At 35.9% G+C, this 72,089-nt stretch overlaps 3 protein-coding genes across 3 annotated transcripts; all 3 read left to right on the top strand.

Moving 5' to 3' along the window:
- Positions 1-6,103: 6,103 nt before the first annotated feature.
- On the top strand, positions 6,104-7,036 carry LOC308416842 (olfactory receptor 5B2-like; the record flags this gene model as incomplete). Its single annotated transcript, XM_080911934.1, has 1 exon — positions 6,104-7,036. The coding sequence occupies one exon, from the start codon at positions 6,104-6,106 to the stop codon at positions 7,034-7,036; it is 933 nt and encodes a 310-aa protein (XP_080768060.1).
- An 18,176-nt stretch (positions 7,037-25,212) lies between these two features.
- Positions 25,213-26,127, top strand: LOC308416852 (olfactory receptor 5B3-like; the record flags this gene model as incomplete). Its single annotated transcript, XM_080911943.1, has 1 exon — positions 25,213-26,127. The coding sequence occupies one exon, from the start codon at positions 25,213-25,215 to the stop codon at positions 26,125-26,127; it is 915 nt and encodes a 304-aa protein (XP_080768069.1).
- A 20,693-nt stretch (positions 26,128-46,820) lies between these two features.
- Positions 46,821-47,753, top strand: LOC308417542 (olfactory receptor 5B3-like; the record flags this gene model as incomplete). Its single annotated transcript, XM_080912918.1, has 1 exon — positions 46,821-47,753. The coding sequence occupies one exon, from the start codon at positions 46,821-46,823 to the stop codon at positions 47,751-47,753; it is 933 nt and encodes a 310-aa protein (XP_080769044.1).
- Between the last annotated feature and the right edge of the window lie 24,336 nt (positions 47,754-72,089).

Genomic DNA, 72,089 nt, shown 5'->3' with positions numbered 1-72,089 from the left:
AGTCTGCCAGTTGTAGTACCATGCTATGTTTGGATGTGGTTTTGAACAAGTGAGTACAGTGGAAATCTCCAAACAACTTAGGTTGATGACAGCAGCAAAGTTTGACCACTACCACAAACAGTGGGGATCCACTGCTGAGGACACATTTACATAATTCATTGAAAATTAAATATACAGAGGTCTAGTTGATGCCTGCATAGAGCTTTCACCTGTTAGTTCTTGTCTTTTCGGTGCAGGAAGTTCCTCAGCAGGCTCCTAGAAGAAAAAAAAAAGTGAACACCCACCCAGTAACAAAACCTACAATTTGTCCTGACTGCAAGATGTGCTGCAACAATGGTGCCTCAGAACTTGTGGTAGAGGCCGAATAGTGTGTGATTTAATTTTGACCTCACTGAATAAAAGGAACCCCATGCCTGGCACTGTGTGAATGGACAGTAACCAGAGACTAAATGACCCAGAGACATAATGTAGAATCAAATACTACAGGAAAAATATCAATGAAATTATTCCTAATGATATTCTGCTGTACTATTTAATCTATTATTTCTCCAGATTTCATCAGAAAACTTCCTTTAGCACATAATGGAAACACATACAGAGGCCCAGAAATAGAAATATAGAATTATGCAGAGTCTAAGCTGGAGGTATCCATTGGGCCCCATCTTTTGGAACTCAGGAAATCTAAAGAAAAGAATATATATATATATATACTCACACACACATACATGTATACACATATATACATACATACATATATAAACACACATACATACACACACACACACACACACACACACACACACACACACACACACACAGAATTTTGGACAATATATCTCAAGCATGTGTTTCCTAACCTGTACTCCTCCCAGCCAACTTTCTTCTCCCTACTTGTCCACTTGTTGGTTCCCTTGAGAAAAAAAAAAAGGTGGTTTCCAAGAGACGACACCCAAACATGACAAAACAAAATACAACTAGACAAGGTAAAGTCCCTCACAACATCATATTTGGACCATACAAGTTAATAGGCAAAAAATACTTTCTGGGCAAGCAGAGTCAGTAACACACCCACTCCCGTTGTTACGGGTCCCAAGAGCCCTTCTGCTGGGACAGACTGCTAGCTAGTCTGCTCCCTGGTAGACATCGTATATTGAGGCCTCCTAGAAGAACCACTGCACTCTGTGAATCTGATAGCACATTGAGGCATCTAGAAGATCCGCTGCACCCAGGACATCTGAGACCACATCCAGAGACATCCTAGGTGATCCACTGCCCTCAGGACACCACAGCTTGACGGCATCTCAGGAATTCCACTGTACACTGGGCAACTGGGCAAGAGTCAATAGACCTCCCATCGCCTCTGTGGCATGTAGGGCAAATGATCCAAAAGACTGAAAACCTCCCTGGAGTACTCAGGAAAAAAGAAACAACAGTCCATATCCCCCTCCAGAGAGCAGATTCACATGGGACAAGAGTGTGAGAAAAAGAAGGTCCAGGTAAAGGCCAAAAATCCCGTACAAAGAGAGGCCCCAAGGCCTGACAAAATTACTAACACTATGGAGGGCTCACCAAAAATGATCTATCATTACTGTCCTGAAAAATGCAACAAGCAACTGAAAGAGTCAGATGGAGATATTTACCCCCCAACCAAGCAACAGAAGCTGGTGAACCCGGTCCTTTAATTAAGAAAAAGCAGGAGGAAGCTGAGGGTGGTCCTGTAAGAGGACCATCATTCTCATCTAACCTGGACCTCTGAGATCTCTCAGACACTGGTTCACCAACCATGCAGCATACACCAGCTGATCTGAGGCCTCCAACACATATAGCAGAGGTCTTCCAGGTCTGGGTTCTGGTAGAGAAGATGCACTTAACTCTCAAGAGACTTCAGACCCCAGGGAATTTAGAGGTCTGGAAGAGTAGAGGGAATGGGGACCTCCTCAAAAAGATGGGGGATGGGGAGGAAGCAGTGATGAGGAAGAGGATGTGGAACAACAGGACTGTAGATCAGGAAGGGAATAAAATCTTGAGTGTAAAAATAAAGTTAAAAAAAACTTATTTCATTTATTTATTGATTTATTTGACTTTCAAATACATTAGTTTTATTATTGAGTAGGTGATGGTAGACTAAATCTTCATTAAAAGCAGTTTTCCACTTTTTTTAACTTTCCCTCTAGGTTTTATCCTACTCCTGATCCACCCTCCAGCTATTTCATATCCCATACCTCCTCACTTCTCCCTGTCTCCATGATGATGTTCTTCACCTTATTCCACACCCCACTAGACTTCCCCACTCCTTGGGGCCTACAGTCTCTTGAGAATTATGTGCATCTTCTCTGAATGAACCTAGATCTGGCAGTCCTCTGCTGTATAGGCGCTTGGTGTTTCATATAAGCTGGCATATGCTTCCTGGTTAGTGGTCCAGTGTCTGAGAGATCTCAGAGGTCCAGGTTGAGAGTGCTGGTCCTCTTATAGGGTCACCCTCCTCCTCAACTCCAACTTTTCCCTAATTCAACCACAGGGGTCAGCAGCTTCTGTTGGATGGTTGGGTGCTAATATCTACATCTGACTCTTTCAGCTGCTTATTTGGTCTTTCACAGGGCAGCCACATTAGGATCATTGTTGTGAGCAATCCATACTATCAGTCATAGCGTCAGGACTTGGGACCTCCCCTTGAGCTGGTTGTCAATATGGGCCTGTCACCTCCTTTTTCTCAGACTCTTCTCCATTTCCCCCACAGTTCTTCCAGAGAAGAAAAATTGTGGGTCAGAGTTGTTGACTGTGGGATGGCAATACCATCCCTTACTTGATGCCCATTCTTACTTCTGGAGGTGGGCTCTACACGTTTCCTCTTCTTACTGTAGGTCATTTCATCTAGAGCTGCTCCCTTTGATTCCTGATAGTTTCTAACACCCCCAACTAATACCTGATTCTATATTTCAAAAACAATTAACATATGATGCAAAAAGATTTGTGTGTATTAGAGTAAGCAATGATTTTCCCATGGGTTATTTAATTCTTTTCTCTCACAATGTTGAGACGACACTGCAGAAAGGTTCCTGGAGGAATTCTCCAGAGCTTATAAAGTCCATATAGTTTGCTCCAGATTTGCACACAGTAAACTCTGAAAATCAAATGCATCACTACACAGCTTTGAAGTAATAAGCTTCATGCCATGTTTCAATTATTAATGCTTTTATTTTAGAGATAATAATTAAACAGAAAACCTTCTGACCAGAGGATTAGCTAAGAGGCTGAATCAGGGTAAGAGAAAATTTTTCAAAAATATGCATTACATTGATATAACTTAATATTGGTAACATCTTGACATTTTCAGTAATGTCTGTTATTTAGGATTTACAGGTAGAATCTGCAAAATAAAAAGCAGACAAGACATTACCTACAAAGCAGAAAGAAATTTGGACACTGATCCATGTTAATGCTCATTCATCCCTTTTGTTTGCACAGACTTAGAATTATTTGAATAAAACTTGAGTGAGTTTCTGTCTACAATCACACTTAGGCCATATTTTGTTGCCTTTATAGAAGAAAAAGGGACTTGGGAAAATTACCTTTTCTTTTCAAACCAACTGGTAAGTGTCACCATACAGTAAGAAGTGAAGTTCATGTTAATCCAGGTGAAGATATATTCACTGAGACTTACTGAAAAGTGAAAATATAATTTATAGTAGTATCTAAAATCTAAGTTCTAACAGAGTTATATATATATAACTTTCATGGTAGGTAATTTACAAATGTTTCCTATGTTGCATTCAAAGCTATGAATTAAAAACAGGAAAGAATAACACAGACATATTAGTTGATGCTATACATTTAAATTTTGTTCATCTGTCACAGGAAGTTAAAAATAAACATTAAACATAAAACATGATAATAATGAAGGCAAGACAATGATTTTTATTTGATAAAAATGTCCTAAGTACTTTATAAGACTCAGATGTTGCCTTAGGCTTTTCTTTAAAATCATTGATCTGCCATGGCTATAAGCAGATAAATAAATATCACCATGAGTCTCTTAACTCTTCATATAGGTATATTACTATTTTTCTCTGTCATATAGTTTCACATCTAATATTTGTTTCTTGGGATCTTTTAAATTTTTCCTTGCATGCACTTCATGAAAAAGAGCAATATGTCATTTGGGCTAGAACATATTTATAGAGCAAGTATAAAAAGATGTCTGATAAGCCATCTTGGAAAGATTTTGCATGCGTTGCTGAATTAAGACTCAATCTAGATAACTTAGAGTGATCACCATGTTGATTATTACAAATGTTTTTCAACAACTTTTGTTATCAAATATTACTTTGTATTATATGTGGGATTTTATCTTTGCTTGCCATCTACTGAAAGGTTGTAACTTTTTTTTCAAGTCTTTATTTTTTTTCACTGAAGTAAAATTCACTTAAAATGTGCTCTAATGTGTCTTTTAAATATAAATTTAAGAACCATCACTTATTCCTTGTTGTAGTAATTAAAGTATTAGACTAGTAGTGTATTGTGATTATAATAAAAATTGTCATTTTCTTCCTTAAAAAAGAAGATACAATAAATGCTATCTACTTAAATTAGTTCTTGGTAGGTGACTGATATAAAAATCTCACAGTTAATGGAGTTCAGAAATGAGATGGTACATATGTTTTTATTAGATATTGTTTTCCAGTTACGCAAGACTTGGTTAACCCATGGAGAAAAACTTTTATTTGAAAAATGTGTGCAAAATATTTTCATTATGTCTTCTCTCCTCCCCTATCTTCTCCCAGATCTTTTTTATATACAGAACTTTTGTGTGTCAACTATTTACCTTAAACACCACACACATACACACACACACACACACACACACACACACACACACACACACACACAGAGAGAGAGAGAGAGAGAGAGAGAGAGAGAGAGAGAGAGAGAGAGAGAGAGAGAACCAAACAATCAAAAAATTAAAAATGCAAAAAAAACTCTAAATTCAACAATTAAATCAAATGCCTAGTAAAACCACAGAGTTTATTTTATATAGGCCAAAAATTCATGTGCTTGGGACCTGGTATGAACTGTGTTAGATCTACCAATGAGTTTGAGACTGCATTGGAGAAAAGTGCTTTCTTTCTCTTTTTAACTGAATCGATCTATTGCAGATTTCTTCTTTGTTCCATATATCTACTTACCTTCTGAGTGTTTGACACCTCATCTGGCTTGATGTTTGTTAGGTCTCATGTATGTTTCCATAGTATCTATGAATACATATTTATATCTGTCCTGTATTATTAGAAAGACACTGTTTCTTTGGAGTCACCCACCTCTGTTGGTTTTGCAATATTCCCACATATTTTTCTACATAGTGCCATGAAACTGGTAGAGTTGTGTTAGATATAATTTTCCATGGAGAAGGAGGTGTTCCAAAGTTTCTTACCCTCTGCATACTAAACAACACTACTTTCTTTTTTTTTGTTAATTGGTTCTTTTATTCACTTACATTTCAAATGTTGTCCTTCTTCCCCATCTCCCTACCACAAACCACCATCCCCTCCTCTACATCTTGTCCCTAAGAGGGTGTTCATCCATTGACTGATTCACTCCCACCTCACCCATTTTGTATCCTCTTATGCTGGAGCAAGTAGCCTCCACAGAACCTCTCAAGATGTGCCCAGGACACAACATAGATGATATCAGTAGGAATAAGCAAGAGATAGGAGATAGAACCTGAAGAAACCACCTTCAGTAGATAACATGGACTTCAGGTGAGGATAGGGCCCCCAATCCATCTTACAATTTTTAATGCAGAATGATTCTGGTCTAAAAGATACACAGGGACAAATACTCCAGCAGAGACTTAAGGAAAGCCCACCTAGACACTACATTTAAGTTGCATACGTTGTTTATTAACATTTTCAGATTTAGAAGAATATGGGCCTATATATGTGGCTAGGAAGTGAAATTCACTTCAAATTCCAGGCTATTGTAGAAAATCTTTACAATGTAATTACTACAGTGATTGCTTATATATTTTGTTTATCCTCCATTTTTAGTTTTTTTAACATACTATTCATTCCTTTCTCAATGCTAAAGAACACTGCCTGTTTGTTAGATGACACCATTGAAGAACTGGACAGAAGTGACCAATTTTCTCCTGATGGGACTTACTGATGAGCCAGATCTACAGGTTCCCCTCTTCATCATCTTTTTCCTTATCTACATCATCACACTAGTAGGGAACCTGGGGATGATACTGCTGATTCTTCTAGACTCTCGGCTTCACATCCCCATGTACTTTTTCCTTGGTAACTTGTCTATAGCGGATGTTTTTTACTCATCAGGTGTCACACCAAAAGTCATGGCTGGACTGCTAAAAGGAGACAAGATCATATCCTACAATGACTGTGCTGCTCAGATGTTTGTTTTTGCAGCCTTTGCTACTGTGGAAAATTATCTTCTGGCCTCAATGGCCTATGATCGCTATGTAGCAGTATGCAAACCCCTACACTATAGAACAATCATGACTCCAAGTGTATGTACGTATCTAATTATAGGCTGTTATGTTCTTGGTTTCTTGAATGTCTCAGTTTACCTTGGAGATACATTCAGTCTTTCTTTCTGTAAGTCTAATGTGGTCCATCATTTTTTCTGTGATATGCCAGCAATCATGGCTCTCTCTTGCTCTGACAGACATGTTAATGAACTGGTACTTATTTATCTAGCAAGCTTCACGATCTTCTTTGCTCTCATAATAATATTAGTATCATATATTATGATTTTTATTACAGTCTTAAAGATGCACTCAGGAGCAGGACTTCAGAAGACTATTTCTACCTGTGCTTCCCACTTTACTGCTGTTTTTATTTTCTATGGAACAACAATCTTCATGTATTTACAGCCAAGCTCTAGACATGCAATGGACACTGACAAAATTGTTTCTGTCTTCTATACCATGGTCATTCCCATGCTGAACCCTTTAGTTTACAGTTTGAGAAACAAAGAAGTCAAGAATGCATTTATTAAAGGGATTCTGAAAGAAAAATAATCATTATGAAAATAAAAAAATATTTTGTGATGTAATATTAAAATTCTTATGACATTTGCATAAATAATATTATACTTCTTCTACTAGATGTTGATCTGGTTGCTTAATTCTTGCCCATATGTATCATTTTGTCTTGCAAATGATGCAACAGTATAATTAGAAGCATAACATGAAAATTAGAATAATTTTAAATTTTTGTGTTTGGTTTGTCATAAATATTTTTACCATTATTTTCTTTTCCTATTCTTTTTCTGGTATTTTGTGATGGTTAATAATCATTTTCATTTTTAATATGTTTTTGAGTATAAATTGAAATATACTTATAGAGTTATTCAATTTTATGCTTCTATATTTGCTGTGTTTTCTTGCAGCATCAATTAGGATATAATACAAGTTATTAGATGATTTTTTTTCTTTATAATCAGATAGTAGTATGGGTTATGAATAGGAAGGATGACCATTGAAATTGTTCATCCCTGAATTATGCTTAGTTGAAAATGTTTATTACAAACTTCTCAATTTTTATACATGTTTTTCTTTTTGAAGTTAGTTTTATCCATATACTCAGGAACTTTTATTATTTTCTGTTATCTTATATCCTTCAATGAATGTTGTATATTCTATTACACATCAATCTGTTGTACTAGCCTCTACTTAGAATTAAAATCTTTATATTCTGTGATAAATGGTCTCAGATTATACATCTAAATTAAGATTATATTGCCTCCAAATCTTAAGATAACACAAATGTGTGATGAAATATTATGCTATAAAAAGGCTCAATAAAACACTTTATACTTTTTTAGAAGAACTATATCAACATGTCCCATACTACTGTGCTTCCAGAAAATTCATTTATACTAATTACTATTTAATTTATATTAAATTACATTCTACAACCTGTAACTATATACTATATTTTGATTCTACTGAAGTTTCTACATTTAAAAATTTTACTAAGTATTTTCCCTATTTGCATTTCTGATGTTATCCCTCTTCTCCCCAATTCTATCCCCTCTCACAGTCCCATGACCTCCATGTAGTGCTTCATCTCTCTATCACCTTGTCCCACCTCAGCACCTTGGCATTCCCTACAGTGAAAAATTGAGTCTTCGCTGAAACATAGCCTTTCACTGTTGCCAGGAAATGCTATGTTCTGCTGAAGATGCAACTTGGGCCTCTCCAAGTGAAATAACTGGTGTCTGTTTTAGTCCCTGGGAGCTGTGGTGGGTTTGGTGGTTGATAAGTTTTGTTCTTCCCATGGAGTTGCAGATCCTTTCAGTTTCTTTAGTCCTTTCTCTAGCTCCTTAAGTAGATTCCCTGTGTTCAGTCTAATGATTAGCTGCAAGAATCCTCTTTTGTACCAGAATGGCTCTGGCACAGCCTCTGAGGAGCCATTCATGTCCGATCACCATGAACTAAGAATGGTCTTAAATAACAACAAAATCACATAAAAGTCCATATACAAGTAGAAAATTAATAATTCCATACTCAGTGATAACTTGGTCAAGGAAGAAATAAAGAAATAAATTAAAACCTTTTTAGAACTAATGAAAATGGAGACACAACCTACCCAAACTTATAGAATGCAATGATAGCAGTGCTAAGAGGAAAAATAATAGCTCTTAGTGCCTCCAAAAAACAATGGTAGAGAGAATACACTAACAGCTTGATAACACACCTGAAAGATGTAGAACAAATAAAACAGATACACCAAAGATGAGTAGACAGGAATAAATTATTAAACTCAGAGCTGAAATCAATAAAGTAGAAGCAAAAAGAACTATACACAAAAGAAGCTGGTTCATTGAGAAAATCAATAAGATCAATAAATTCTTAGCCAGACTAATTAGAGGTTGCAGAGAGTATAATTAAACAAAATCAGAAATGAATGGGGACATAAAAACAGAAACTGAGGAAATTCAAGAAGTCATCAGATCCTATTACAAAGGCCTATACTCAACAAAACATGAAAATCTAGAAGAAATGGATAATTTTCTGGGGAGATACCGGGTTACCAAATTTAAGCCAGGATCAGATAATCCATCTAAACAGCATCATAAGCCCTAAGAATTAGAAGCAATAAGCAAAAGCCTCCCAACTAAAACAAACCCAGATCCAAATGGGTTTGGTGCAGAATGCTATCAGATTTTCCTTTTTTTTAAACGGAAATTCTTTGCATTTACATTTTAGATGTTATCCCTTTCCAACAATCCGACCCTCTTTTTCCTCTTTTTGCTTTCATGAAGGTGCTACCTCTGCCAACCTCCCACCTCTACCTCAACACTTTGGCATTCCCCTACACTGGAAAAAATGAGCCTTTGCTGGACTAGAGGCCCTCTTCCCATTGTTGTTAGAAAGTGATATCCTCTGTTGAATATGTACCTCGGGCCATTGGTCTTTCCAGTTGAACTCATTGGTTGCTGTTTTAGTCCCTGAGAGCTTTGGTGGGTTTAGATAGTTGATAATTTTGTTATTCCTATGGGGTTGCACACCATTTCATCTTCTTCAGTCCTTTTTCTAGCTCCTTCATTGGAGTCATTGTGTTCAGTTTGATGGTTAACTGCAAGCATTCTTCTCTGTATCAGTATAGCTTTGGCAGAGCCTCTAAAGAGGCATCCATATAAGGTTGTTGCCAGTAATCAGTACTTGACATCAGCAATAGTGTTTGGGTTTATTGGGCACATATCGGACATATCCCCAGGTAAGGCAGTGTCTGATTTATCTTTTCTTCAAATCCTGCTCTTATGTTTGTCCCTTTATTTCTTCCCATTAACGTTTTGTTCTTAGTTCTAAGAAAAACAGAGGCATCCACTTTCTGGCCTTCTTTCTCTTTGAGCCTCATAAGTTCTGTGGATGTTTTCTTGGGCATGCCTTTTGGATTAGTAACAACTGTCTGATTACTTTGGCTAGTACTTCCAGTAATATATTAAATAGGTAAATAGAGGGTAACAACTGTCTGATTACTTTGGCTAGTACTTCCAGTAATATATTAAATAGGTAAATAGAGAGTTGGCAGCCTTCTATATTTTCTGATTTCAGTAGAATTGCTTCAAGTTTATTACGATTTAGTTTGATGTTGGCTACTGGTTTGCTGTATCAAATTTTAAGATGTTTAAGTGTGAGCCTTGAATTTCTGACCTTTCCATGTTGTTTAACATGAAGAGCTGTTGAATTTTATCAAATGTTATTTCATCATCTTGAGAAATGATCATTTGGTTTAAATTTTTGAGTTTGTTTATATAGTGGACAACATTGCTGGATTTCAGTATATTCAAATATTATTGCATTCCTGAGATTATGCATTCTTGATCATAGTAAATGATCATTTTTATGTTTTTCCTGGATTTTGTTTGCAAGAATTTTATTGAGTAGTTCTGCATCAATGTTCATGGCAATGGGCCAGCCTTAGTTCTGGGTGCAGATGGAGGCCTGTGGGCTCTGGAGAGAGAGCATCTTTTCTGAGGACTCAGTTCTCTTCAGGCAGGACTTGAGTAATGATGGCAGTGTGCCTGATCTTCTTGAGAATCTAGGTCATGATGGAGGCTTTCAATTATATTTTCATATAAAACCTAATGCCAGTACTTTTCAAACTATTCCACAAAATAGAAACAGGTAGCACTACCCAACTCATTCTTCAAAGCCACATTTATGCTAATTTCTAAACCACACAAGGAGCCTACAAAGATAGAGAATTTGAGACCAATTTTTCTCATGAACATTGATGCAAAATTACCCAATAAAATACTTGTTAACCAAATTCAAGAACACAATAAAATAATCATTCACCATGATCAATTAGGCTTCATTCCAGGGATGCAAGCATGGTTCAATATATGGAAATTCATCAACATAATTCATTATATAAACAAACTCTTAGCGGGAAAACACATGATCATCTCCTTAGAAGCTGGGGAAGCATTTGACAAAATTCAACACCCTTTTATGTTAAAAGTCTTGGAAAGATCAGGAATTCAAGGACCATACTTAAACATAGTAAAAGTGACATACAATGAACCATCAGCCAACATAAAATAAATGGTGATAAACTTGAATCGATTCTACTAAAATCAGGAACTAGATGAAACTGATTACTCTCTCTTTATCTATTCAATATAGTACTGAAAGTACTAGCAAGAGCAATCAAACATCAAAAAGCAGCCAATGTGATACAAATACTAAAAGAAGAAGTCAAATATCCCTATTTGCAGATGATATGGTAGTATATTTAAGTGACCCAAAAAATTCCACCAGAGAACTCCTACAGCATATAAACAACTTCAGCAAATTTTCTGGATATAAACTTAAATAAATAAATAGTCTTCTTCTACTCAAAGAATAAAGAGGCTGAGAAAGAAATTAGAGAATCAATATTGTGCACAATAGTCACAAAGAATATAAAATAACTTGGTGAGACACTAACCAAGCAAGTAATGGATCTATATGACAAAAAACTTCAAGTATCTGAAGAAGGAAACTTCTACAGTTTGATCACTAAGTGTGGTTAGCATGACATCTTGACATAATGGATATATATATTTATTATATATATAAATATATAATATATTATCTATATAAATAATCATATATATATAATTTATTACATGGGGAATATATTAAGTTTCTTGAGATACAATTGCTTAAATGTAAAAGCTGATATTGAAGGTAGACATGACACTGTGGGAACATTGCCAGGAAAATAAAAATAACTTCACTTAATATTCATTAACAACTCAAAAAATTTATGAATATATCTGCAATCCCAATATCCAAATATGTATTAATTGCTAGAAAAATGCAACTGTAGCTCACAGAGTAGTTATGATATGATCCAACAATTGATTAGGTAATCTTCATAATTCTATTTTAAATTCCAAAAGCCACTGTGTTTCTTTAGAAGCCAAGATAATAATCTAAATATTACACAGTGAAACTGCATACCTATTTTTCTTTTAAGATAGGAGCACCAACTTCTGCAAACTTTTATGACTGTTATACTGCTTTTCATTACTTTTTACATGGTAAACATAGTTTAACAACTTCTAAATCTTCATCACAATTTTCTAATGGTTCTTTAACGGTTTTTTGAATATGTTCCTTTACACCATCTGTTAAGTGTAACCTTTCCAAACCCATAGTTTGGAACTTAGAATATATAACAGTTAATGAATTGTTGACTTACTGGGTTTTCTAGGACACAAGGTTAAGACACATTTTCCACTGTCTCCTCATCTCTCTAAAAGCTTATACTTAACTGGTGAAACAAAATGAAAATATTATTTTCATTTAGTCTCAATTGAGAGAAAATACAAGTTCTTTCTCCAAATTTTGTACATCTCTTTAATGTACTTGACAATTCCTTATTTATTTATTTATTTATTTATTTATTTATTTATTTATTTATTTATTTAATTTACATTCCAGCTTTTATCCATGTCCTGGTCCACCCTGTGACTGTTCCACATTCCATATTTTTCCCCTATTCACCCATCTCCATGAGGATGTCTCCACTCCCACCAGCAATCTACCAAATCTCTCCTCTCTCCTCTTTCTGGGGTCGCAGTCTCTTGAGGATTAGTTGCATCTTCTCTGACTGAAACGGGACCCAGCGGTTCTCTGCTATATAAAAGTTGGTGACATTATATCAACTGATATCTAGTGCCTGGTTGGTGGTCCAGTGTCTGACAGGTCTCGCTGGTCCTGGATAATGGTACTCCTACAGGCTCAACCAATTTCAGCATTCTGTAACTCTAACCAGACAAGTGAACTATCTCTATGATAGAACTTAATCTCTCAAGAAATAAATCTTAGGTGATATCAGAAAATAGAAAGATATTCCTATAACCTTGGGTTGGTAGAATTAACAAAGTCAAATTTACCAAAAGAAATCTGAAGATTCAACATGATCCCCATCAAGATTCCAACACAATTCTTCAAAGATATTGGAAGAATATTTCTTAATTTCATATGGCAGAACAAAAAGTCCAGACTTTGACTATTTGCATGTTGTGTTTTGTTTTGCATGTACTTTACGCTCATGGTAACTATTAGGTTTTCAATGCATACTGTCAAGCCCTTGAAAAAATCAAGTACTGACTAAAAAATATATTCACATAGTTCTATGTAAAATTATTTTAATATCTGATAAAACAGTACTGACAAAAATGTATAATTTTAAGCAAAAAATGTTTAAAATCTGTACATTTATCTTTGTTTTGTAAAATAAAGTCGTTTTTTAAAAAAAAGTCCAAAATAGCGGAAACAATTCTTAACAATAAAACAACTTCTTGGAGTATGATCATCCATGACCTCAAGCTATACTACCAAGCAATAGTGATAAAAACAACATGGTATTGGTACAGGGACATATAGGTTGATCAATGGAGTAGAACTGCAGACCAATAAATAAAACTACACACTTATAGACACTTGGTGGATGACAAAGAAGCCAAACTATTTACATTATTTAAATGCTACACAATTTTTCTTCAACTTTGCTTGTACCATGATATTCCTTCTTTGTTCGTGAATATTCTATTCATAAAGTTTTACTTCTTAATTAGTTTTGCTATATAAGCATAAGCAAACACAAATGAATACACACATACACAAACATATATACACACATACACACACACACACACACACACACACACACACACACACACACACACACATATATATATATATATATATATATATATATATATATATATATATATATATACATGATCACACACATGGCAGTATGTTGCAACTTTTTACATAACCATATAACCCATACATGCACATAAAAATTAAACATTTTAAATAAAAATAAAACTCAACTTTCAGATTGACATTGACTTTACTCACTGGATCTAAGAAAAGCAATGCTAATGGGGAAATACTGTATTCTCGTACAATATAAAAGAAAAACTAATATTTTTTTCTTTCTATGCAATTGTAAACAAAGCACTGAGATTCAGAACCCAAAAGTGATATACCAAAGGAGTATTGCTGTTTGATGTCTCAAAGTGCAGAGCTTTGTGATCTTTATTAAGATAATGAAATATATTTTGTTTGGGTCTTAAAACTTTATTTATAAACTTGACATGTGGTCTAGATTTGACTTCCGAACTGGAATTTATAGCCTTTACTTTGAAAGTTGTTCTATGCAGTGGCTTCCTAATAAAATTTGAATTTATATATTATTACTTTTTAACACTAGTATTTCTGTATTTGATTTTTATTTCTTTGATATAAGACAAATTTTTGATGTATGTTTCGCAATTATTGTGTATGAATGTTCTTAGTTTTATTGTTTTTGAGTTGTGTGTTTCATAGATAATTCTTACTTAGTTGTATTACAAAGGATATGCCCTGTATCAATATTTTCCAGTGGAATCACAATGTAAAAATTTTAATATACAGTAATTTGCTCATGATTGTGTTTTTTTCCAATTCTTCCCAGAAATAATACAGTGGCAAGAAATTTATAAACAACCAAAAAAATTTATTTTCATTGAGTCTTCTTTTGGTTAGTCAACTGCTCTTGGGACTGAGACCTGCCCTGGATTATGGTTTATATATCTAGTCTGTATCCACTCTGGAAATTTTTCTCTTTACAAGAAGCTTTTTGATCAGGAGTTGAACTCCTTGTTCTCTTTATCTATTACATGTTGGTACTTTATTAAGACTGATTTGTTTTACACATTCATTTATGTCAACATATAATCTTTGAATTGTAAGTAGAAATTATTGTCATAAAAAGGAACACAGTTATAGGATAATTTTTAAAAAGTACATATATAAAGTAAATATATAGTTAGATTTACTTAAAGGATAGTAAAATAACCATGCTTTTTTTTTTTTACTGAAGTACTTATTTATTCTTCATAAAATGCAGTGTTAGGTAGCTGCCACCAGAATGTCATTTCTAGTCACTAGGAGTGCATATGAGAACAGATAAATGCCTATAGTACTTTCTGTCTATTGAGAGGTGCCTGTGTCTAAAAGACAACCACTGGCTTTTTTTGATTAAAATTATTTACTTATCTACATTTCAAAATTTGCCTTCCTTCCTTTTACTCCACCATTGAGTTCTTTACCCCACACCAATGCCCTGTTTCTGAAAAGGTGCTTCCCCTACTCACCCACTTTCACTTCACATCCACCAACATTCCTTTTCTGTAGGGCATCAGGTTTCCATAATAATAAGTGTATTCTCCTCCACTAAAGCCATACAAGTCAGTCCTCTGATACACATGTGCCCAGGGCCACAAACCAGCCATTGTAAGCTCCATAGTCTTTGGCTTACTTTCTTGGATCTTTGAGGTGTTTAGGCTAGTTCACACTGTTGTTCTTCTTCTGGGGTTGCAATCTCCTTCATCTCCTTCAGTCTTTCATCTAACCTTTACGTATGGGTCCCTGGCCTCAAACCAATGGTTGGCTGTATATCTGCATTTGTATCAATCAGTTGTCAATAGATTCTCTCTGAGGACAGAAATACAAGGTTTCTTTATAAAAGCACACATGACTTATTTTCAGTGAAATTATTTTTCTATCTAAGAAAAAGGAACCACTGTATAATATTAACTGGGCCATAGTGCTGAAGATATCTTTGGGCCTTGGTGGTACAGAAGAATTGTGGCATTTAGGGGTTGGGGATTTCTTCATGCTTTACAATGCATTGTGCTATTTGGCTATTTTTTTCATTATCTATTCACTAAGCCTTTTTTATATTGAAGATGGCTGTATGGAGATTTCTCTCTTATATCTCAAGGTAACAAAAGCTGTTACCTGTGGACGCTAAGAATATTAGTAACTAAATTTTATATGAGTGTATACAGTTTTCACATACATTTCAAATGTTGTTTCCTTTCCCAGATTTCCAGGCTCTTGAATTCCCTTCTCCTATCCTCCTAACCCTTCATCCCCCTGCCTCTACTAGAGTGTTTACCCAGCCACCCACTGTGTCCCCATGACATTCCTCTACACTTGGGTATTGAGCTTACACATGGACAAAGGCTCCACCTCTCCTTCATGTTCTGCTAAATATGTGACTGGATCCATGGGTCTCTGCTTGTGTATTGTTTTGTTGGTGGTTTAGTTTCTGGAAACTCTGTTGGGTCTGGTTGTTTTATATTGTTGTTCTCCCTGTGGGGATGAAAACCCCTTCAGTTCCACTGATCCTTTTTCTAACATCTATTTGAGACTCTGATCTCAGTCCAATGGCTGGTTGGGTGCATCTCACCCTGTATTTACCAGGCTCTGTCAGAGACTCTCAGGAGACTGCCAAATCAGCCACCTGTCACCATGCATTTCTTGACATCATCAGTATTGTCTGGGTTTGGTGATTGTACATAGGATGGATTCCCTGGCTGGTGCAATTTCTGTATGTCCTTTCTTTCAGTCTCTGCTCCACATTTTTCTCTGTATTTTCTCCTGTGATCATTATGTGGAGGTCCTTGATCAACTTGAACTTAAGCTTTGTAATAGTGTTTTATAATCACTTACTTCCCTTCTTAATGAAGTTTAATCTGTAAAATGAATCATTTTTTCTTCCAGATCCTTTCACTGATGATCTTATTTAACACCCAGTGTAAATTCATTTAGAATAGACATTGGTACCAGGTTCATAGAGGATTGCTCTGGTAGACATGACCATGCTGGTTTACAGAAGATTGTAGAGAATTTTGGAGGTACGGATTGGAAAAATTTTGAATTCTTTGGTCTTAATGACTGTTATGTTAGGGTATGGAGAATAAGAACTTGAGAGAAGGCCATTCCATGCTAAAACTCAAGTAAATATTTTTTTAGGCTTGGACTCAGGTAAGTAATTTCTATTATCCTTCCTGTATTCCATAGCAGTATCTCCAATAGGGTCCTGCTTATGGGAACACTCCTTCAATGACTCTGCTTTTGGGAAACTTAGCCTTTTGGTGCAGACCCAACTGAACTCTTTCTCACAGACTCTTTCAGTCTTCATGTCTACAGTCATCTGTATTAATTGCAGATGTGCCCAACACACTTCCTTTCAGAGACCCACAGTGGCCACACTGAGCTAGGCATCTGGTATGAAATTTTCCCTATACTTCCTATAAATCATCACAATCTGAGTTCTAAGGTATCCTGCTGGAAAAAATTCAATCTATCATCCCAACGTAATTCACTGTAGCCTCAATATTTTGATGTGGACCCAAGCCCCTCCTGCTAGTTCTGTTATTCCTGTCTAATTTGGCTTTTTTGTCAAAAGCCACGTGTCTATAGGTGTATGGCTTTATTTCTGGGTCTTTGATTCAATAACATTAATCAACCTGTATTTTTATACCAATACCATGCAATTTTATTATTATTGCTATGTAATAAAACTATAGGTTATGAATTCTGATGCCACAGAAGATCATTTATTGTACAGGATTATTTTAGCCTTCATGGATTGTCTTTTGTTTTCCATATAAAGTAGAAAATTGTCCTTACATAATCTGTAAAGAATTGTTTTGAAATATTAATGAGAATTGTAATAAATCTTTTACTATTTTGGTAAGGTATCAAACAACAATTATATAGCTCATTTCACAAGGAAAATTGAAGCTGGTCCCCAACCAGAGTTTATAACCTTATTATTATTGTGCTGGTAGATACCCTGCTTGCTAGTAGAGAAGATAGGTAATTATTAATCTAGCTGTAAAATCTGCCTTCTACAGTGGTGACTTGATTTTGATATATGTTTTTGCAATAGTCCTACATACATTTTGAGAGTAACTGACTACACTTTGATTTGGTTTATGGTCTGCTCTATGCAATAAAACCCATGTGTGGTACTGCTATCGTGGCCTAGATATTGAGACTAAATAGGTTATAAAGCCTGTATAAAACCTAGTATTATTGTTCTCCTAGAAGTACATAACAATAAAATGACCATGAATGACATAATTCAGTGCCTGACTCAGCCACCTTTAGGGAGGTTTATTACAATGATTTATGGCTAACATGGGTACTTGAAAGTGGACCATGCACAGAAAGTAAGAGACTTTAGAGTACTCAGTGGCAAGTATGATGTCTTCCTCAAACCATTTTCATCAAGGCTTCAAAAATATTGAAAGAGACAGAGGTAAGATATCACTCCTAAGAAACAATGTCTTACAGATAGAGTGATTGATATATATATGAGCTCACAGAATCTGGAGTACATATAAGACCTGAGCATTGTTGAGGCAGAAAATGCCTTAATACAAATAACGGCCAGTGAACAGAGAATGAAAATTTTTACCTTGAAACTGTATGTAATTGACAGTCATCGTAAAAGAAACAAATATTATTATTTTCCTTCAGTGGAGTCTCGAACTACCCTTCAGGATATGTCTCATGCCAAAGAGCAATTGGCCAACTCTAATCAAACTCAATGGTATATTTGAAGACTTCAGTTTTATTTTTGTATTATTTTCTTTTCTATTGCTCTATATTTTGCTTCTGTTTTTATACTATTTTAAAGATGAGTTTGTTTATTTATCTGTTTTCCTTGATTGATCTTTTTTTTTAAAGAAAAATAAGGCATAGAACTGGTTAATGGGGATGATCAGGGAGGAGTTTCGTGAAAGAGAAAACCTGATAATACATTAGTTAATATATTAGATAATATATTAGTTAAAGATAGGAATGCAAAAGAAACAGGTAAGCTTGATGTCTGCTTTATATTTTTATAAATCAAAGCAAAAATCTACTAGTGTATTTATATGATATTTTGTAAACAAGTGGTTTCTTCCTATTTGGTGTTAGAAAATCAGTTTTAATTAATAGAAGACTAATTTTAATGATGTGAACTCTTTGGAGAGTATTTATTTCGCAGGAAGCACAGTAAAGATGTGGTCCAGGAAGTGTCAATGCTGAATGTCTGTTGGTGGCTGGATTTTGGAAAGGTGGAAAAGCCAAATTAATAATAGTGTTATCATAATGTATAGTTTTACATACATACAATATAATTCACCAAAACACCAATCACCTAAATCACCAAAGAAGCTGTCACAGCTGATAAAATCAGTACATTTGCAAAGTCAAAATGTTACGTCAGTCGCAGTCCAACTTTAGATTAATGGATTATCTGAAGTAAAAATCAAGAAAATATGTTTACTCATAGTAAGGAGTTTTTATAATAAAATCTGAAAACTACAAAACTTGGTAAGTGGATTCAATGAGAAGGAAACACATCTTGTTTGCAAAGAATGAAATTATCATAGGTTTTGTTAAAATCTTTGTTCAAACCAATCCATGGTCTTCAAACTTCAATTTCTATTAAAATATATTTGACACTCTTCAAAGGGAAATGGAATACACCATGTTTCTTGGAATAAATTGTTACTTGAAATGATGTGATAAATTAGCTACTACATCACAAAATTATAATTCAAAGAAAATAAAATAAGTATGCAAAGGATACATCTTAGAAAAGGTTCATTGCATTTGCCTGAACAGTGAGTAGGAAATACAAACATCCAATTATCCATCAGTAGCTGATAGGATAAAGACATCATGGACTGTGCACATCATAAAACCCTGTTCATTCTTAATAAAATGAAATTTTATTTGCAGCAAAATGGATGGACTTGAGGTCATTCTGATAGGGACAACAAGTAGACTGACAACAGGTCAACAATTACTGATTATACTCATTCATATATGGATCCTGAAAACTCGGTCTCACAGAACTTGAGAATTGACTAGTGGTAACAAATGGGTAAAGACTAGAAGATGAAGGGGGATCAGAGATGGATAGAATATCTTATTGCACAATGCATTAGAATATGCATTGCAATGTTTATGCTGATCTGAAGAAGAAGGTGTTTTTTGAAGAGATAATAGTTCTTTGATCCCCACAGGCAAATTAATTGTCTCATTTGTAGAATGGGTTGATGTATCAGTTACATATTCTCAAGCGGGGGCGATCTTTAGAGACTTCCAACTCTCTGTAATTATTCCAGTTTTCACATATTACCCAAAGTGAACCAACATCATATATTTTATAAGAAAAGCAAAATTATGCACTGTACATTCTTTATTTGTATGAACAGTAATCATTGTGAGTACACAACAACCCTTTTCTAACCTCACGATTTATTACCAAGCTTCAGTCATGGTGAGCAAAGTTATCCAAGAGAAAATCTATGTATTCTTCAATGATAACTTCAAACAATATTTTATTGCCTCCTTTAATTATTTATTATTTGTAGACAATATATAAAGTGTGATAAAAACTAAAGTACTTTTGCAAGTAATAATAAGATGAATGACTCTTCTAAGAATATAGAAGGACTATGGGTTATACTTAAAATATGACCACTGTTGATATTCATTCTACCCTGATTTAAAGTGAATTTTGATCTCTTCTCAAGAAAGATATCTAGCAGTACTTACTAAATATGATATAGATGGATTTATTATTTCATAACCACTTTTTAAATTGGATATTCTTTCTCACATAGTTAAGCAGCATACCACTTTCAAGTTCCAAGACTATTCAAGTTAGAAGTCTAACTTATGCAGCAGTATTGGGAAACATTTATCAATTCTTGTTTGAAGACAGAAAGAGATGATTTCAAAAGCCTTATCATAAAATAAAGGTAAGAATGAAGCATAAATGTTAATATATATATATATATATAGATAGATAGATAGATCATAATTTCTTCAAAGATTTATTTTACAAGGGATGTATCATAAAATTTGAAGATGTGTGAAAGAAATATTTTGATTTATGATTAGGGATGATCTTGTGAACTGTTCAATTGAATTTCATTGAAGGTTGGAAACACACAGAGTGAGACAGAGAGACATAAAGATGAAGTTGAATAGGGAGAGGGAGATGAGTGAAAGAAAAAAAACCAAACTCAGATTAACTTACCCTCTTGATTATGAGTTATACTTCCTGTACAAATTTAAAACATTACATAGTTGAAATTCAAATTTAGAAATATTAAATGTGGTTACTATACTAGAAAATTTCAAGTTAATATTTTTAAAAGGGTGTGATGTCTCAACACTATTGGTATAATTATCAGACTCTTGCAATAACTTGAGACTTTTACAACTTTGAAAATCTATGAAATGTGACCATGATATGACTGTATTAAAAGAAAGATTGAAGAACTCTTTGTCCAAATGAAAACAAGAACAACATGGAAGAAATTTTCTTTTTCAAAATAAGTTGTTCAGATGAATTTCAGAAAGTTATTTGCTTTTAGTAAGAAAACATAAATTCTGGAGTATGCAGTCACTGACATCAGGTTTTAAAAATGAGAAATTGGTCATAGAAATATCAATATATCACTCATGGCAGCTGAATCTCTGCATTGCAAATAGTGTCCTTGTTCAAAATGTGGTACTTGTTGTCCTATCCAAATAGCAACATGAGAGCCTTTGTTCCCGAAGTAAACACTCAAATGTCAGTTTTCTATTATGTATTTTTTTAGTCTCACAATGCTAACCAAATTAAGTATAATTTATAATTTTCATACTTCAGATGGAAATAAGATATTGAAAGATAAATGTCAGTTATCTTCTGAAAGAACCTGAATACTCTCCTGCATATACCTGAGGATTTATATTAGTTAGATTTTCCTCTACTGGTTGAATTACTATCTTAGTCTCTGAGATACCTAAGTACTTAATCATGCATTGAAATATGATATCATTCAGTAGTTAAACTCATCTTTAACCTCAGTTTATAATCACACATATTTATGAACATACAAGTAATTATCATGAACTACTGCAGAAGTGGCCCAAAAGTCAAATAAGGACCACATTTTTTTTTGGTGAATTTTGTCATTAAAGGAGGACTCATGTAGTTTGTACTGGAATTCCAGGGCGGGAATGTAGGAGAAAGGGATTAGTGGGCAAGGGAGCACTCTCATAGAGGAAGGGGTAGGGGAATAAGATAGAGCAATTTGAGAGGAAATCAGAAGAGGGGACAACATATGAAATGCAAGTAAATAAAACATGCAATTAAAAAATAGAACTCATGTAGTTTTTCAGGGTTTTATTTATTTGGTTATGCCTCCATATTAAGTTCATTTTTTGTGAACAATGTGTTGAACAAATTAATCACTAAGTTAATTGCTAAATGGTAAAATTGAGTCAAAAGGTTTAAATTCAATTTAACTTAAATTGACTTTAAACTTACTTAGGAATTATTCAGCATAAGTTAAATTTGTATATGATTAAAAAAAGACGACAAGTAAAATTCATGCTACTACTAATGAATTATTCACCTTCTTGTGTAAATTTATAGGAATGTAAAATGAACCATTAGTGAATGGATATTGTGAGGGCAAAATAAAATTGTCCATTGCAAATTTTATTGGGTATTTTATTTATTTACATTTCACAAGTTATCTCCTTTTCCTGTTTCCCCTTACAAACTCCTTATTTAATTTCCCTTTATTGTGCTTCTGTGCAGGTGCTCCTCCCAAATTCTCGCAAAACTGCCTCACTGACATCGCATTCCTCTACTCTGGGATATAAAGCCTTCATAGGACCAAGGGCCTCCCCTACTATTAATGACAGACAAGGCCACTTCAGCTCCATCAGTCATTTGCCTAACTTCTGCATTGGGGTGACTGTGATGAGTTTGATGGTTTTCACCAAGCATCATCATGTGCATTGGTCAGTATCTAACAAAGCCTCTTAGGAGACAGCTATATCAGGCTCTTCCCAGCAAGCACTTCTTTGATTTAGTAATAGTGTCTGAGTTTGGTGTCTGCATGTGGTATGGATTCTAAAGTGAGTCATTCTCTGGATGGCCTTTCCTTCATTCTCTTCTATACTCTTTGTCCCCGCATTTTCTTTAGACAGTGACAATTCTGCATTCAAAATTTTGGAGATGGGCATGTGGCTTTTTCCTCAACCAGGGGGTAATGCTTCAACTTTGGTTATGGTCTAAACAGGTTCTCCCTCCCCTTTGTGGGGCATTTCAGCTAATAAAATTTTTGTTGGGTCCTGGGAGGCTTTTGCTTTTTGAGCATCTGTGACTTTCTGGTTGCTACACCCAGTTCTGCTTCCCACATTGCTACACATCCCTCTGTTAATTTCCTGACCATCTGTACATCTCTCCCATCTGTTCTCATACCTAGTTCTGCCCCTCGTTTTTCCTTACCTCTTCACATTCTTCTAATTCCCTCCCACCCTTTATATTTCTTGATTATTTTGTTTCCCCTTTTAAGTAGGACTGAAGCGTCCACTCTTTGGTTTTCAATCCTCTTGAGCTTTATGTGGTCTGTGAGTTGTATAATAGGCATTCCAATTATTTTGCCTAAAACCCACATATCAGTGAGTACCTACCACATACCATGTGTCTTCTTATGTGACTAAATTACATCACTCAGGATGACATTTTCTTTTATCTTTTTTTCTGGCAGTCAAGTTTTTTTTTAATTTACACAAAGTTCACAGAACAAAGAGAGACTGATTATGGAATTAATGAAGATTATGTGTTTGATTTTCCATTATGTGTCTAGGGTTCCAAGTGTATTTAGAATTAGAAAATATAGCAGAATATATTTTATTCTTTTTTTCGTGAATATAAGTGCAAATATTCTCTAATGAATACTTGCAAACATAATTCAGGAACATATAAAGATAATCAAGCATGATAAATAGTTAAATGTAGTGGTTTTTTTACATTTTATTTTATACTTTCTTTACTTATATCACAAATGTCATTCCTCTTCCCGATTTTCTTTCTGTAATCCCTCTATTCCTCATGCTCTCTCCTGCCTCTGTGGGTGGGCTCCAGTTTCTAGTCACCCATTCTCTCCCAACTCACTGTCCTGGTGTTCTCCTACCCTGGGTTATTGAACCTTCACAAGACTAAGTGTCTCTCTTCCCATCGATGCCCTATAAGGTCACCCTCTCTTACATATGTGACTGGAGCCATGTGTCCCTTTATGTGTACTTTTTGGATGGTGGTTTAATATCTGGGAGTTCTAGGGTGTCAGGTTGGTTGATATTGTATTTTCTTTATTTGTTCATTTGCCTACAAATGTCATGAAGTCATTGTTTTTAATAGCATAATAGTATTTCTTTGTGTAAATATACCAAATTTTCTGTATCCATTCCATTGTTAAGGAACATCTGGGTTGTTTATATTTTCTGGCTATTATAAATATGGCTGCTATGAAGATAGAAGAGCATGTGTTTTTACTACATGTTGCAGTATTCTTTTGTCTATATGCCCAGAAATGTTATAGCTGGGTCCTTAGGTAGTAGTACTATGTCCAACTTTCTGAGGAACCCACAGACTGATTTCCAGAGTGGTTGTAACAGCTTTCAATCACATCAGAAATGTAGGAGTTTTTCTCTTTCTCCATGTCCTTGCCAGCATCTGCTGTCACCTGATGTATTATCTTAGTCATTCTGACTGGAGAGACGTCAATTTGCATTTCCCTGATGACTAAGGATGTTGGACATTTCTTTAGGTGCTTCTGAGCCTTTTGAGGTTCCTCAGTTGAGAGTCTATTGTTTAGTTCTGTTCTCCAGTTTTAACAGGGTTATTTGGTTCTCTGAAATCTAACATCTTGAGTTCTATTTTTTGTATGTTGGATATTAGCCTTCCATCACATGTTAGATTGGTCAAAATACTTTCCCAATATGTTGGTTGCTGTTTTGTCCTATTGACAGTCTACTTTTCCTTATAGAAGCTGTGAAATTTTATGAGGTTCCAATTTTCAATTGTTGATATTAGAGAAAAAACCATTGGTGTTTTGTTCAGGAAAATTTTCCATCCTCATTTATTCAATTGCCTCTTTCTTTTCTATTAGATACAGTATCTGGTATTATGTAGTGGTCCTTGATCCATTACCATATTTTTGACAGAAGCAAATGGAAATTAGAGGTTTAAGTACTATTGGAAGGAAAAAGCTGTCAAATAAGTTTTTCTACACTAATTATGTTCATTATATTATTTAATTGTGTATCTCTATGATTTCAAATTCACAAAATTTCAAATTTATGCATGTTATCATGTACAGTGTTGTGCTAAACTGTTGTCTTTGGTTTTCAAGTTTTCTCATATTTTGATTATAAAGTTTATAATTACAATGATAGTATATATAATATTCTCATACAGTTTGTTTACCATTTCATTTCTTTATCACATTGTAATTTTTAATGTTCTATTACTCCAGAGATTGTTCAACATAATGGAGAACAAGACAGAAGTGACAGAGTTTTTTCTGCTGGGACTCACTGATGACCCAGGTCTACAGATTCCACTCTTCTTCACATTTCTTGTCATTTACACAGTCACTCTGGTGGGAAATCTGGGGATGATCCTATTAATACTCATGGACTCACGGCTCCACACTCCAATGTATTTTTTCCTAGGTAACTTATCTCTGGTAGACTTTTGTTACTCTTCAGCAGTCACTCCAAAAGTCATGTCTGGTTTTCTTGTAGGAGACAAGATCATTTCCTACAATGACTGTGCTGCTCAAATGTTCTTCTTTGCAGGATTTATTACTGTAGAAAATTATCTGTTGGCCTCAATGGCCTATGATCGCTATGCAGCAGTGTGTAAGCCTCTACATTATACTACCACCATGACTACAAGTGTGTGTACATGGCTGATCATTGGCTCTTATCTCATTGGTTTCCTGAATGCCTCTATCCACATAGGAGATACATTTCAGCTCTATTTCTGTGAGTCTAATATTGTCCATCACTTTTTTTGTGATATTCCAGCAGTCATGGTTCTCTCTTGTTCTGACAGACATGCCAGTGAGCTGGTACTTGTCTACATAGTGAGCTTTCACATATTTTTTGCCTTTATAGTTATTTGGATATCTTATGTATTTATTTTTGTCACCATCCTGAAGATGCCCTCAGCTGCAGGACATCACAAGGCTATATCTACCTGTGCCTCCCACTTCACTGCAGTCTCCATTTTCTATGGAACTAGTATTTTTATGTATGTACAGCCCAGCTCCAGTCACTCCATGGACACAGATAAAATTGCCTCGGTATTCTACACGATGGTCATTCCCATGCTAAACCCTCTGGTCTACAGTTTGAGGAATAAGGAGGTGAAGAATGCATTCAAAAAGATTATTTTGTAGTTACCATGATCTTTATGACTTTGCTTTCTGACTTCAGAGACTCATGATATTTGGATGCATTCTTTCCTGATAATCTCTAATTATTTAGTTATGCCTAAAATACACATTTTTCAAGTTATAAGAAACATTGGTTTACAGAAACAAACAGGAAAAGTTAAGTTCAAAAATACATATCTGACTGAGACTATCTAAAACACTCAGGAGTTGCTTACATAAATTTTCAATTGTGGTATCAATAGATTGTTTTTTTTTTAATTTTATATTAAGATGTTAGTATACAACGTATAAGTGTTGAAAGAAGCATGTAAGGAGAATCTGTACACATGGACATTATAGAGTGAAAGACACTTGTGGATCTGAAAAAAATTTCTGAACTAAATGGAACATGATTTTTCAGGAGTTATTATCTACTAATTTAATTTGACTCAGATTTATCCAGGTAATTTGTGAGATATTTGGTTATATGTGTCTTTAAATAGCTTCTTAAAGCTCTGAACACCCTAGAAACAACTTAAAGACTGTGCGAAGTTCAACAAAAAAGGAATATATTTTAATTAAAATAGAACTGTATCACATCCCCCTTTCCTCCCTACAGCCCCTCCTAGTCTCTCTCATATCCCCTCAAAATAATAGCCTTTTTTCCTATATTGTTGTTACATATATACATATATGCATATGTACCCACAAATAATTACAACCTTAAAACTGTATTAAAAAATAAAAAAAATTAAAAATAAATAAATAAATAAATAAATAGCTTCTTAAAAACATGTTGTACTTTCAGAAAAAGTTTTATAATTATGTGTCCTCAATGTTTATGTCCAGTGCCTCACCCATTTTGGCTTTACTGACTAGAACAGAAATCTGTGAAAAGTCTAGTTCTACTCCACACTGTCTCTGTTGCTGGATCTCTCTTTTTCCCTGTTACCTCACATTCTCTTTTTCTCCCCTTTTATCTTTTATATTTTCATTCTTCCAATCTCTGTTTTCTTCCCATCTACATTCTCATTTATCTATTGCATTTGTCTTCTCTCACTTTTTGTTGTAACAATTTCTTTTTGAGCTACAATATTGTCATTAGCCAGTTTAATTTTTCCTTTTTTAGGATCCTGAATTCAGACTGAATTTACTACAAGCTTTCATTATTCTCTAGATTTTGACCAACATATTGGGGATATTATATACATTATGATCACATAAAGCTATACACATAATTTATTTATGCTTCCTAAGAACATGGGTGAACCCATATTTTATTTTATTTTATGTACTTTTGTTTTAGTGAAGAGCCCCAAAATATACAGCAGTATGTATTGCTAATAATTTAATTTCTAAGTTGGATATAATGATGTAAAACTTTCTTATTCCTTATTTATTTCACTGTTATTCCTGGAGTCCAGTTTCAGAATATGCTTTATTAAATGACAGTGTCTTTTTTGTATATTTTACTGAAATATGTCCTACACTGACATCACTTATGGATTAGTAATTTTTCTTGACCATATATTTTTATTTTAATTTTCAGAAGGACAAATTGTCAGAGGAGCTAGAAATATAATAGTTTTAAAATAAATATTTTTATCTATTACTAAATATTCTAGACTGTTTATATTAAAGTAGTATAATATCTGAAAGTGCCATTCCTTTCCTATATTAGATGAGTTGCATTTTATTCCGCCTTAGTCTCAGTCATATCACTGATTATTCTTTTTTAGAATTTTTTATTAATTTTCTTTCTTATAACATTATTTAAAGAAGAAAGATACATGTACAGATTTTGAAAAGCATTTTGGCAATTCTTTTAGAGGTTTGATAGCACGCCTTGAAATCCCACTAGTCACCATAAGCATAAAGTACATGTAGAACAGAACAGAACATAGTGACAGTGAGAGTTTACTTGGTGTGTATCGATTAAACATAATAATCTTTGAATACCAAAAATTGCCACAAGGCTATATTCCTAGCTCTTGGATTATTAATGATTTAAGATCTATATTTTTATAGTTGCAATTATGATCTTGTTTCAGGACCTATTACATTTCTTTTGAGAAAATTTCTCACATTTTCAATCCTTCCGTTAGGTGTTCTCTTGACATAGGCCCCTTTCCCCCACCTTCATAAAAGGGTTAACTTCAACTCACTGGATAATCTGTCATTCCACACTTTCCTAGTTAGCTTTGTAGATTTTAGTGACTATGTATTCACCTTCTTGATACTTTCTATCTTTCACATGTAGAATATAAATTTCTTGGGAGCAGAAAATATTTTGTTCAAATATATTTCTACTTTTACACACACATACTCACACTCAAACATTCACTTGCACACACACACACACACACACACACACACACACACACACACACAACAGAAGGTCTTAGGATCAAATTAGACAAAACTTTAAAATATTTTTCATGTACATAAAATTACTATAAACAAACTTACTATGTATAATTAATATATCCAAATAATGTAATGATGGTTAACAGTTTATCATATGTCTGTGTTGTAATAACTTTTAGAAAACGTTTGATTATTGAATAAAATTTCTTCTGAATTTCATTTAACTCATATTTTGAACTCTTAAATCATCCATTATAACCCTGAATCTTATATAAGAATTATTTTTTAACAACTTTATTTTACAAAACAAAGATTAATGTACAGATTTTAAGCATTTTTTTGCATAAAACTATACAATTCATTTTTGTCAGTACTTTTTTTTATAGGTTTGAAAGTGTGATAAAGATCCAACCATGATCAATGAGCATAAAGTACATGTAAAACAAGATGCAACCTGGAAATAGTCAAAGTTTTCTTGGTGTGTAAAGATTTTTTTTTTTTTTACAATGAGCAGACAGTACATGTAATACAGGGTACAACCTGGAATTTGTCATTGTGTTCTTGGTGGGTAAGGATTGAGCATGACTATTTTTGTTTTGTTTTGCTTTGTTTTCTTTTCTTTTTTTCTTGGACTTCATACAGTCTGTGAGTAGTTTCTGGGGCAGTCCAAGCCTCTGGGGTTAGCATCCCACTATCAGTGACTGCATATTATGTCTGTTCTTTTGTGACTGGGTTATCTCACTCAGGATGATATTCTCTAGATGCAGCCATTTTCTTAAGAATTTGGTTAAGTCATTGTTTCTGGTGGCTGAGTAGTATTCCATTTTGTAAATGTACCACAATTTTTGAATCCATTCATCTTCTGAAGGACACCTGGGTTCTTTCCAGCTTCTGGCTATTATAAATAGAGCTGCTATGAACATTCTGGTGCATATATCTTTGTTGTGTACTAAGGTGTCTCAGGGGTATATGCCCAGAAGTGGAATAGCTGGGTCTTCAGGTAATACTATGTCAAATTTTCTGAGGTATCACCAGACAGATTTCCAGAGTGGTTGCATTAGTTTGCAATCCCACCAACAGTGGAGAAGTGTTCCTCTTTCTCTGCAACCTCGCTAGCATCTGTTGTCATCTGAGTTTTGGCTCTTGGCCAATCTGACTGGTGTGAGGTGGAATCTCAGGGTAGTTTTGATTTGCATTTCCTTGATGGCTAAGGATGTCGAGCACTTCTTCAGATATTTTTCAGCCATTCGATATTCCTCAACTGAGAACGTTTTGTTTAGCTCTGTACCCCATTTTTAATAGGGTTATTTGATTCTCTGATGTCTAGCTTTTTTAGTTCTTTTGAATTGTTATGTGGAGTCACATTCAGCTTTTGTCTTAAGAAATAATGGTAATTTTCTGCTCTACTGAAATACTACTTTGTATGTTCTTAATAATTTCCATTCCTCTTCCTCTGTCTAATTAATTCCTGAAATTTCATATATTCAGAAGCACATCAAAATTTAAGTATGTTTTGTGAGGAATTGATATCTAATTAAGTGATAAGTTTTATGTCACATAGTACAGTCCTATAATTTATTAAAAATACTAAATATATTATGTCCCTGTGTGTGTATTTTTTAAAACGTAAGAAAAATGACACAACTTCTTCCTACATACTTACCCTTATACACATAGCCTTGTGTTGCTCTACTTACCAAATATTATTTTTTTCTGAAACAGAAGATATTAGAGAAGACACCAACTGGACTAAGAGCTGAGAATTGATTTGGGGATGTTCATCTATAAATGAGACATCTGTAATTAGCCTTATACATTTTATAGGAAGTCTATTGTTATATTGCTATATCAATGGATAATCCCACAGCTATACACATGTTGGTAGAAGGCAAAAAATCATATCTCCAGAACAAGAACTATAGACAACTAGGGCTGAGTGGGTGAATTAACTTCTTTGAAAGATAAGGCCCTTAGTTATTCAATATAATGTGGTTCAACCTCAATTATTTAAGGAAAATACATAATAAATGGCTTCAAACAGCTTCATGTAACAGCAGTAGCAATGACAACAGCAATACAAAAATAATGATAATGATAGTAGTGATTCCAAAACCACCATCAATTGAAATGGTGAAGTTTAATCTAAAAATATCTTGCGATAACTCATGAAAATCAATTTTGTTTTTAAATCAGGCACTTGCAGGATTGGACTGGATACAGCAACTTCAGCACTATTGCCAGAAGAGTAAATATTTCTTCTAGACTAATGTCTATGTAATAATGCCATTTATTTAGGTGTTAAAATGGCAATCAAAAGAGTTACCACATTTTCACTCCCACAAAGATTAGAAGTAGCCAGGCACGTTATGTTTTTAATTTGAGAAAAGAAATCAAAAGTGCCAATTATAGTATAATGGTTGATATGTTTGATGATAAGACATTTTTAGTAGAACAGATGTAGAGAACATAAATTATTTTGTAATGTTAGAGGTTTCCAAGTCCAAAATGAAGAAGCCAACAAATCAAGTAGTTTAAATAATGGTTCTTTCCATATTGCCAATGTTTTTGCTCTAATTCTCATAAGAGATAGCAAATACCTAGGAGCTTAGAAGTTTCACAGAAAACAAAATTCTGTCATTATGAATGGATACAACAATTGTGGTACATTTATACAATGGAGTACTGCTCAGCATTCAAAAACTATGACTTAATGAAATTCTTAAGAATATGGAGGCATCTAGAGAATATCATCCTGAATGAGGTAACCCAGTCACAAAAGAACAGACATAATATGCAGTCACTGATAACTGGATACTAACCCCAGAAAGCTCTAAACACCCAAGAAACAATTCACAGACTATACGAAGTTCAAGAAAAAACAACGCCCCCCCCCCAAAAAAAGAAAGAAAATGAAAACACCAAGAAAACTTTGACTATGTCCAGGTTACATCTTGTTTTACATGTACTTTATGCTCAAAGTAACTAGTAAGATTTTTTTATTAAATAACTTTATTTTTAAAAACAAAGATAAATTTGCAAATTTTAAGCATTTTTGCATAAGTATATGAATACATTTTTGTCATTGCTTGGCTCTTTTTTTTAAGGTTTCATAGTGTGGATTAAGATCTTACAGGTTACAATGAGCATAAAGTACATATAAAACAGGATGTAACGTGGAATTCGTCAGTTTTTTTTGTGTGTAAGGAGTAAACATAATGCTTTTTCTTTCCTTTTTTATTTTCTTTTCTTAATATTTTAAGGCATACTGAAAAAATGTATTTGCATTTTTTATGCATAAATGCCTAAAATCTGTACATTCATCATTGTTTATTTAAATAAAGTTGTTCCATTAAACAAAATAAAATAAATGAAGTAGAAGAAAGAAAAAAAGAAAGGGCCTACCTAGTTCCCTAAGAGTCTCTCTACATTTACATTTAGCCATAATGATGTGGAAATAGTTTTATTAATTCCCATGAGAAAGAGATATATTTTATGCTTTTTTGTTTTTTATTGAAAAACTTTATTTTAAGATACAATGATAAATGTACAAATTTTAAGTATTTTCCATAAATTTATACAAATATATTTTTGTAAGTTTGTAATTAAATATTTGTGTACACATGTACATACACATCTGTATATATGTAAGAATAGTATAGGAAAAGCGGCTATTAATTTGAGGGGATAGAAGAGAAACTGGGAAGGGCTGAAGGGAGGAAAGGAGGATGTGATACAGTTCTACTTTAATTAAAATATTTTTTTTCTTAAACTTTACACAGTCTGTGTCTTGTTTCTGGGGTGTTCAGAGCTTTCTGGGGTTAGTATCCCATTATCAGTGACTGTACATTATGTCTTTTTTTTGTGACAGGGTTATTTCACACAGTATTATATTCTCTAGATGCATCCATTTTCTTAAGAATTTTGTTAAGCAATTGTTTCTGATAGCTGAGTAGTACTCTATTGTGTAAAGTTACCACAATTTTTGTATAAATTCATCTACTGAAGAACTTCTAGGTTTTTTCCAGCTTCTGGCAATTATGCATAGAGTTGCAATGAACATTGTGGTGCATGTATCTTTGTTGTATTTTGGAGCATCTTTAGGGTAAATGCCCAGAAGTGGAATAACTGGGACTTCAGGTAGTACTATGTCAATTTTGGTGAGGAACCCCCAAACTTATTCCCAGAGTGGTTGTATCAGTTTACATCCACATCAACAGTGGAGAAGTCTTCCTCTTTCTCCACATCCTTAACAGCTTTTGTTGTCATCTGAGTTTTGGATCTTGGCCAATCTGACTGGTGTGAGGTGGAATCTCAGGGTTGTTTTGATTTGCATTACCCAGATGGCTAAGGATGTTGAGCACTTCCTTAGATGTTTATCAGCCATTTGATATTCTATGATTGAGAGCTTTTTGTTTAACACTGTACCACATTTTTTCATAGGGTTATTTGAGTCTAGCTTTTCAGTTCTTTGTATATCTTGGATATTAGGCCTCTATCTGGTGTGGGGTTGGTTAAGAACTCTTCCCAATCTGTGGGCTGCCATTTTGGTTAATTGATAGTGCCTTTAGCTTTACAGAAATTTTACAATCTCATTAGGTCCCATTTGTCAATTATTGACATTAGAGCTCAAGCCATTGGTGTTCTGTTCAGATAATTTTCTCTTGTTCCTATGTGTTCTAAGGTTTTCCCTACTTGTTCATCTAATAGTTTCAGTGTAGCTGGTTTATTGTGGAGATCTTTGATCCACTTACACTTGAGCTTTGAACAAGGAGGTAAGAAAGGGTCTATTTTTATTCTTCTGCATTCAGAGTACCAGTTGGACCAGCACCATTTGTTGAATAGTCTGTTCTTTTTCCATTGAATGTTTACAGCTCCTTTGTCAAAAATCAGGTGGCCATATATGTGAGGGCTCATTTCTATATCTTCTATTATATTTCATTGATTCACATGCCTATTTCTGTATAACTACCATGTAGTTTTAAGCACAATTGCCTTGTAATATAGCTTGAGGTTGAGGATATTGATTTCCGCAGATGTTTTCTTGTTGTTGAGGATGGATTTTGCTATTCTAGGTCTCTTGCTATTCCAGATGAAAAAGCACATTGCTCTTTCCATTTCAATAAAAAACTTGGTTGGAATTTTGATGGGGATTGCATTGAATCGGTAGATTGCTTTTGGTAAGATGGCCATTTTTAAAATGTTTATTCTTCTAATCCATGAGCATGGGATATCTCTCCATTTTCTGAGATCTTTGATTTTTTTTAGAGGTTTGACGTTTTGTCATACAGGTCCTTCACTTGCTTAGTTAGAGTCATACACCAAGGTATTTCATAGCTTTGAGACTATTGTGAAGGATGTATTTTCCCTAATTTTTTCTTCACATGTTTGTCTTTTTAATATAGGATGACTACTGATTTGAGTTAATTTTTTATCTAGCCACTTTGCAGAAATTGTTTATCAGCTGTAGGAGTTCTCTGGGGTAATTTGTGGGGTAACTCAAGTACATCTGCAAATCGTGATGTTTTTACTTTTTCCTTTACAATTTTTATCCTTTTGATTTCCTTTTCCTGTCTAATTGCTCTGGCCAGGACTTCCAATACTATGTAGAATAGGTAGGGGGAGAGTTGGCACCTTTTTTGAGTCCCTGATTTTAGTGGGATTGCATTAATTTTCCAACAATTATGTTTGATTTTGGCTGTTGGATTGCTGTATATTGCTTTTATTATTTTTAGGTATGGGCCTTGGATTCCTGTTCTTTCCAAGACTTTAATATGAAGTTGTGCTGAATTTTGTCAAATGCTTTCTCAGCATCTAGTTAGATTACCATGTGGTTTTTTCCTTTGAGTTGGTTTATATGGTGTATTAGATTAATGAATTTCCTTATATTAAATCATCCCTGCATCCCATGTATGAAGCCTACTTGATCATGGTGAATGATCACTTTGATGTGTTCTTGGATTTGGTTTGCAAGGATTTTGTTGAGTATTTTTGCATCAATATTCATAAGTGAGATTGGTCAGATGTTATATTACCTTGTACGGTCTTTGTGTGGTTTATGAATGAGGATTATTGTAGCCTCAAAAAATGATTCGGATAGTGTTCCTTCTGATTCTATTTTGTGGAATTGTTTGGAAAGTTTTGGTTTTATGTCATCAATAAATGTCTGAAAAATTCTGCACTGAACCCATCTGGACCTTGACTTTTTTGGTTGGTAGGCTTTTTATGACTGCTTCTATTTCTTTAGGTGTTATGGGATTGTTTAGATGTATACCCGGTCCTGGTTTAACTTTGGTATCTTGTACCTCTCTAGGAATTCAACCATTTCCTCCAGATTTTCCAGCTTTGTTGAGTATAGATTTTTGTAGTAGGAACTGATGATTTCTTGAAATTCCTCAATTTCAGTCGTTATTTCTCCATTTTCCTTTCTGATTTTGTTAGTTTGGATACTATATCTTTACACTCTAGTTAGATTGGCTAAGGGTTTATCAATCTTGTTAATTTTTTCAAAGAACCAGCTCTTGGTTTTGTTGATTCTTTCAATGGTTCTTTTTGCTTTTATTTGGTCTATTTCTGCCTTAAGTTTGATTCATTCTTGCCATCTACTCCTCTTTGGTGTATCTGCTTCCTTTTATTCTAGAGCTTTCAATGGTGCTGTCAGGTTGCTAGTGAATGTTCTCTCCAGTTTCTTTTGGAAAGCACTGAGAGCTATGATTTTTCCTCTCAGTACTGATTTCATTGCATCCCATTGGTTTTGTTATGTCATGTTTTCATTTTTTATTGAATTCTAGAAAATTCTTCATTTCTTTCTTTTTTTTTCTTGGACCCTGCTATTGTTTAATAGAGCATTGTTTAGTTTCTATGTGTATATGGTCTTTTTGTTGTCTTTGTTGTTATTAGAGACAAACTTTAGGCCATGGTGTACTGAAACTGAGAGATGGGAGTACTTCAATCTTCTTATATTGATTGTGCCTCATTCTGTGTCCAATTATGTGTACAATATTCGAGAAGGTGCCTTGAGGTGGTGAGAAGAAGGTGTATCCTTTTGTTAAAGGATGATATGTTCTGGAGATATCTATTAATTCCAGTTGGTTCATAGTCTCTACTACTTTTACAGCGTCCTTGTTCAATTTCTGTTTTCATAATTTGTCCATTGATAAGAGTGGAGTATTAAAGTCTCCCACTATTATTGTGTGGGTTAAAATGTACTTTTTGAGCTTTAGTAGGGTTTCTTTTATGAATGTGGGTGCTTTTGTATTTGGAACAAATATGTTAAGGATTGAGAGTTCCTCCTGACAGATTTCCCTGGTAATGAATAAAAAGTGTCCTTTCTTTCTTTCTTTCTTTCTTTCTTTCTTTCTTTCTTTTTTTTTTTTTGAGGATGTTTGGTAAAAAATACACTTTATTTGATATTTAAATGGTCACACCAGCTTATTTCATGGGGCCATTTGCTTCGAAGGTTTTTTCCGAACTTTTTACTCTGAGATAGTGCCTGCCTTTGTCTCTGAAATAAGTTTTCTGTATGCAGCAAAATGCTGGGTTTTGTTAATGTATCTAGTCTGATAGCCTATATCTTTTTATTGGGGAGTTGAGTCCATTTATGTTAACAGATATCAAGAAATAGTGGTTGCTATTTCCTGTTATTATTGTTTTGTAGGTTATATTGTGCCTGTGTGTCTTTCTTCTTTTGGTTTTCTTGCTAAGAAGTTTTCTTGTTTTTACTATGAAGTGGTTCCCTGAATTGTATTTTTTTTCCACCTATAATTCATTGTAGTGCTGTGTTTGTGGTCAAATATTGTGTGACTTTAGTTTTGCTTGGAATATTTTTTTGTCTTACCATATATGGTGATTGCTAGTTTTGCTGGGTATAGCAGCTTGGGCTGGCACTTGTGCTCTCTTAGGGTCTGCATGATGTCTATTCAAGCTCTTATAGCTTTCATTGTCTCTGTTGAGAAATCAGGTGTGATTCTGATTGGTCTGCCTTTATATGTTACATGAACTTTTTCCCTTATTGCTTTTATTATTATTATATTTTTGCTTTGGACACTTGGTGTTTTGACTATTATGTGTCAGGAGGAACTTCTTTTCTGGTCCAAACTATGTGGAGTTTTGTATTTTTTTTTTATTCTATTGGTCATCTCATTTTTAAGGGTAGGACGTTTTCTTCCAAAATTTTGTTGAAGATATTTACTGTACCTCTTAGTTGATATTCATTGCCCTCTTCTATTCCTTTTATCCTTAGGTTTGATCTTCTTATTGTGTTCTGTATCTCCTGGACATTGTTGGTTAGGAGCTTTTTGGTTTTTGCATCTTATCTGACTGTTTTGTCTATGTTTTCAATGTTGTCTTCAGCCCCCGAGATTCTCTCTTCCATCTCTTATAGTGTGTTGGAAATGTTTGCATCTCTGACTCCTGATTTCTTTTTTAGAATTTCTACTTCTAGGTTTCCTCTTTCAATATTTTCTTTATTGTGTCCATTTCCGTTCTAAGTTCCTTCTTCCATTCCTTCATCTTTTTGGTTCTGTTTTCTTCTATTTCTTGAGTTCTTTGAGTGTTTTTTTCCCTGTTTCTTCTTTAAAAGCTTCTAATTCTTTATGCTTTTTCTCCCGTTCTTGTTTAAGGAACTCTATCATCATCTGAGGTAGGATTTCAGGTCTGAGTCTTCTTTTTCTGGAGTGTTTGGCATTCCACTGTTTGTTGTGATGGGAGAGCTGGGTTCTAGTGTTGCCAGGTTGTTTTGGTTTCCCTGAGGTACTTTCTTTCACTTTCCTCTTGCCATCTTGTTTTCAGTGATTGTTTCTTGCTTTTCTCTTGTACCTGGCCTGTGTCCCTGTGTCTCTGCAGTTCCTCGTGGTGTATGGTCCAAGCACCTTTTGTGCACCCAAATGCTGCCGCCTGGAAATAGAGGTCCCAATGCTGGGTTTCTGGGTCCTTGGACAAATACAGGCAGGCAGGCACTTTCTGTGTTTTCCTCTGAGATCTCTTGCAACACTTAAGGCAACTTAACCTACTGAGAAGCTCTTCTGAAGGCTTCATTTATTAATGAAGTAAGTTTGAATTTTAAGTTCTAACATATAAAGTTTTAGAAAATTGATGATTTCAAAAATAGCATATATTTCCTGATATCGTTAGCTTGCTTAAATAATTTATTGATTTAATGTTGTTACATAATATTATGGTTTGCCATGCTTTCTTTCCTACTGACCATAGATTTATTAGTGCTTGCTACAGTTTTGAATGTCAAACTCATAAACACAGGAAACACTCTAAAATGAATTTAAATATATGTATTTCAAGTACCAATATTTCAGTCACATCCTGGTTATATAATGATATGAAAACCATTAGAATCTTTATTTCTTCATTATGAAGAATCCGTTCTTTTTTTAAAAATTTATTTATTTACTATATGTAAGTACACTGTAGCTGTCTTCAGACACACACTAGAAGAGGGCATCAGATCTCATCACAGATGATTGTGAGCCACAATATGGTTGCTGGGATTTGAACTCAGGACCTCTGGAAGAGCAGTGAGTGCTCTTAACCACTGAGCATTCTCTCCAGCCCCCTAAGAAGAATCCATTCTTTTGGCTATGAAGTATAATAAGTTCATTTGTGCAAGCATGACACAATGCTCAAAGTTAAGTAAAGCAAATGCTGATGAAAATATATCTTACACAACTGGATTTTCTGTCTTTATGTTCTTTAGTTATAAACAATAATGTTATGTGTTTTATTTTCGCTAACAGAATAATAGTACTTGGACTTTATTGAAAAATTTTAGTCTAAAAAATACTGTGATATTACTTAGTATAAAATTGGTCTTCATGGCAAATTTCACTAGTGTTAGTAATTCTTATTAAAATTTTTATTTTAAAACTATTTTATTTTTGAATAATTCATTTGATTATTTTAAGTTAGTGTGTGTACACATTTGGGAATGGTGTATGTGTATGTGTAGATGTACAAGTGCATATATGTTGGTGTGTAATTATGGATACATCGGTGTACCTGACAGTAGAGACAAATGGCATCATGTTCCCTAGAGTTGAAATTATATGCAATTTTATTTCTTTGACATATTGCTGGGGACCAAATCTTGATACTCTGTGAGAGAAATAAATATGAAAGCACTCTCAACACCTGAGCAATCTCTCTAGATACCTGAATTTTGATCTTTAACTGGTCCATAATACTAAAGTACATTTTGAATGCAAAATATGAGTACTTGAATTAATTTTCAGATATTTTTATTCAACCTGAATGAACATTAGATAATTTCTTTTGGAAAAAGGAACCAACTCTCCACTTTAAACATTTTCATTTGACAAATGTATTTGAAGAACTCACATCTGGGACATGGAAAATATGTTTTACAACTTATACAAGAGAAACTTAATTATATTGGCATACATATTTTATTGAATATGTACAAAAGTCTCTATCCAGAAATATACACCAGAGTACATGTGTGACACCAATGGCTCCTACTCTAAGGTCAAAGAATAAAAAATGGGTCATAATAAGATTGCAAAGTTTCTGTAAGGCTAAGGACACTATCAAGAAACCAAAATGGCGACCAACAGAATGGGAAAAGATCTTTACCTACCCCACATCAGATAAAGACCTAATATCCAAAATATAAAAAGAACTAAAGAAGCTAGATATGAGAAAACCAAACAAACTTTTTAAAAATCGGGTACAGAGCTAAACAAAAGGTTCTTATTGGAGGAATGTCAAATTGCTGAGAAGCAACTAAGGAAGTGCTGAACATCATTAGCCATCAGGGAAATGCAGATCAAAGCAACCCTGAGATTCTACCTCACACCAGTCAGATTGGCCAAGATCAAATTTCAGATGATAGCAAATGCTGTTGAGGATGTGGAGAAAGAGTAACACTTTTGTACTGTTGGTGGGGTTTTAAACAGATACATCCACTCTGGAAATCCGTCTCACGATTCCTCAGAAAACTGAATATAGTACTACCTGAAAAAGCAGTTATTCCACTTCTGGGCATATAATCCAGAAAAGCTCCAACATACAACAAAGACACATGCACCACAATGTTCATGGCAGCTCTATTTATAATAGCCAGAAGCTCGAAAGAACCCAGGTGTCCTTCAGTAGATTAATGGATACAAATATTGTGGTACATTTATACAACAGAGTACTACTCAGTTATAAGAAATAATGACTTTATGAAATTCTTAAGAAAATGAATGCATCTAGAGAATATCAATCCTGAGTGAGTAAACCCAGTCACAAAAGAACAGACACAATATCCAGTCACTGGTAATTAGATACTAACCCCAGAAAGCTCTGAACACCCCAGAAACAACTCACAGACTATATGAATTTCAAGAAAAGGAAAAAAAAAACAGAAAAAATACCATTATGCCTAATCCTTACACACTAAGAAAAGTTTGACTAATTCCATTTTATATCCTGTTTTACATGTATTTTATGCTTATTGTAACTAGTAAGACCTTAATGCACACTATCAAACCTTAAAAAAAAAAACAAGCACAAACAAAAATGTATTCATATAGTTTTATGTAAAAATGCTTAAAATTTGTACATTTATCTTTGTTTTTAAAAATAAAGTTGTTCAAAATAAGAATGTATACATTAAACTTAAACACAATAAAAGACAAATAGTAATTAATATAAAAGCAAGTGTTTAAGGATACTATCCAGCTTTTTCTAAATCTTTAAATCTTGTTTTGTTTATTATTTGATAATTTAATATATTGGTATAAAGTATGTTGATAATTTCCATATACCACTACCCACTACCTCACTCAAACCACTTCCAGATCCTTTTTCCTTGTTGCCCAGCCTTCAGACCTCATTATTCCACTGTCATGAATAACCCCCCTGAGTTCAATTAGAACTTCCCATGGGTACACTGGTGCCAACTGTCTTAATTGCTTTTTATTCTAGAATGGAGATGAAGAGCTCAATGTATTTCTATGAAAGAAATCTCCAGAGGAGTCCAAGTCTACAATATGTTCTACTTCTTCATGCAACAGTATCTTAAATAACAATATATGTGCTGCCATTTCTCAGAAAAGTTCATCTGTACATTTCAATGACATTCATTTTTATCATTTCATGGCCAACACTTGGCAGAAGATTTTTCTCTTATTCTTCTTGAATTGTTAAAGAAGAACATGCAAAGGTAAAGTCTGTAATAAGAGACTTTCAACTAGGATTATAACATGTACTTCTGTCTTTTTTTCTTAAGTCAAAGAAATAAATTATAAAAGATATGTAATCTTTTAGTTTTTGTTTGGTTACTAAGGCCAGAAATTGACCCTACCTTTAAGAAGGAAGAATTAAGAAATGTTTTACATGTACTTTTTGCTCATTGTAACTAGTAAGACTTTAATGCAGAGTATCAAACCTTAAAAAAAAAAAAAAGAAAAAAAAAAGCCAAACACTGACACAATTGTATTTGTATACATTTATGCAAAAATTTTAAATTTTTTTTTTTACTTTGTTTATTAAAACAAATTTTAAAAAAAGAAATAACATCTCAAATGTAAATACAGATTATCTAATAAAAAAGATAAATAAAATCCATACTTCTATGAAGCCAGTAAAAAAGAAAAGTTCAGAAGTCAATCACAAGATTCCTGCCCTTTTTTATGTATTATATAATCATGGGCAGTGAGTTTTATAGATCACCATGAGTTAACTTGGAAGGGATCATTGAACAAGTTTCTTAAAACAAAACATGTTATGAATACAAAAAGTTCCATTTTAGGGTTTCACATATTCTCTTAACACAACATACCCATTGGTCAAAAAGCACAACAGTCTGAGTCACTGTAATTTTTGTCTATTTCCTATTTGTATACCTTTACTGATAACAAAGAAACTTACAAAAAAACTAGGAAAACAAGATAATTCTTTTGGAATTTCAAGAAAATATGAAAGTTTCATCATGCTCTTATATATATTTAAAGGGTTTCTATATAATCACAGAGATGATCATTACATGTACATATTTTGAAAATTGTGGAGTTTTATGAATACTCAGGCCCTAAAATACTGTGAATTTTATTTTAAAATATTTTAAATATTTAGTAGATCTGGTAAATTTTTAACATTCAATTTCTTCAGCAGTTAAAAACAGAAATAGTACTAATAATACCCTGCTTACATATTGATGTATTAATTTCTTTTTAACTGTGAATTGTAGTATTTTCTGGAAATAGTCATAATAATAGTTTATTACCTAAAATTTTTAGAATTTTAGATGAATTTTATAGAGAATAATATGTTGTTTGAAGTATATATATTATCAAAGGCTCAGTTAAAAATGCTGTTTTTTGCAGTTGTTATTAATACTGAGGCAGGAGCGTAACTTCATCCTAGCATGTGAGGATTAGCCTAAGTAAATTACATTTCTCATTTTCTAAGCAAGCAGTTTTTAAAAGTTTAAACACTGTTAATCTATGAAAACCTTGTCATATCAAATGATTTGGGTAAATAGAACTCTCTTGTAACAGATTTGTAAGAGAATTTTATCCCTATAATTAGTCAACTTTATATTGGTTTTAGTAATTTTTCTATGATGTGACACTATGAAAGAAAACATAACTAGAAAATGTACTATGTGTCCAAATTAAAGGTGCTTTTAAATTAAGAATTTTAAGAAGATTAAATTAAAATAAATGAAATGTAGTAGCAGCATCTATCTATATTCATAAAAAAAATAGGAACTCTCTGGAAGGTTTAGACACTCAGTGTTGCTATTACAGGAGAAAAGGCTACCTGCCAGTGAAAGGGTCAATGTCACCTGAAATTAAAGCACTCCTTTCTTTCCTCTACATAAATCAAATTAGTAAAAATACTAGATAACTCTCCTATCCAAAAGTATAATGAAAGCTCACACTCACAGAAAAACTCAACCCTCAAATTTTACTGTATTTTATATTGTCTTCTTGGCTTCATTTTTTTAAAATTTTATATCACAATTATTTTTATTAAAAAAGAAAAATAAAACAATCAAGATTATGCAGAAAAACTTTAGTTACAAAAAAAATAAGAATATTTCGAGAAACACATACATAAGAATAGCAAGTATTAAAGTTAATAAAAGTTCAGAAAATAAATACAAATTGTAAGAAACAATAAAAAATGAATTTTCAGTGGGAGAACAGTAATTTTACAGGATCAATACAAAGATCAGATAAATTATTAACTTCACTATAAAATCAGAATTGACTAGATTGTTAACAAGCTGAATTCACTTCTCTGTTTTAAATCAATATTTATATACACATATAGATGTTCAATTATTTTACTTCTATCATGATTGACTAATATTAATACATTTCTCCTAATTAATACAATAAAATCTTATACTATATTGTTGTCAAACTGTTTAAAACAAGAGACAGTATTATTTTCCTTTTTTTTAAAATTGGGAATAATTTTTATTTACCTTCCAAAATTAAATGTTGCTCCCTTTCTTTTTTTCCCATTGAGAAACATCATATCCAATATCCACTCTCCCTAATTCTATGAAGGTGCTACTCCTCCCACCCACTTCCTCCTGCCTTCCTGTCCTGGCATTCCTCTACACTGGGGAATCATGCCTACACAGGACCAAGGGCCACTAATCCCATTGATGTCAAACAAAAAAAAAGGCCATGCTCTACTACATGACCTTTCAGCATGTACTTTTTGGTTGCTTGTTTAGTCCCAGGGAGTTCTGGGGGAGGTTGGTCTTGTTGGTTAATATTGTTGTTTTTCCTATATGTTTGCAAATCCCTTCAGCTTCTTTTATCGTTTCTCTAACTTCTCCATTGTGTACCCTGTTCTCAGTACAATGGTTGTCTGAGAGCATATACCTCTGTATTTCTCAGGCTCTGTCAGAACCTCTCAGGAGACAGTTATATCAGTCTTCTGTCAGCATGCAATTCTTGGCATCACAATATTGTCTTCTTGTGTTTTTAGAGTAATATATATATAGAGAGAGATTTGTTCAGAGTAAGGTAGTTAAGGACAAACATATCTTAAGTAGTAAGTGGAATAATGGTTTACATATACAGTAGTTGAGTATGTATCTGCCTTTATCTCTAAACTGTGTCTACAAATTATAATTGCATCATATAGGTTATCTACTGGTCTTTGGATATGCTACAATCCTCATGTAGTAATTCAGTATTTTCTGTTCATCTATTAGTCTGAATAATAAAATACTTTAGAAATCATTTCAGAAAGAAGTATGAGGAAATTTTCATTGGTGTTGGAGAGAAACACAAATTCAGAAATGCAGCAATTCTAGCAGCTGCTTGTAGCAGAGAAAAGGAGCACAGGGATGAAGAATGCTTTGTGTTTTTTAGTTAGATCCATGAAAGGTGGAATGTTCAAAGTGGTGGAACACAGATAGTTGTATGCATGAAAGCATACAGAGGAAGAGAAGGCATTCATAGAAAGATTAAGCCACCCTAATATTTCTAAAAAATGTATATTAAAATTTTGTCATGTAAAAATATAAAGAAATGAAGAAAATAGGTCTAAAGCCAAGTCATAAAACCATGAGGAAGCACCACTACATTCCAAGGCTCTATGTCTCCTGACAAAATATCATAACAAGAACATATACTGATCACTCTCCCCCTATATATTCAACATAATACTGGAAGTCCTGGCTGAAGCAATTAGAGAGCAAAAGTAAATCAAAGGGATACAAATAAGAAAGGAAAAAAGTAAAAATATCACTAATTGCAGAGGACATAATAGTGTACTTAAGCGACCCCACAATTTCTACCAGAGAAATCCTAAAGCTGATAAACAAGTTCAGCAAAGTGACTAAACATAAAATTAATTCAAACAATTCAGTAGTCTTCCTATATTCAAAGGATAAACATGTGAATAAATAAAATAGGGAAAAGATACCCTTCACAATAGTCACAAAAACTATTAAATACCTTGGTGTGACTCTAACTAAGCAAGTGAAGGACCTGTATGACAAGAACTTCAAAATTCTAAAGAAGTATATTGAGGAAGATCTCAGAAAATGGAAAGATCTCCCATGCTCATGGATTGGAAGGATAAACATTTTAAAAATGGCCATCTTACTAAAAGCAATCTACAGATTCAATGCAATCCCTATTAAAATTCCAACCCAGTTTTTCATTGAATTGGAAAGAGCAATGTGCAACTTCATCTGGAATAACAAAAGACCCAGAACAGCAAAATCTATCCTCAACAACAAGAAAATGAGTGTAGAAATCACTATCCCTGACATCAAGCTATACTACAAGGCAATTGTGCTGAAAACTGCAAGGCACTGGTATAGAAATAGACACATGGATAAATGGAATAGAATAGAAGATCCAGATATAAGCCCTCATGTATATGGTCACCTGATTTTTGACAAAGGAGCTGTAAACATTCAATGGAAAAAGACAGCCTATTCAACAAATGGTGTTGGTCCAACTGGCACTCAGCATGCAAAAGAATGAAAATAGACCCTTTCTTATCTCCTTGTATAAAGCTCAAGTGTAAGTGGATCAAAGATCTCCACATTAAACCAGGTACACTGTAACTATTAGATGAAAAAGTAGGGAAAACCTTAGAACTCATAGGCACAGGAGAAAATTTCCTGAACAGAACACCAGTCGCTCAAGCTCCAAGGACAAAGATTGACAAATGGGACTTAATGAGATTGCAAATTTCTGTAAGACTAAAGAAACTTTCAAGAAAACAAAATGGCAGCCAACAAAGTGGGAAAACATCTTTATCAACCCTACATCAGATAGAGGCTTAATATCCAAGGTATACGAATAACGCAAAAGGCTAGACACCAGAGAATTAAACAACCCTATTAAAAATTGAATACAGACTTAAACAAAAAGTTTTCAAAGTAGGGATTTCGAATGACTGAGAAACATCTAAGTAAGTGTTCAACATCCTTAGCCATCAGAGAAATGCAAATCAAAACAACCCTGAGATTCCACCTCTAACCAGTTAGATTAGCCAAGACCCAAATCTCAGATGACAACAGATGCTGAAAAGGATGTGGAGAAAGAGGAATACTTTTCCATTGCTGGTGGGGTTGTAAACTGATACAACCACTCTGGAAATCAGTCTGGCAGTTCCTCAGAAAAATGGACATAGTACTTCCTGAAGACCCAGTTATTCCACTTCTGGGCATTTTCCCCAGAAAAGCTCCAACATACAACAAAGATACATGTACCACAATGTTCATTGCATCTCTACTTATAATAGCCAGAAGCTGGAAAGAACCCAGATATCCTTCAGTAGATGAATGGATACAAATATTGTGGTATATTTACACAATGGCGTACTACTCAGCTATCAGAAACAATGACAAGGAAAGTCTAAAAAAAATGGATGCATCTAGAGAATATCATCCTAAGTGAGATAACCCAGTCACAAAATAACAGACATAATATGCTGTCACTGAACACCCCAGAAACAACTCACAGACTGTGTGAAGTTCAACAAAAAAAAATTTAATTAAAATAGAACTCTATCACATCCCCCTTTCCTCCCTACATTCCTTCTTTTTTCTCCTATCCCCTCAAATTAATAGCCTTTTTTCTTATATTATTGGTACATATATTTATATGTGTACGTATATATACCCACAAATACTTAATTCCAACCTTAAAATATGTATTTTTATTCTTTTATGCAAAAATGCTGAAAATTTTTACATTTTTCTTTGTTTTTTAAAATAAAGTAAAAAAAGAATGAAATATAAAGAGAACTCTACAACTCAAATAATCCTGAGCTTTTGCCAGGGTAGACAAGTAATTGTATCTTAAGCTATTTTCAATCTAAATACACTTCAATTTGGACTTTGAGACATGGGAATCAATATGTGCTATATATGGTCATTAGGCCAAAACCAACTAATATTTTATACATGATTGTTATGAATAAATGATTCAATTTTCAAACGTCAAATTTTACTCGATTAAAATGAAAGTAATAACAAACAAAGAAAGTCTTTGGAATGTAAAAACTGAGCATTTGAGCTACTGCTGATATCAGAAGAGAATTGGGAAACATTTCATAAATCATTTAAATCAAATACTTAAATAATTTCAATACTATAGGTGAACTATAAATGTTAAAATCACATAGACAATCTATTAATAATTTTAAATTTTAATATATGTAACCCTCTGTCAAATACTACATCAAATTTGATTTGGGTAAATAACTATGTTCAATAATTGCAAAGTACAAACTCTTGGTAAATTATGTTTTATGTAGAGACTTATGCTTTTCTATTTTGATTCAACTTCTTTATCATCATGTTTATCATTCAGAATGACTGTGGAAATTCTACTGATTTAAATATGACACTGATGAAGAACAGTACAGAAGTGACACATTTCCTCCTGCTGGGACTCACCAATGACCCAGGCCTACAGCTTCCCCTCTTCATGACATTTCTCCTCATCTACACCATCACTTTGGTTGGAAATCTGTTCATGATAATATTGATTGTCTTGGACTCTCGTCTCCACATGCCCATGTATATTTTTCTAGGCAACCTGTCTTTGGTTGATTTGTGTTACTCCTCAGCAGTTACACCCACAGTCATGGCTGGCCTCTTAATAGGTGACAAGATTATTTCGTATAAAGACTGTGCTGCTCAGATGTTCTTTTTTGGAGCCTTTGCTACAGTGGAAAATTACCTGTTAGCCTCAATGGCCTATGATCGCTATGCAGCAGTGTGTAAGCCACTACATTATTCATCTACTATGACTACCAATGTATGTATAAGTCTTTCTCTAGTTTCCTATGTTTGTGGTTTCTTGAGTGGCTCCATCCACATTGGAGATACTTTTAGTCTTTCTTTCTGTGGGTCCAATGTAGTTCATCATTTCTTCTGTGATGGTCCAGCAGTCATGGTTCTCTCATGCTCTGACAGACATGTCAATGAGATGGTACTTGTTTATGTAGTGAGCTTTAATATATTTGTTGCTCTCTTTGTTATCTGGGCATCCTACATATTCATTTTTATCACAATCTTTAAAATGAAATCAAGTGCTGGACATCGAAAGGCTATATCCACTTGTGCCTCACACTTCACTGCAGTGTCCATTTTCTATGGGACTGTCATATTCATGTACTTGCAGCCCAGCTCAAGTCATTCCATGGACATAGATAAAATTGCATCTGTGTTCTACACTATGATTATCCCTATGCTGAACCCTCTAGTCTATGGCTTGAGGAACAAGGAGGTTAAGAGTGCATTCACAAAAACATTTTATGTGGCAATATAGTCTGTAGTGTTTTGCTTTTAATGTTAAAGGATAAAGATTAATCTCTTTTTATATCCACATGCCATTATATTCCACAACTGCATTCTCATATTTCTGTAATATAAGTATGTAGAAAAAATATTGTATTAGGATCATAACTCTTAGATTTGTTTGTTAGGTTTTCTTTACAGTACTCCTCTGAATAATATGTATATATTGTCTTAGTGGATTATTCACTAAATTTCATCTTACTATCAGTAAGTTTTGTAAAGTATTTTTAAAACTGAGCATAATCATGTATGTATGTATGTATCTTTTGATAATGGAAAACTTTTTTTTACACTCCAGATTTATACCCCTCTCAGTCTAATCTATGACTGTTCCTCATCACATACCTTCTCCAAATGCCCTAGTCTCCATGAGAATGCCCCACCCCAATAAAACCCTAAACTCCCTGTGGCCTCCAGTCTCTTGAGGATTAGGTGCATCTTCTGTTACTGAACCCAGACCCAGCAGTGCTCTGTTATGCATGTGTTGAGGGCTTTTATTATCTGGTGTATGTAGCTTGGTTGATGGTCCAGTGACTAAGAGATTTTGGGTCCAGATTGAAACTGCTGGTATTACTCCTCAGCTTTACCAGCTTTTTTTTTTCTAATTCAGACATAGATGTTAGCAGCTTAAGTTCATTTATTGAATGCAAGTATCTGCATTTTACTTTTTCAACTGCTTGTTGAGTTTTTTGAAAGGGAGGCATGATAGGTCAATTTTAAAGTACCCCTTAGCCTCAGTAATATAGTCAGACTTTGGGGTCTTCCTTTGAGCAAGATCACACGTTGGGCCTGTCACTGGACCTCCTTTTCCTTAAGTTCTTCTCTATTATTCCCCACAGTTCTTTCAGACAGGAACAATTATAAGTCAGCATTCTGAATGTGAGATGGCAAACCCATCTCTTACTTGATGCCCTGTCATTCTAGTGGAGGTCAGCTCTACAAATTACTTTTCTCCATTTTTGGGCATTTCATTGAGTGGTCCCGAAAGTCGCTCACCTCTCTGGTACATTTTGGAGAGTAACCCCAACCTTCTAATGTATGATGTTACCTGTTTCCATTCTTTATTCTTGACCTCAGGCCTTCAGTACCATTTCCCACACCCAATACCTGAGCATGTTTCCCTCTTTACTTCTCTGTTCCTTTTTCTACCCAGGTCCCTCCGTCCCCTCTTCCTTGTAATTACTTTGTTCTCCCTCCAAATCTTTATATATTTCTGTGTTTGATTCAATGGTAAAACTCATCCACTGGTTTTTCAAATACAAATAAAAAAATCATAATTGGGTTGACTACAGCTATATAGCCAATGTCTGTCAAAGCCAAAGTTTTAAAAACTTATTATTTTATGTATTTACATTATGAATGTTGCCCCATTGTAGTTCCTATTCCTACAGTCCTTTATTCCATAGCTCATCTCCTTTGACATTGAGAGGAAACTCTCCCTCTCCCTTTCAAACCCCCCACAACAATCTCTTTTTCCATTTCTGGAGCCTCAAGTCTGTACAGGATTAAGTGTATCTTATTATTGTATGAGGGGAAAATATCAGGCAGGTTATATATATTGGCAACTGCCTAGAAGATGGTAAAGGAGACAAAGAAAAGAGAAAGTCAGGTTGTTTGCAATGGTGAACAGAAAATGGAATTGCAAGCCTTCAGAGTGCGAACCCCTACATTATCAGGTAAAACATGCTTAGATTCCATGAAACTAAACCTGTTTCACTAGGCCTACACCATGTACACATTTTTAGAAACATAAGCATTTTATTACTATAGAAAATATGCTTTCAAGAGTAAGGTTAGTTAATGAGATAAGGAAAGAGCTCATCAAGTGTTAGGCCATTGTTACCTCTGACCCATTTTATAGGTCATTTATCTAATAGTATGCTTCCAACATGTGTGTATAGAAGGCTTTTTTCATGCATTCTCTGCATCCAGGCAGTTGGAAGAAGCCTGGATGTAAAACAAGTTTTATTCTGTGGACTGACCTTAACGTGCTCTGTAGGTTTTAGGAAGTCTAGATGACCAAGGGCTTCCTGTTTTTCCTTGTCATCTTCTGAAGAGCAGGTGTGGCGACAGTCCCAAGATGATACTTGGAACTCCAACATAGTCTTGTGACTAGCACCTGCCTTCCTCCTGCCCCCAATATTAGCCACTCCCACCTTGCAAGCTGCACAGGTGCACACATGACATGAGATCAGGCCAGATGACACGGACCTATGAAATGCACCACACAACATGGACTGAGGAGGTGGAGTTGAGAGAGGATAAAAGAGACTCCACTTGGGAGCAGAGGGGAGAAAGAAAAAAAGAGAAAGAGAAACAGAAAGAGAGACAGAAAGGAGACAGAAAGATTTTCACTTATACTGTAAGGTTCCTGAATAAACTGCTTTGAGAAGAATGCTGTGTCATAGCTGTTTTTCTTCTGGTCAGAGACTGTAGTGACAAGTGGTAGCCTGTATGGAGACCCGTTCAGAACTCATCTTGGTCAGGGTGACTAGTCGGTAATCTCCCAGGTAAGTGGAACAATCAAGGTTATTGGTTTGAGACTATAAAGCTCCCTGGTAAAGTGGACGAGGAAGGTTCTCGGTTTGAGACTACAAAGCTCCCCGGTAAAGGGGACAAGGAAGGCTCTCGGTTAGAGATGATAAAGTTCCTGGTATAGGGACAAGTTGCACCTGGCACTATGGGAAAAAAGAACCATCAGATCAGACAGTTGTCCAAGCTCTGATGTATTGCTAAAAGCAAAAGGAATCGGGCTAAAACAGGAGACTGTAGAGAATTTTTAAAAGCAGTGGACCAGATAGATACCTGGTTCCTGATATTTGGACATCTTACAATGTGTAGTTGGAAAAAATTAAGAAAGGTTTGCGGTTTGCTGAAGAGCAATGGGTACTAGCTAAAGGAGTGCTGCCAGTATTGAAATTGGTGAAAAACTGTATAGGAGATGAGGAATGGTGTAGTGTGGAGCTGGAGAAAGGAAATGAGGTTCTGAGTCAGGTTAGGGAAGAGCGCTCCCAGAATTCAGAGGCAGAAGTGTCTAGTGAGGGAGAAATGTCAGAAGATGATCTAGAGAGTATAGCCAACAGTTTGGATAAAATGAAAGTACAGATTGAACTGTTGGCTCCGGGGCCACTAACTCTGCCTCCTTATGACCCAGGTGAAGCAGAAGGGCATAGTTTGCATCCTGACAATCAGGTCAAAATCCTAGGCACTAGAGCTTGGAAATCCCTCCCAAATAGAGGAAGAGTAAGTGGAAATCTGACTAAGATTCTCCAAGGACCCACAGAGCCATTTTCAGATTTGTGGCAAGGATGATGGAAGTGGGGGGATGTGTTTTTGGAGATCCCGATACTGCCATGCCTCTACTGAAACAGCTTATATTTGAACAGTGTGCTAAGGAGTGTAGGCAACCAATAACCCAGTATAAGAACAAAGGGTTAGAAGCCTGGATGAAGTTGTGCAGGGACCTGGGAGGGCTGCAAACTAATATAGGCCAAGTAGCTGCAGTTATGCAGATGTCACAAGGAAAAAAATGGTCAAAAGAATTATCCCACTTCAGTGGCACAATTGGCTTTGCTAGGCATTCAACTATGCTTACAGTATCTTGACATCCCATCTAAGGATTTCATAGTTGCTTGTAACATAGAACAGTTGGGAGTTTTATCAGCCTCAATAGATGATTGGGCAATTTTGAGGTGTAGTTTTCAGGGTAACTTTGATAATCATTTTCCTAATGATCCTATCCTACAGTTGATTACCACTCATCCTGTAGGTTTTCCTTGCATCACTTCAAAGTATGTTTTGCCAAATTCCCCACTTATCTTTACAGATGGTTCCAAGACAGGACAAGGAACATATATGGTGGCAGGTTCCTCTCCGGTTACCATACAATTTCCACCTGCATCACCAAAAGTTATTGAGTTACAGATTGTTATTAAAGTATTTAAATTGTTTCTAAGCCCTTTTATCTTGATTTCTGATAGCCAGTATGTTGGTAACATGATGCTCTGCTTGTAAGTAGTGGGTAAAATCAATTCAAAATCTACTATTGAACATCTTGTTGTCACCTTGCGTGACTTGATTTTGAAAAGAACGTTGACCTATATTGTACAGCATATTGGTCCCCATACAAACATACCTAGTGCTTTAGTGGAGGGAAATGATATTGCAGATAAAGCCACCAGGGCTTGCTTGATTTTTTTTCGATACATCACCTATTTCATTGGCTCAAGAATTTCACTCACAGTTCCATGTTAATTCCAAGACCCTGTCCTCACACTTTAAGATCACGCGCAATGAGGCATGGGATATTGTAAAAGAGTGTCAGAAGTGTGCCCCTATGCTACCCCAGATTGGGTTTGGGGTTAACCCACGTGGGTTGCACCCTATAAACCTCTGGCAAATGGATGTCAATTATGTCCCAGAATTTGGAAAATTAAAGTATCTCCATGTTTGTGTTGATACAGCTTCTGGGATTATTTTTGCATCTTGTCATACAGGGAAAAAGGCATGTCATGTAATTGCACATTGCTTTGAAGCATGGAGTACCTGGGTGCAGTCCAAAAAATTATAAACAGATAATGGACCTGCCTATACTTCTGCTTCTTTTGTGTCCTTCTGCAAAATTATGCACATTCAAGTAACTCACAGATTGCCCTATAATCCTCAAGGACAAGGAATCATTGAGCATGATCACTGCACCCTCAAAGAGTGTGTAGTTAAACACAAGGGGGAATTGCATCTGCAGGCTCTTCCCCTAGGGAGAGACTGGCTATTGTTCTTTTAACCTTATTTTTTTTTAAGTGAAGACAAGTGTGGGCGGGTCGCTGGTGAGTGTCAAGCCAATCCTTATGTTTCTCCCAAAGGCCTGGTTATGTGGAAAGATGTCCTGACTGGAAAATGACAGGGTTCCTATCCGATATTGGTTTGGGTAAGAGGATCTGTTTCTGTATTTTATCAGGAACATCGACAGCCACTGTGGGTCCCAGAGAGGTTGACCATAGTGGTCCAAGATGAGCGGGGTAGTGACCCTGTGGATGAGCCTGATGTTGCTGATGCTGCCAGTGGTGAAGACTGAAGATCTGTGATGGGGGCTCCTATCATTGTTTCCAAGATTGTTATGTTTTCTGATGATTATCATTTTCGGGATATAATTGGACATACCAAAGTCCTGCTCAGGCAATTGCCAACAATCTCTTTAATGTATGGCTTTTGTGTGGTGTTAATGATACTTGCACAGATTTATCTGCTTTAAGTATGCTATTTGAGAGGGTGTTGGAGTAATGCATGCTTTCATTGGAATGGGTCTGGTATTTGAGACATCCTTTTTCTCGGTTTGTTCCCTGGCCTGTACAGGTCCCCTCAGCTATGACCTTATTCAGGCCTAAAAGAGATTTTGTATCACTGCTGCTGCCTCAAGGCTGAAAGTACGGGCCAGACTAGCTGGATAAGCCCTTTGCTTGGTCCTTATGAGCATCCTGGCATTCTGGTGCATGTGCTGTATACAATTTCAACAGCGCAGTACTCAAGCCTTAATGATACAAGCTTTTGCAGTGGTGGAGACTGGGCAGTCTCCTCAAGTGTGGCTTGGCATGCTGGAGAAGTAGTCAGTGATGGGTAAGACTCCCTGGGCGTGTCTTCAACCTAAGACATAGATTGAACCAATGTTCTTCATCTCCCAAAGACAGGTAAGGGTCACTGCCACAGGGGGCAACCTAGGAGAGAAATTCTCTCGACCAAAATTATACAGAAGGGGGAGATATGGAGAGCAGGTGTGGTGGCAGTCCCTAGATGATGCTTGGGACTCCAACCTAGTCTTGTGACTAGCACCTGACTTCCTCCTGCCCCCAATATTAGCCACTCCCACCGTGCAAGCTGTGCAGGTGCACTCATGACATGAGATCAGGTCAGATGACTCAGACCTGTGGACTGCAGCCCTGCAACATGGACTGAGAAGGTGTAGTTAAGAGAGGATAAAAGGGACTGCACTTGGGAAAGGAGAGGAGAAAGAGAAAATGAGAAAAAGAGAAACAGAAACAGAAAGAGAGACAGAAAGGAGACAGAAAGGTTTTCACTAGCATGCTGTAAAGTTCCTGAATAAACTGCTTTGAGAAGAACACTATGTTGTCGCTCCTTTTCTGCTGGTCATAGATGGTAGCGAAATCATCTGAATTATCTCACATGTTATTCTTTATTTTTGGTTTCAGAGTCCATATTTTTCTGTTATATCAGTTTAGTAGCTTCCATTTGGGATATGCATTGTACACTGTAACAGTTTGTGAAGCTGGATCATCTGGATCTAGCTCCTTTGCAGCTGACTAGGGTGCACAGAAGATTGTCAGAGAAAATCTGAGGTAGGTAAGTTGTTGGAGCATTTGTATGTTTTTCTGTTTTGTTTGTTTGTTTGTTTTTTCTGCTGAGATAGACAAACTAGGGACATAAGACAATGTTAAAGAGATTTCAAGAAAATTTTTCTCTCTGGTATATATTTAATTCTTTCTGAACATAGTTCTAGTAGCTGGGCAAGGGGTGTCTCAAGACCAGGAAACAAGGGACAGAACCAGGGAAATGAGAAGACCAACAGGCACACAGGGAGTGATCCCATCCTCAGAAGTAAAAAGGTAGGGAAATTTAGTATGGTCATTGACCCACAGACTTATGTGCACTCTATTTTACCCATGAGAGTTAGATTTAAGTTGAATTCCCAAAGCTTCTAAAGTATTCTTTAAGTTGATAAACAAAGATTATAGTTTATAATTCATGTTAAACTTTTATTCTAGAAATTGTGGTAGGTTCATGTCTTTGAGACAATAGAAGTCTGAACAAAATGGTCAATACCACAAAGGGTAGAAATCTCAAGCATCTTTTCATATACCATGAATTGCTTCCTCAGACTATACCTTAAATCAGTTTTTCAAACCCTCACAACTTATTTAAGCATTGATAGATACAGACCTTAAAACAGGTCATTAGAATTTTATAACATATATTTACAGATTTTTATAACTAAGCTTTTACACACTCATATCATCTTGACCTGTAGTTTTAGTCCCTTAAAATTTCAGACCTCTATAACTTAGAAAGTAGGAAACAGGGAGGTTATATAATGAAGGTGGGTTTAGCTTGCTGGCATATATTATATGCTGGGGTGAAATTCCGGAAAATTTTGTGAAAGGATAGAAAATGTTCAGTATTAAAATGAAATATTTTACATAAGTAATGAATACTGTCCTGTGTTAAAGGAAGGTTAGGCATGTTGTTATCTAAGATATGTAGTAGAGAAAGTTGGAAGTAGTCTGAGTTATATGAATCAAGAGGTTGCTTAAAAGACTCTTATGTTGGAAGTGATTATTTCTGACAATGAAGAGTTCTGAGTAATGTGCCTTTCAATGAACCAAGACAGTTTGAGAGGGTAAAAGAAAAATTTTGAAGACAGCATGGATATGTAAAGTGTTACTAATTGTCTTGTCTTTTGTGGATAGAATCCTTTGTTTTGTCCAGATAGCCAAATTGTGTTAGCAAGATATAGAGTCCATATTCACCATTATATGTATATTTTCAGCAATTAAGACAGTTTTGAATAGGGTTATTAATTTTTGTCCATTGTGTGTAGAAGTAAGGGAGCCTACTTACCTAATGCATTGTCTGAAAACTCTGTATATTTATTCCACATCAAAACGGTTATAAGTCAGAAGAAGCTAACATCTTTAATTAAACCAATGCATGGAGAAATATCTAGATGAGTCTGAATTTTTATTGGCTATTTTATTTCTTTACATTTCAAATGTTATCCCTCTTTCCAGTTTCTTCTCCACAAACTCACTATACCCTTTGAATTCCCCTGCCCACCCACCCACTCCCAACTAAGTGTCCTCGAATCCCCATAAGATGAGTCAGTGAGCCACCAAGAATGCAGAGTCCCCCTCCCAGTGATTCCTTATATGGCAATTCTCGCTACATATTCAGCTGGAGCCATGGCTCCCACCATGTGTATGCTTTGGTTTATTATTTATTATCTGGGAGTTTTGGATGCCTATTTATTTGATCTTGGTGTTCTTCCTATGAGTCTGAAAATCCCCTTCAGTTAGTACAGTCCTCGTCCTAAAATCTTCATTGGGATCCCCATGTTCAATCTGAGGTTTGGATGCTTTACATATATAGCTGTATTGGGCAGGATCTGGCAGAGCATCTCAGGTGACAGCTGTATCAGGCTTCTCTCATTAAGTGTACTTTGATATCAGTAATACTGTCTGGGTTTGTCTTTTACACATGGGATAGATCTATAGATAGGGTAGACACCGAATGGCCTTTTCTTCATTGTCTGCTTCACTCTTTGTCCCTGCAATTCTTTTGGATGAGAGGAATTCTGGTTTAATATGTTTGAGGTGGGCCTTCAGTTCTGAACTTGTGTCTTAAGCAGATCATGAGTCCTTGTCCTGCACTCGTTCCCACATCACCCAGAGGAAGTTCATCACCCAGGTACACTAATACAGCCAGAATCACAAGTGAGGAGTCCACAATATGTGCCCAAGTACCCTGAGTAACTGGTTTACCCAGGATCAAGGAACAAAGAGACCCCAATCCAACCAGAGGCAGGGTTTCTTTCTTGTCCAAAATAGTACCAGAGCAGACCTGTGTCCTCACCCATTCCCAAAACACCAGGAGGAATAGTGTCTCTGAGGTGCTTAAACATGCCCAGGATTATAGGTATTCTAAAAGACCCAGGATCACAATATCACAGAGATCAGACTCACACTGTAGCACTGAAAGTCTAACATATTCAATAACACATTTGATACCACAACATTTTTTTCCAACACACAGTATAACCTGCTCACTCACAGACGAGAAAAACAGAATCCCCCCACTCATGCAGTGCCATGTTTTTCTCCTAGCTTGTATCTGTGCCCAGAGTAAACTCAGAGATCTTGCTCCCCATCTATTCCTAAATAAAAAAGAGAGAAAACTTCAATCCCAGGAGCTCTGACACACTCAGGATCTCAAGGTCAGAGATTCCAGAATCACTGGATCACAGAGACAGCTGGACTCTTAGAAGTTCTAACACAAAGTTTCACAAGAGGGACAAGTTTTAGACACAGAGAGCAAGGGAAGGTAAGACGAGAGATAACCAGATGGTGTGATGAAAGTGCAAAAACATAAGCAACAGAAACCAAGACTCCTTGGCCTCATCAGATCCCATTTCTTCCACTACGGCAAGCAATGGCTACCTCCATTGCACTAGAAAAGCAAGATTCAGATTTAAAACTCATATCACCTGATGATGATATAGAATTTTAGGAAGTATATGAATAATTTGCTTAAAAAACTTACAGGAGAACCCAGGTAAACATGTAAGGACCTGTAAAGTGGAAATATAAATACTCTTTAAAGAATTACAAGAAAACATAATGAAACAGGTAAAGGAATTGAGCAAAACCATCTAAGATTTAAAAATACAAAGAGAAACAATAAAGATATTACAAAGGGAGACAATACTGGAAATAAAAGACCTAGGAAAGAGATCATGAGTCATAAATGCAAGCATCAACAACAGAAAGCAAGCAATAGAAGAATCTTAGGGCAGGTATACCATAAAAAACATTGATACTGCAATCAAAGAAAATGCAAATGGCAAAAAGTTACTAATCAAAAATATAAATAAAATTCAGTGCACAATAAAAATACCAAACCCACCAATAATAGGTATAGGAAAGAATAAAGATTCCCAAATTAAAGGGCCTGTAATTCAATAAAATCATAGAAGAAAAACTTCCTAACCTAAAGAAAGAGATGGCCATGAACATACAAGGCAGAACTCCATACAGACTAAACCAAGATAAAATTCCTCTTGTCACATAATAATCAAAACAGAAAATAAACAAAACAAATCAAGAATATTAAAATCAGTAAGAGGAAAAGGTCAAGTAACATATAAAGGCAGGCTTACTGGAATTTTACCAAACTTGTCACCAGAGACTCTAAAGGCAGAATATCCTGGGCAGATGTCATATAGACCCTAAGAGAATGCAAATGCCAGCCCAGGCTAATATACACAACAAAACTCTAAACATAGATGGAAAATCCAAGATATTCCATGACAAATTAAATTTACACAATACCTTTTCAGAAATACAGCACTACAAATATGTAAAACTTCAAACCATAGGGGGCAAACTAAACCTTAGGAAAAACAAGAATAAAATCTTTTTGCAAGAAACTGAAAAGATAGCCACAAAAACGGAATTTCACCTCTAACAACAAAAATAACAGAAAGCAACAGTCATGTTTCCTTAATATTTCTTAACATAAATAGACTTAATTCCCCAATTAAAAGACATGGACTAATATACTGGATATGAAAACAAGATCCAGTATTTTACATCATACAGGAAATGCAGTTCAGTGACAAAGATAAACTTTACCTCAGAGTAAAGCTCAATAAAATCCCAGGCAAATAGTCCCAAGAAACAAGGTGAACTAGCCATTTTAATAAAAAATACAATTCACTTTTAACCAAAAAATATCAAAGAGTTAAGGAAGGATGTTTCATATACATCAAAGAAAAAAATCTACCAAGATGAATTTTCTATACTGAACATGTATGCTCTAAATGCAAGGATACCCGCATTCATAAAGAAAACATTACTAAAGCTAAAAGACTGCATTCTGCTCTTGTTCTCTTTTGCCTCTCTCTTGAAGCCTTCCTCTCTAACCCCTAACCCTCCTTTTCCCCTTCCCTTCCCCTCTCTCTCTCCACATGCTTATGGCCTGCCTCTACTCCCCTATCTCCGCACTTCGTCTCTCTGCCTCTATTACCCTCTTAACTCTGCCATGTCCTGCATAAACTCTATTCTGTACTCTCAAAAAAGCATCAAAAAACAAAAAACAAAAAAAAAAAATGGAATGCATTTCACCTCACACAATAATGGTGGGAGACTTAAGCACCCTACTCCCATCAATGGACAGATTATGGAAACAGAAAATACCAGAGACAGAGTGAGACTAACAGAAGTTATAAAGCAAATGTATTTAACAGATATCCGTAGAAAAGTTTGTGCTAAAATATCTTATTCTTAGTAGCTCATGATACCTTCTCCTAAACAGTCCTCAACAGACACAAGAATATAGAAATACTCCCATGCATCCTGTCTGATCACTATTTACTAAGGCTGTTTCTCAATAACAACAAAAAACAACAGAAAGCCTACATGCACATAGAAGATAAACAATGCTTTACTCAATGATAACTTGGCTAATAAATAAATAAATAAATAAATAAATAAATAAATAAATTAAAGACATTTTAGAATATAATGAAAATTAAGGCACAATATTCCCAAATGCATGAGACAGAAGAAGAGCAGTGCTAAGAGAAAAACACATATTACTGAGTGCTTTCAAAATGAAAGGGATAGAGAACACATTAATTGTTTGACAGCTTACCTTTAAGATCTTGAACAAAAAAATGGAAATACACCTAAGAATATAGACTTCAGGAAATAAACTATTTCACAGAATACAAACAGAAGAAACACTACCCGAATTATTCTATCATGCCACAATTACTCTTATAACTTAACGATACAAAAATTCAACAAAAAGAAAACCTCTGACCAATCTTTCTTTTGAACATCAGTACACAAATATTCAGTAAACTCCTGCAAACCAAATCCCAAAACACATCAAAACAAACGTCCAACACCATCATGTAAGCATCATCTCAGCAATGCAGGGATGGTTCAATATATGGAAATCCATCAGTGTTTCCTCTATATAAACAAACTCAAAAAAAAAAAAAAAAAAAACAAACACATGATCATTTAATAAGACAAAATGCAATACCATTTCATGGTAAAAGTCTTAGAAAGGTCAGAAATTCAAGGCTCGTACCTAACCATAGTAAAAATAATAATCAACAAACCAGTAGCCAACATCAAACTGAATGATAGGAAACTTGAAGGAATCCCACTAAAATCATGGACTAGACAATGGTGCCCACTCTTTCCTTATGTATTTAATATAATTTTCAAAAATCCTATCCAGAGAATTTTTACAAAAATGTATGTCAAATGAATCCAATTTGGAAAAGAAAATCAAAATATCACTATTTGTAGATGATATGATAATATAATAAAGTGATGCCAAAAGTTCTACCAGAGAACTTGTAACCCTGATAAACAACTTCAGTAAAGTGGCTGATACAAAATTTACACATACAATTCAGTAGCTTTCCTCTACTCAAAGGATAAAAAAGCTGAGAGAGAAATTAGGGAAGTGACATATTTCACAATATTTACAAACAAGATAAAATACCTTGGTGTGATTCTAACCAAAGAAGTGAAAAATCTGTAGGCAAGAACTTCAAGTCTCATAAGAAAGAGGTCTAAGATCTCAGAAGATGGAAATCTTACAAATCAAATCCAAGAACACATCCAAACTATAATTTGCCATAAATGAGGAGTCTTCGTTTCTATGATGCAAATTTGATTCAATATATGAAAGTCCATGGACATAATTCACTTTATAAAGAAACTTAGATAAAAAATTACATGATCATCTCCTTAGATGCAGAAAAAAAATGAAAATACATAACACCCCTTTTTGTTAAAATTACTGTAGAGATCATGAGTTCAAATCCATACCTAAACCTAATAAATCATTCTATTTCCTTTTACAAACCAACAGCAAATATTAAATTAATTGGAGAGATACTTGAAGCAATCCAATTAAAATTGGGGAAAAGACAAGGAAATCCACTCACACCATATCTATTCAACATAGTACTCAAAGTGCTAACTAGAACAATAATGCAACAAAATGAGATCAATAAGATACAAAGAAACAAGAAACAAATAAAGGTGTCACTCTGTGGATGAAATGATAGTGTACAGAAGCAACCCCCAAAATTCTACAAGTGAACTTCTCTAGCTGATAAGCAACATTAGCAAATTTGCATAATATAAAATTAATTCAAATCATTCAGTAGCCTTCTCTTTTTTTTAAACAACTTTATTTTAAAGAAAAAGTTAATGTACAGATTTTAAACATTTTTTGCTTAAAATTATACATTTTTGTCAGCACTATTTTTTCAGATTTTAACATAATTTTTATATAAAACTATGAATATATTTTTTAGTCAGTACTTGATTTTTTTCAAGGTTTGGTTGTATGCCTTGAAAACTTAATAGTTACAATGAGCTAAAGTACATGTAAAAAAATGTAACATGGAAATAGTTAAAGTTTTCTTGTTTTGTAAATTTTTTTGTTTTGTTTTGTTTTCTTTATTTCTTGGATTTCATACAGTCTGTGAGTTTTTACTGGGGGAGTGCAAGCCTCTGGGGTTAGCATCCCACTATCAGTGACTGCATATTATGTCTGTTCTTCTGTGACTGGGTTATCTCACTCAGGATGATATTCTCTAGATGCAGCCATTTTCTTAAGAATTAGGTTAAGTCATTGTTTCTGGTGGCTGAGTAGTATTCCATTGTGTATATGTACCACAATTTTGTATCCATTCATCTTCTGAAGGACATCTGGGTTCCTTTCAGCTTCTGGCTATTATAAATAGAGCTGCTATGAACATTGTGGTGCATATATCTTTGTTGTGTATTAAAGTGTCTCTGGGGTATATGCCCAGAAGTGGAATAGCTGGGTCTTCAGGTAGTACTATATCCAATTTTCTGAGGTATCGCCAGACAGATTTCCAGAGTGGTTGTATTATCTTGCAACCCCAACAACAGTGGAGAAGTGTTCCTCTTTCTCCGCAGCCTCGCCAGCATCTGCTGTCATCTGAGTTTTGGATCTTGGCCAATCTGACTGGTGTGAGGTGGAATCTCAGGGTTATTTTGATTTGCATTTCCCTGATGGCTAAGGATGTGGAGCACTTTCTCAGATGTTTCTTGGCCATTCAGGGTTCCTCAACTGAAAACGTTTTGTTTAGCTCTGTACCACATTTTTTAATAGGGTTCTTTGATTCTCTGGTGTCTAGCTTTTTGAGTTCCTTGTACACCTAGGATATTAGGCCTCTATCTGATGTGGTGTTGGTAAAGATCTTTTCCCATTCTGTTGGTTGCCGTTTTGTTTTCTTGACGATGTCCTTAGCCTTACGGAAACTTTGCAATCTCATTAAGTCCCATTTGTGAATCTTGGATCATAGAGCTTGAGCCATTGGTGTTTTGTTCAGGAAATTTTCTCCTGTGCCTATGTGTTCTAAGATTTTCCCTACTTTCTCATCTAATAGTTTCAGTGTATCAGGTTTAATGTGAAAATCTTTGATCCACTAACACTTGAGCTTTGTACAAGGAGTTAAGAAAGGATCTATTTTCATTCTTTTGCATGCTGAGTGCCAGTTGGACCAGCACCATTTGTTGAATAGGCTGTACTTTTTTCATTGAATGTTTACTGCTCCCTTTTCAAAAATCAGGTGACCATATACATGAGGGCTCATTTCTGGATCTTCTATTCTATTCCATTGATCCACATGCCTATTTCTGTACCAGTACCATGCAGTTTTAAGCACAATTGCCTTGTAATATAGCTTGAGGTCAGGGATAGTGATTCCCGCAGATGTTTTCTTGTTGTTGAGGATGGATTTCGCTATTCTAGGTCTTTTGTTATTCCATATGAAATTGCACATTGATCTTTCCAATTCCATGAAGAACTGGGTTGGAATTTTGATGGGGATTGCATTGAATCTGAAGATTGCTTTTGGTAGGATGGCCATTTTTAAGATGTTGATTTTTCCAATCCATGAGCATAAGAGATCTTTTCATTTTCTGAGATTCTCCTCAATTTCTTTCTTTAGAGGTTTGAAGTTCTTGTCATACAGGTCATTCACTTGCTTAGTTAGAGTCACACCAAGGTTTTTCATAGTTTTTGTGACGATTGTGAAGGGTACCTTTTCCCTAATTTATTTCTCCACATGTTTGTCCTTTGAGTATAGGAAGGCTACTGATTTGTTTGAGTTAATTTTGTATCCGGCCACTTTGCTGAACTTGTTTATCAGCTGTAGGAGTTCTCTGGTGGAATTTTTGGGGTCACTCAAGTACACTATCATGTCATCGGCAAAGAGTGATGTTTTTATCTCTTCCTTTCCGATTTGTATCCCCTTGATCTCCTTTTACTGTCTAATTGCTCCAGCCAGGACTTCCAGTACTATGTTGAATAGGTAGGGAGAGTGTGGACAGCCTTGTCGAGTCCCTGATTTTAGTGGAATTGCTTCAAGTTTCTTGCCATTAAGTTTGATGTTGGCTGTTGGTTTGCTGTATATTGCTTTTATTATGTTTAAGTATGGGCCTTGGATTCCTGTTCTTTCCAGGACTTTTAACATGAAGGGGTGTTGGATTTTTTCGAATGCTTTCTCAGCGTCTAATGAGATGACCATGTGATTTTGTTCTTTGAGTTTGTTTATATGGTGGATTTCGTTGATGGATTTCCTTATGTTAAACCATCCCTGCATCCCAGGGATGAAGCCTACTTGGTCATGATGAATGATCGTTTTGATGTGTTCTTGGATTCAGTTTGCAAGGATTTTGTTGAGTATTTTTGCATCAATGTTCATAAGTGAGATTTGTCTGAAGTTCTCTTTCCTTGTAGAGTCTTGGTGTGTTTTAGGTACGAGGGTTAATGTTGCCTCAAAAAATGAGTTGGGTAATATTCCATCTGATTCTATCTTTTGGAATAGTTTGGCGAGTATTTGTGTTATATCCCCAATAAATGTCTGATAAAATTCTGCACTGAACCTGTCTGGTCCTGGACTTTTCTTGGTTCGGAGGCTTTTGATGACTTCTTCTATTTATTTAGGTGTTATTGGGTTATTTAGTTGGTTTACTTGGTCCTGGTTTAACTTTGGGACCTTGTGTCTGTCTAGCAATTCATCCATTTTCTCTAGATTTGCCAATTTTGTGGAGTATAAGTTTTTGTAGTAGGATCTGATGATTTCTTGAATTTCCTCAGTTTCAGTTGTTATGTCACCGCTTTCCTTTCTGATTTTGTAACTTTGGATACTCTCTTTTGCCCTCTTGTTAGTCTGGCTAGGGGTTTATCAATCTTGTTGATTTTCTCAAAGAACCAACTCTTTGTTTTGTTGATTTTTTCAATGGTTCTTTTTGTTTCTATTTGGTCTATTTCTACCCTAATTTTGATTATTTCTTGCCGTCTACTTTTTTTGGGTATATCTGTTTCCTTTTGTTCTAGGGCTTTTAGCTTTGCTGTCAGGTTGCTGATGTGAGCTCTCTCCAGCTTCTTTTTGGAAGCACTTAGGGCTATAAGTTTTCCTCTCAATACTGCTTTCATTGCATCTCATAGGTTTGGGTATGTTGTGTTTTCATTTTCATTGAATTCTAGAAAATCCTTAATTTCTTTCTTTATTTCTTCTTTGACCCTGCTATCCTTTAACAGAGCGTTGTTTAGTTTCCATGTGTATTTGGGCTTTTTTTTGTCTTTGTTGTTGTTTAAGACCAGCCGTAGACCATGGTGATCTGAGAAGATACATGGGAGTATTTCAATCTTCTTATATCGATGGAGGCTCGTTCTTTGTTCAATTATGTGCTCAATTTTCGAGAAGGTGCCATGGAGTGGTGAGAAGAAGGTGTATTCTTTTACTTTAGAATAGTATGTTCTGTATATATCTATTAATTCTAGTTGGTTCAAAGTCTCTGCTAGTTTTGCAGTGTCCTTGTTGAGTTTCTTTTTCCCGGATCTGTCCATTGGTGAGAGTGGGGTATTAAAGTCTCCCACTATTATTGTGTGGGGTAAATGTATTTTTTGAGCTTTAGTAGGGTTTCTTTTATGAATGTGGGTGATATTTTATTTGGAGCATATATGTTAAGGATTGAGAGTTCCTCCTGCCAGATTTCCCCGGTAATGAGTAAAAAGTGTCCTTCCTTATCTTTTTTGATAAATTTTGGTTGGAAATTTACTTTATTCGATATTAGAATAGCCACTCCAGCTTGCTTCTTGGAGCTGTTGGCTTGGAAGTTTTTTTCCCACCCTTTTACTCTGAGATAGTGTTTGTCTCTCTCTCTGAGATGAGTTTCCTGTATGCAGCAAAAGGCTGGATTTTGTTTATGTATCCAGTCTGATAGTCTATGTCTCTTTATTGGGGAGTTGAGACCACTTATTTTAATAGATTTCAAGGAAGAGTTGTTTCTGTTTTTTGCCATTATTGCTTTTTTGGGTTGAGTTGTGCCTGTGTTTTTTTCTTCTTTTAGTTTTCTTGTTTAGGAGTTTTCTTGTTTTTACTAGGCTGTATTTTCCCTCATTGTATTGGGTTTTCCACCTATAATTCGTTGTAGTGCTGGGATTGTGGTCAGATATTGTGTGAATTTTGATTTGTCTTGAAATATCTTTGTCGCTCCATCGATGGTGATTGATAGTTTTGATAAGTATAGCAGCTTGGGCTGGCACCTGTGCTCTCTTAAGGAGTGCATGACATCTGTCCAGGCTCTTCAAGCTTTCATGGTCTCTGTTGAGAAATCGGGTGTGAGTCTGATTTTTCTGCCTTTATATGTTACCTTACCTTTTTCCCTTACTGCTTTTAGTATTCTTTCTTTACTTTGGGCGCTTGACGTTTTTACTATTGTGTGTCGGGAGGTATTTCTTTTCTGGTCCAACCTATTTGGAGTTCTGAAGGCTTCTTTTATGCTCGTGGTCATCTCATTCTTGAGGGTAGGGAAGTTTTCTTCTATGATTTTGTTGAAGATATTTACTGTGCCCCTTAGTTGATACTCTTCTCCCTCTTCTATTTCTATTATCCTTAGGTTCGGTCTTCTCATTGTGTCTTGGATTTCCTGGACATTTTGGGTTAGGAGCTTTTTGTTTTTTGCATCTTCTCTGGCTGTTTTGTCTATGTTTGCAATGTTGTCTTCTGCCCCCGTGATTCTCTCTTTGATCTCTTGTAATCTATGGAAAATGCTTGCTTCTGTGACTCCTGATTTCTTTTTTTGGTGTTCTGACTCTAGGGTTATCTCTTTTAGCATTTTCTTTATTGTGTCAATTTCTGTTTTAATTTCCTTCATCCATTCCGTTATTTCTTTGGTTCTGTTTTCCTCTAGTTCTTTCAGTTCTTTGAATGTTTTTCTTGTTTCTTCTTTAAAAACTTCTGAATGTTTTTGCTTTTCCTCCCTTTCTTGTTTAAGTAACTCTATCAGCATCTTGAGGTATGATTTCAGGTCTGTGTCTTCTTTTTCTGGAGTTTTTGGAATTCCGATGTTTGCTGTTATGGGAGAGCTGGGTTCTGGTGTTGCTAGATTGTCTTGGTTTCTTTGGGATATACTCTTTCTCTTTCCTCTTGCCATTTTGTTGTCAGTGATATGTTCTCGTCTTTCCCTTGTCTCTGGTCTGTGTCCCTGGTTCTCCACTAGTCCAGGTGTCAGATTGTCCCGCTTAACCGTCTCGCCTGCAAGAACGACGCGGCACACAAAATAGAATCCTTCTGCGGTAAACTTTATTATCCTCGAGAACCAACACTTGTTACACGTGACGAAAAAGACGAAGAAGACCAAGAAATCCAAGAAGACAAACAGGACGAACAAGACAAATGAGATCCACGAGACGAACGAGACCAACGAGAGAGCAGAACTAATTAGCCTGTCCCCTTACAAAGGGATCTGTCCTTGCCTTGGACATGGAGCCCCCTGATTGGTTGAAACTCATCAGGCCCTATGATGCCACGGGAGAGGCAGAGCTCAAGAAGTGGAAAGTTACCCAGCATGTGCGCACATGGCTTGTTTACTGCTAACTCCAGCCGGATGTCGGTGCCATCTTGTAATGGAGAATGTGCAGGCGGCGCCCCACATCTCCCCCTATCTTTTATTCTTTGAGCAAAGTAGGACACCCATATTAGGAGGGTGGAGATAGAAGTCAAATCCTCATTAAAGTATATAAAGACCATGTACAGGAGTAACCGCTAGGCTTTTTGTAGCCCATAGTACTCTTGACCTGTCACTCTGCCGTTTTTCTGAGGGAGGGACACTGGGGCAGGCAACCCTCACGCAAAATGACATACCTCCCAGAGATGCCCCGCAACAAGGGGTTCTCAGTGCGATGCTTTGCTCGGCATCCCTCATGGGCTGCTCAAAGCAGACACTCTAATCCTGTGCAATGAACCGAAGTTCTAGGAGTGCAAGAGCTGTCTAGCCGGCGACCTACTGCTTAAGCATAGACAACCAGATATCGGCTGAATGCTCCATGTTCTAGAGCGACAAACGCTTGGGCAATAACCACCTTGTCTCTCTTTTTGTTTGGGCCTTGAGCTTACAAACCAGCCAGAGAAGCAACGCAAGTCCGCAGCAAAGGATTGCTCCCAAGAGTCCCACCCCCACCCAAGTTAATATCGGAGGTGAAAAGCTTAGGGAAGACTGTAGCAACATGTTCCGCTTGAATTGGTTTCAGGAATGCCGACAGAATCGCCCATCTCGCCTCTCCTCTGACTCTCTGGTTCCACAGCATCAGGAGCAGGACTGTCATCAGGAGTCACCGCCATTTTTCGCGTGAGCCTCTCAAGAACCCAGAAGGGATTATTTTCATTCTGAGGGAAAACACAAACAGCTCCCCTGGATATTATCAACACAAGATCTGGTCCTTTCCATTTATTAGTTATAACATCTTTCCATTTTACCATCTCTCTTGGTTTGTCCATGGGTAGGCAATGCCTTTCAGCCGCCGTATGGCCGTGGTCATCAAGATTTAAAAAATTTAAGGTGAATAGTGCCATGGATACTGCGATCCTAGGCACAGGGGGCAAAGCCTGCATAATTCCCCTTTTCTGTTTTATTAGATATGATTTAAGGGTGTGGTGAGCACGTTCCACAATACCTTGTCCTTGTGGATTATACGGCAAACCTGTAAGATGAGTCACAGCCATCTGGCTACAAAATTGTTGAAATTTTTGTGAGGTAAAAGCAGGCCCATTATCTGTCTTTAAGAACTTTGGCTTACCCCAGGCACTCCAAGCCTCCAAGCAATGTTGGATGGCATGTGAGGCCTTCTCTCCGGATAAGGGAGTGGCTGAAATTATTCCCGAACAGGTATCAATGGATACATGTACATATTGCAGCTTACCAAAGGAGGACACATGGGTAACATCCATTTGCCATATTTGAAGAGGCTGGATGCCCCGAGGATTAACCCCCGAGTGGGGCGCAGGCAGAAACTGACTGCAATTTTGGCAATTGACAACAATATCGCGAGCCTGTTTTCGGGAAATGGAAAAGCGGCGCCACAGAGTTTCAGAAGTTACATGAAAGTTTTTGTGAAAACTTTTAGCAGCCTCTAGAGGCGAAGTCATGGCTATAGCAATCATTTTTGTAGCCCTGTCTGCCAAATCATTACCTTGAGTCATAGGTCCTGGCAATCCAGCATGAGCTCTAATGTGAGTAATATAAAAGGGTGATCTTCTGGCTAGAAGGCAGTTTTGAATTTGCGCAAAAATTGAGGCAACTCTGCTAGACGGTTTAATAATGCCAGCCGCCTCAAGCAAATTGACAGCATTAACAACATAAGATAAATCAGACACTATATTTATAGGTTCTGAGGAACGTTGTAAGACCTCAAGAACCACTAGACATTCTACCACTTGCGGAGAGGCTTCTGTATACTGCCTCGAATAGACCTGCCCATTAACCACAAAAGCCCCCAGCCCGGTCTTGGAACCGTCAGTATAAATAACTAATCCTTCTTTTAGGGGACTACAGGACGTTACTTTGGGAAAAACTACAGGTTGAGTTAAAGCAAACTGTAAAATTGGATGTTTTGGGTAATGATTATCTATTTTTCCCGAAAAGGAAGTGACTAAGATAGCCCAATCATTCGAAGTGGCAGCAAGAGTGGAAACCTGCATGGCATTATAGGGAACAATTAGCAGCTGTGGTTCAGTGCCAAAATGCGTGAGGGCAGATTTTAGTCCCCTCAGCGCCAATTGTGCCACAGCCTCTGGATACCAGTCAATTATTTTAGCTGGCGAGGCATTAGGATGTACCCACAATAATGGTCCTTGTTGCCAAAGCACAGCAGTAGGGAGCCTGTTCATTTTAAAAACACATAATGAAAAAGGTTTATCATAATCTATGCGAACCAATTGTGCATCCTGTATAGCTTCTTCTACCAACTGTAATGCTCTTTCTGCTTGCGGGGTCAAACTTCTAGGTGAGGAGACATGAGGATCTCCTTCTAGAGTATCAAATAAGGGCTTAAGTTCAGCAGAAGGAATCTTAAGAAAAGGTCTAAGCCAATTGATGTCTCCCAGTAATTTTTGAAAATCATTAAGAGTGTGGAGGTGATCTCTTCTTATCTCGAGCTTTTGAGGGACAGTCTTATCAGGGAATACCACAGACCCTAGGAATTGACCAGTATCAGAAATCTGGACCTTTTTTGTGGCAATATATAGGCCCTTACTTTTTAGGGCCTGTAACAATATAGGAAATTCTTCTTTTAAAATCATCAAATTTTTGTGGCATAATGCAAGACGCACCTGTCTCCTTACTCTCTCTGGGAGGAATGAGAAGGCTTTCAAAGGTGCTCGTGTCTCATAAGGAGGAGGGGCTGTTGGTAAAGGAGGTGCTGTTGGAACGGCTAATGGCGCACGAAGAGGTCTGCACCGCTCATTAGGGTGACACCTCTCTTCCTCATATCTAGCAGCTTCTTTATCTAGCTCTGCTTCTCCTTTTGGGTCTAAGCCTTCTCGCTCATAATCATCATCTGAAGTCTTGGGGCTATCAATGTTAAGAGCCTCAAAGTCTTCTACAGGGTACAAGCTGACTCCCCTTTTCTTAACATTAGAGGGCATAAGGGAATGAAAATCTGAGGGTTTGTGGGTAACTACTCTCCCGCTGTACAGTGTACCTGGAGGTTCTTTTTCCTTAGGGGGGGGATATCCTTACCTGCGCGCGCCCATCCTCTCACTCTGTTCGGCTTCTGATAGTCTATCCTGGACTTCACTCAATACCTCTTGTCCCGCAGCGACAGCGGGCCTACAACTCTCATCTCTTAAACAATTTTGTACCATCGTCCAAATGGCCATGGTTCCGGGCCCGAGGTCTCCGGCTCCGGCATTCTGCACACAGTCTAATTCTCTACCCAATTTTATCCATGAGGCTGGTGAGAGAGAACCAGAGACCGCAAACCAAGGGGCAGTACGCTCAACCTCTTTTACGAAATGCTGCAAAATGCAGGTGGGCAATTCTAAATCTCCCTGCTTAAGAATTGACTGCAGGGATGTAATGGTTGAGTGTGAAAAGCCCATCACAGCGATGTAATGCCCGTGGCTTATTTGCGTGGCGGCACAAAGTGAAACTGAAAGGCAAGTCTCAGCGCGTTCCCGCCTTTTTTTTATCTACAAATACTTATGGAACGCAGGGGTGCCTCTGCTTATCTACGTCCGACTTAAGCACAAAATTAACACCAGCCCCGTTGGACACAAGAGGAAATTAAGAGGAAGAGAATAAAAACTGCACTGACAAAGACCGGAGCCTCTACAGACCCTTCACACGGCCGTGGAAGATTTAAACCAAATTAAAGAAAGATTTAGGATCAGACATACCTTGCCGAACTAATCTCCCCGCAGTTCTGTATCCTCTCTGCCCAAAGACAAAGGGTCTTCTGTGGTGCAGACAATGGAGTGGTCGAATTCCCGGGTTTGAGGCACCAGATATCCCGCGCAACCGTCTCGCCTGCAAGAACGACGCTGCACACGAAATAGAATCCTTCTGCGGTAAACTTTATTATCCTCGAGAACCAGCACTTGTTACAGGTGACGAAAAAGACGGAGAAGACCAAGAAATCCAAGAAGACGAAAAGGATGAACAAGACGAATGAGATCCACGAGACGAACGAGACCATAGAGAGAACGGAACAAATTAGCCCGTCCCCTTATAAAGGGATCAGTCCTTGCCTTGGACGCGGAGCCCCCTGATTGGTTGAAACTCATCAGGCCCTATGACGCCACGGGAGAGGCAGAGCTCAAGAAGTGGAAAGTTACCCAGCACGTGCGCACATGGCTTGTTTACTGCTAACTCCAGCCGGATGTCGGTGCCATCTTGTAATGGAGAATGTGCAGGCGGCGCCCCACATCAGATGGGTCGAGCCCTGTTCTGTGCCTCAGAGTCATCAGGTGTGAGCAGAATTTCCAACGTTCTGTTTTTGGTTGCTGGATCAGGCAGAGCAGGGCAGGTCAAGGCAGGGGGTGCACTTTCCGTGTGTACTCCGCAGAGATCTCTCTGCTTCCGGCAGCCCAGGTCTCCCACCCACCAGTTGCTCAGCCTCTACGAGCCTCCGCTCCGGGTGGCAGATGGGCCAGGCTCTGCTCTGCGTCCTGAGGTCACCTCTGGGTGGAAACAGAAGTTCTAATTTTCTGTTACCAATCACAGTTGCTCAGCCTCTATGAGCCGCTGTTCCGGGTGGCAGATGGGCCAGGCTCCGCTCAGAGTCCGGAAGTCACTTCCGGGTGGAAACAGAAGTTCTAATTTTCTGTTCCCAATCGCAGTTGCTCAGCCTCTATGAGCCACCGTTCTGGGTGGCAGGTGGGCCAGGCTCCGCTCTGCGTCCTCAGTAGCATTCTCTTATACAAATAATAAGCCTGAGAAAGAAATTAGGGAAACAACTCCATCACAGTAGTCATAAATAATATAAAACATCTTGGGGTAATTCTAATCAAACAACTGAAAGATCTCTATGAAGATAACTGTGTTTCACAAGAAAAAAATCAAAGATCTCCCAAAATGGAGATATCTTATTTTCTTATAGATTGTCAGAATAATAAAATAGTAAAACGGGATATCCTAGCAAAGGCAATATACAGATTCAGTGCAATCCACAGAAAAATTCAGGCAGAATTTTTTAAAGACATGGAAAAATCAATTCTCAAATTCATTTGGAAAGGAAAAAATACAGAATAGCAAGAAAATCTTAATAAAAGAATGGCTAGGCAAAATCACTATCTCTAACCTCAGGCTTTACTACAGAGAGATAATGATAAAAACTTCATGGTATTGGTACAGAGACAGTTTGATCAATGGAATAAAATTGATGAACCAGAAATAAAACCATATACTTATACACATTTGATCTTTGACAAAAAGTCAAAAATATACTATAAAAAAACAACAAAAAACAGGAAGAACAAAAATATCAACCAACAAGACACCCCAGAGCTCCCAGAGACTAAATCACCAACCAAAGAGTATACATGGAAGGATCCATAGTTCCAGCAATATATGTAGCAGAGGATGCCTTTATTGGGCCTCAATGAGAGGTGAGGGCCTTTACCCTGTGAAGGCTCAATACCCCACTTTAGGGGAATGCCAAGGAAGGATTA

This window comes from Micromys minutus (genome assembly GCF_963924665.1).
Source record: "Micromys minutus genome assembly, chromosome: 2".
NCBI lineage: Eukaryota > Metazoa > Chordata > Mammalia > Rodentia > Muridae > Micromys > Micromys minutus.
Note: the sequence above shows the minus strand (reverse complement) of the source record. Positions and strands in the feature narration are given on the sequence as shown.